This window comes from Eucalyptus grandis, chromosome 11, assembly GCF_016545825.1.
Source record: "Eucalyptus grandis isolate ANBG69807.140 chromosome 11, ASM1654582v1, whole genome shotgun sequence".
Classification (NCBI taxonomy): domain Eukaryota; kingdom Viridiplantae; phylum Streptophyta; class Magnoliopsida; order Myrtales; family Myrtaceae; genus Eucalyptus; species Eucalyptus grandis.
The window spans coordinates 1,181,512-1,253,600 of NC_052622.1; the positions used below are offsets into that span (position 1 = coordinate 1,181,512).

Consider the following 72,089-nt stretch of genomic DNA (forward strand, 5'->3'; position numbering starts at 1 on the left):
ATTTACGAGTGTAAAAAATACCTGAAACTTTTCGATTTGGGTAAAAGTCAAGGAATTTGAAAAATTTGATACTTCAGTTTGAATTTCAGTTTATTTTTTGGATTATGCACACAGGAGATCAAAGGCCATTCACTATGATATACTAATTCTAGATCACTTGATTTTCTAATTAGCATAAATGTGATCTTCAACAAGATTGCTATATCTTGACAAAAGGCAAGTAGAGCAGATATATCACAATGTCAATAGTGAGGTGGAGCTTGGAAACTCTTGAAACCTCAAAGATAAGATAAGACCGTGGTTCTTAAAGTTAGTGATATTAAACAGCTAACAAAATTGTAGCACTCTATAGTCATGAGTAGATAAAGAAGGCAAATTGAACTACCGATACATTATGATTATGCATATATTATTCATGCATTGATTGTAAAGAGATAAGGTAGAAAAATATAAGCTTTCGCCTTATTTTGAGAGGATAGCTAGTGCTAAATCGTTATGGTAGCTAGAAATTATGAGTGAACAGATGAAATCACTCCATTTGAACTAGATGTGGTAGCTTGTTAGTACCCAAGAGCCAGAACATCATTAGAAACAAGTGGATTTACAAACACAATGAGGGTATCAAGGTATAAGGTGAGACTTGTTGCGAAATGGTGTACACTCCAAGAGAGCATCATTGGTTACAACGAGGTGTTTTCTCCTAATATAAGGCATTCTTATATCTGAATATTACTTACCTTAATTGTTACACAAGATCTCAAGTTGGAATAGCTAGATGTCAAGAGGGTAGTTTTTCACAATGAGTTGAAAGAGTGGATTTACATGAGGTAGTCAAAAGATATTATTCAAAGTAAGGAATACCCCGTTTGTTTATTAAATAAATCATTTTATGAGTGGAAAGAGTCTCCTAACCTAAGTAGTGAATCATTTTGATGCTTTTATAACTAGTCAAAATTATTTAAAAAGCAAAAAAATACTTTTAAGTGTCAAAAGTTGACATAAATGGCCACTTAAGTGTCAAAAGTTACAAAAGTGATACTTAAGTGCCAAAATCGGAACAAAATAGATCATTTAAGTGCCAATCCGACTAAAATCCAACCAAAAATGCTGACGCGTGCAATTTCCAATGAAGTAAGACCAAAATGACATTGTTTTTGCATATCTAGCCACATCAGCATCCAAAACGACGATGTTCTATACTTATTTTGCCAGAAATTGCGCATGTCGGTATTTTGGGCTGAATTGGCACTTAAGTAATCCATTTTACTCCAATTTTGGCACTTAAGTATCATTTTCGTAACTTTTTGCACTTAAATATTTATTCGTGCCAACTTTTGGCACTCTAGGGGTCCAAGTGTCTTATTCGAAAGTTAGTTGGATAGCTTAGGAATTTTGGGGATGAATCTTTGATTTATCTATTATTATTTGTTAATGACATATTGATAACAATTTTAAGATTTTTTTTACGAAATTGGTTTTTTTTTTGTCAGTCCTACTCTATTCCTACTATACACTCACTCTCAGACTTTTGTCCTGCCTCTTACAGGGCGTGGGAGTCAAAATCCACTCCTGAAACTTACACGTCCCCACCCCCATCCCCCCTGAGAAAGTGGGGATTTGAACCCCTCACCTCCCCCTTCCATGTTAGAAGGGTGGCCATTGGGGCGAATCTCAGTGGTTATGAAATTGATATGTTGAAAAGACAGTTGAACCACTGCCTGCGGTGGCTCAGTTAGATAAGTACTCCTATGATGTCTACCAAGTATGGAGGAGTTCGAATCCCGCAGGTCGTATAGGATCTTAAGCGCAACATCGAGGTGGTGGGTCATCCGCTAGCATCGCTCCAGGGTTTATCCGCCAGCTGCCGACTGTACGAGGTTCCCTGAGTATTAAAAAAAGAAAAAGACAGTTGAATGTTGGGTTTCAAATGAAAGATCTGGGTAATACATAAAAGAAAAAAAAATGTCAAAAATGCTTATTGAATCAACTGTATCGAGCTTTTGTTTTGAATTGTGCTGTGAGTTTTACTTGCAATTGAGTTATTTATTTATAAATATTGTATGTTTAGGTGTATTTTAGGTATAGGAAACAATTGAGCATGTAAGTGATTATTAACTCTATGATTCTCCAATTATTAGTAAATAATTTGCTACTAGCTCTTCTCGTTAAGGAGTTACCAACACATAGATTAGACCATGTAAATTCCTAATGTTTTTTCTTCTTGACTTATTTCTATAGTGATTTTGCGTTGATTTAATTTGCAAGTTCCAATATTTTCCATATTAATTTTACAAAAATTTAGATGGACAAGTCACCATATCAATTATAAAATACAAAAGATGAGGACAACATAGCTAATGCAATATGGATTCATGAGAACACCAAAATAGCATAGGCCTTTGATTAAATCATATATTGATAACACACAATTAATTAAAGGGAAAAAATCACTAAAAACTCTAAACTTTGCCCAAAGTGACACATTTACTCTAAACTTTTTTTGTAACATGAAAAACCTTAAAGTTTGCCAACCGTGACACATTTACCTAAAAAAAAAAAAAAAAATTATAATACAAAAAACCCTAAACTTTTATCCGTATGACACATTTATCCTAAATTAGAGTGCATTTTGGTCTTTTTTTCTTTTTTTCTCTCTTTCCTCCGCCAGCCATGGCGGAGCCAACGAAGAGAAGCCGGCGTCCAACGAGGGCTGCCCTCGCCAATGTCGAGCAAGGGTGGCCCTCGGCTCGATCGAACGAGGGCCTCCCTTGCTCAATCTAGCGAGGGCACCCTTGCCTGACCCAACCGAGGGCGACTCTCGTTGGCATCGGGCAAAGTCCTCTCTCGCCAAATCTAGTGAGGACACCCCTCGCCAGGCCCTCATCGGCATCGAGCGAGGGGTGTCCTTGCCAGATCTGGCGAGGACTATCCTTGCTCGACACATCGACGTCGAGCAGGGAGGCCCTCGCCCGACCCAGCCAAGGGCCGTCCTCACCCGACGCCGGCGAGGGTAGCCCTAGCTAGCCCAGGCGAGGGCGGCCCTCACCCGATGCTGGCGAGGGCGGCCCTCACCCGATGCTGGCGAGGGTAGTCCTCACCGGACGCCGGCTTCCCTTCACCATGGCCAGCGAAGGGAAGAAAGAAAAAAAAAAAAAAAAAAAGGAAAACAGAAAGAGTAAGATGAAAATGTCCTTAATTGGGGTAAATATGTCACAATTTACAAAGTTTGGAGTTTTTCATATTACAAAAAAGAAAAATTTGGGGTAAATTTGTTATTTTAGGTAAAGTTTAGGGTTTTTAATGGTTTTTTCTCTTAATTAAATCGCATATCTTTACTAATATATTAAGCCAAAGCACGCACCTTATGCATACGACCAACATGCCCCATTTATCATGTTTCTACATTACAACAAGCTTGACCTCTCGACTATTCCACATTTTTTTTTTCAATAACTAAATACATTTTATAGCACAAACATCAACATAGTTGGAGAGCATCTTCTCTCTACCAGCTCAATACAAAGGCATGTCTTCAAAACAAAGATGCAATCCAACTTCCACTACTGCTAATGCTAATTGAGTTTCTTGGACAAAAGGCAACCGTAACATTCTCAATGACTTTTACACAAAGCTAAAGGCTCCTAAGCCAAATTTGAAAATCTAAATATCCTAGGAATCACACAATTATCTATTAATTGAAATGGAAAATATTTTCTCCTCAAACAAACCAACGACCTTAAGTCTAGTCAACAAATAGAGTGTGTTCAGAAACTCTATCATACATTTGCAGTTATCTCCCCACTACTTACAGCATTTATACGTAATGGCTAATACTGAGAGAAGTATGTATGCATTTGTCTAATTTAAGTAATGGTTAAGTATTGGAGAAGTAATGTTAAATCATACATTGGCATAATATATGGATCGTCGATTGGTTAAACATTTTAACCCGTGGGTGATTTTTTTGACATGTACAAAAGGGCATTTTGGAAAGTCATCATTTGGTTTATCGGTAGTTTGGTTAAAATGATTGAAATAGAACTACTCATTACACATAGCATTTTGCATAAACAAATAATCCAATTTTACTTTAAAAAGAAAAAATTCAAAAGGGATTCTTGTCAATTTGGTCAATGGGATTCATCCGAACAAATTTTACATTTAAAAATAACTCTCACTTAGGGTGCGTTTGTTTCGCGGAATACATTTTCGGGGAAACTATTTTCCTCATTTTCCGGCATTTGGTTCGCTTAGGAAAATGAGTCAATGGAAAACGTTTTCCTAGTCAATAGAAAATATTTTCCTAGCAAAGCTTAAATTCAGGAAAATGATTTCCCATTTGAAATGACCGGAAAACGTTTTTCGAATCTACCAAAGCTCAGATTTGATGCTTGATTTACAAATAATTATTCTTATAAAATATATTTTTTAAAAATTGAATTTGAATTTTTTATTTTAAAAAAAAAATAAAATTTGGAAAACATTTTTAAAATAAAAATAAAAAATTCAATTCGCTTCTTTTCTTTTCTTCCTTTTTTTCTTTTTGCTTCTTCTTCAATTGTCATCGGCCACAAGGACGGCCAGTGAGTTTTTGCTTCTTCATTTTTTTTTTTCCTGTGATGAAGTGTGATTATTTTTTAATGAGATACAAATAACAGAAAACATTTTCAATTATACATCGCCAAACAAAAGAAAACAAACCGTATTCTTGGAAAATGCTTTTTCGAAAAACATTTTCCTTTATCATTGAGTTTTCCGTGAAACAAACGCACCATTAATATTGGTTTGCTTCCCCCACATCACTTTCACGGGTATATTTGATGTACAAAATCCCTTGTTCTTATTTCTAAGGACATTTAAGTACTTTTCTTGGCTTAGGATTGACTTATCCAAGACAATGTTCTTGTTTTAAGAAAAGGAATTATTGTAGTTTGATGTTTTATAAAAAAAAAATCACACTAGTATTGGATTATAGCTGCCAAGCTAGCCATGGATCTTGATGTAAACCAACCCAAATTCATTCCTAACAAGTGACCAAGGAGAGAGGCTTGTTGTCTTTCGAATCCAACCTTGTCCATAGATTTTTCTATCACGAAAAAGGAAAACAAAGGAAAAATTAGAAAGCTCATACATAAATTTTATTTCCTTTTTCTTATTTATTTGTATATCTTCATATCAATTGTTAAGATAGATGCACTGTACATCTTAGTCATCTCATGTGTCAAGTGAGAATAATCAAAAAAGTTTTAAACCTGTTATAATCACGTCAATTTAATCATAAACTTATTTTTTAACAAATTCAGTATTAAACATTTTGCAAGTATGCTAATCTAGTTCATTTGATCAAATTTGACTAGCCAACACTAACATGAACGTTGGCTAATGTCGACTATCCAACGTTGACCATCCTGCGAATGCTAACGCCGCAATTTTTAATATTTTTCGAGTTTTTTTTAATTTTTTTTCTTTTTTCCCAATCTTCCTTCTTACTCTAGCCAATCAAAGGCATGGAAGCCTCGCCGACCAATGGTGAGACTCGCCCTCGCCAACCACTAGCATGAGTGAGCCTTGCTAGATCTGGCGGGAATCGGCCTCACCCAACCATGGTGAGGGCGAGCTTTATCGACCGCTAGCAAGGTCGACCCTCACCAAACCTAGCCATGGCAAGCCTAGCAACGACAAGGCCGAGCCTTAGTGAGGCCTTGACATTGGCCTTGCCAGTGGCCAATGGAGGCGAGCCTCACCATTAGCCAATGAGGCTAACGTATGGCCAATGGCAATCGACCAAAGGAAGCAAAAAGAAGGAGAAAAATAAAATATATTAAATTATTTAAAAATTGTCAAGTCAACATCCATCAGATAGTTAATGCTAGCTAGTGCCAGCTGCCATCCATAACAGCATTGGCCGACTAAATTTGGTTGGATAGATTTAATTTATACAATTGCAAAAATTTTATGATTGAATTGACTGAAAAAAAAAAGATTTAGGACTAAATTAACACGATTGCAAAAGATTTAAGTCCTTTTCTAGTAATTTTCCCGACGCATCATTGATTATCCTTAAATGTCTGTCCCTCCAATTCCCTTCCAATTAAGGCATCGCCTTGGGAACAAGTCATCACTCATGAACTGAGATTGAAGCTAGCTTCTTAGATGAAAAATGTTGGACCTCGTTTTTTGGGATGAGTTACAAATCTACTAGGTAGCCTCATGTAGCAACATGACAATTTTGATTCCAGAATATTTCAGATGCCCATAACCCTCGCGTTTGCACATGTCTACGCTGAGGAAAATTATAGAGGTGATGGATGAAAATTTTCGGGCTTAGCCAACCTTTAAGGGGTGTCCGACCAAAAACAAAACCTTAAAGACGTGATGTTGTTGAAATGCACGCAAGCTCGAAAATATGCTCAACGGAGACGTTTCTTTCTTGGAATCAACCGATGTGTGATTCAAATGTGAAGCCCAAGGAGCAGGCAAGTTATTTCCATTGTTTCGCTGAATCTTTTTTGCATATGTCTATGATTGTTCATTTCTAATATGTTCTTTGTCTTCGCTACTCTTACTCATGGATTTTTTAAATCACTACCATGAATTCCATGCATATGTTGTCGTGGTAGTGCTAAGGGAAGTCTAGCTGAATAAATATATCACTGAGGGATAGTGCCATAATTCCTATTTTATTCGAATGATCAGGTGTTATTAGGGTGATGGCGAGCCAATTTAACTTTCTGGCAATTCGATGAACAACCCAATCTCACCATATGTACTCCGGCTCATTGTTGTTGCTCTCGGATGAGCTGTTGATTGCCTAGGATTTGCAAGACACTGAAATTAGAAGAAAAAAAAAAGGACCCAAAATGCTTTTAAATTTAATAAAATAACAAGTACAATTGAATGGTGATGGAGAACCTGGAAACCTTCACTCAATTAAAATGGGAAAAAGCTTCAACACAATTTGGGATTTACAAGCAGTGAACAAGCCTTTCAATTAGGTGACGAAGCATCTGTCTATGCACTCAAATCTATTAATAGTCATTGGGAAATTTCTCACTTTTCCCAACGTCTGAATCTAGAAGAGGCTCTCTCGTCCATGGTCGGGGCAAAAAAAAAGAACTCGAAAATTGCCTAGCTACACCAGACATGACTATAAGCTTTGGTTCCACCTATAGTCAATGTCTAAAGTACAGACTAGTATCTCATGAAAGTACTATCCTCTGTGTTGTTGTAATTTTTTCAACAATGGTCATATTAAAAGGCTATTAGTTTTTATTATCGAGTTAGTATTTTCTAAACAGATCCACTAATGGTTACAAAATCATAGAAAGACACATAAACTTTCAGTCCTTCAACAATTCCATGTTAGAAGCATAGAATTGTACATGACGATGGTAAGTTGGGTAGTAGTTTTCTCAAAATAAATATTCTCAAAATTGTGATATTCACAATGCGGGTTGCTAACTTAGTGCTAGTAACATTTTTATTTCAAGTCAGTAACTTTCCAAGCATATCAAGTAATGGTCATGGGAGAACAAAAAGACACAAAAATTTGGGTCTGTCTACAGTCCTACAGCCCTATACTCCAATATTCAGAGGTTGCGACACCTGGAGTGCCATAACTTGGCACGGAGGGACACTTAAGTGCCATAACTTTAAAATGGTATACTTAAGTGCCAATATGGGAGTAAAATGATACACTTAAGTGCCACTCCGGCGAAAATCCGGTCAAATGGCGCGTGGCAACTTTCCGGCAAGTTTGGTCCAAAACGGCGTCATTTTGCATGCTGACGTGGCAGAGAAAATACAAAAACGACGCTGTTTTGCGTCTGACGTATAAATAATAATATAAAAATTAATTAAATTAAATTTAAACTTAATTTTATTTAAAATATTCAAAAAAATTAAAAAAATTTAGAAAAAATAAGAAAATTAAAAAAGGGCGGGGAGATCCCCCCCCTTTTTTAATTTTCTTAATTTTTCTTAATTTTGAATATTTTAAATAAAATTAAGTTTAAATTTAATTTAATTAAATTTTATATTATTATTTACACGTCAGACGCGAAACGGCATCGTTTTTGCATTTTCTCCGCTACGTCAGCGTGCAAAACAATGCCATTTTGGACCAAACTCGTCGGAAAGTTGCCACGTCAGCCATTTGGCCGGATTTTTGCCGGAATGGCACTTAAATGTCCCATTTAATTTCGAAACTAGCACTCAAGTGTACCATTTTGAAGTTATGGCACTTGAGTGTCCCCCGGTGCCAAGTTATGGCACTTGGGTTGTACTTCTACCTCAATATTCAATTGTATCTCTTGATCGTAATTCCCCTAAAATTTGTTTTAACATGAATTTGTAACTCTGTACTAGTAACTTCCATTATGCAGTCAATCATTTTCTTAACAGATCAAGTGTGGGACCATAGAAGGACACAGAGATTTGAGTTTGTCAATAATTCCATGTAAAAATGAAAAGTAGAATTGAATATTATGACAGTAAATTTTTCAGTGTGGTGGTAATTTTCCCAACTCGCATTAGTAGCTCAGAGCTAGTAATAAGTTTCAAGTAGATCATACGTTCTCAAGATAATAGAATTCTTCAGTGATGTTCAACCTATCTACTCATTCTAACTTACGCTATCAAAAACAAAACTTCTCACGGATAGAGAAAGGTTTAATGTAAACTGAAAATTAAGTGTCTCTCATTATGTTTGTCCTTTTCATCAAAACTGACAACATTGCAGTACTCTTTAAATGTTTTAACACCAGGACTAATACAGAGCAGGACAAATTGATGACCAGCAAATTTAACTAGTACAATAAACTGTACAGTACACAATTTCCTAATATTGGTTTGATGGACAAAAGCAGCAAGCTTCTTCACTACACAAGCCTATTAGAACATTAGGGCTGTCCTGCCTCGAACCCCGGATACGCGCACATCCCACTGCGGTCGATCAAATATGCGACATCTCAAGATACGTCGCCGACCCATTCATTTTATTACGCATGCGAAAGCGAAACAAATCTCCTGACTACATTTAACTTGGGATAGAAAAGCAAGCAATCAATCGCAATACCGACCACTCATTTACAAACACAAAGGGTTTAAATACAACACCGGACTGTCTACAAAATAGACCAGCTCGACAAAAGGGAAATTATCCTAAAACCAACTAGCTGGACACGTTCTCCAATCCTTATGATTTCGCCTCCAACCAAAGCTATCTAACCGCTCTGTCCACCAGGGACCTGAAATTGTAATCCCCAAACCGGGATGAGACAATGTCTCAGCAAGTTCAACTCCCTAAAACCCTATTAAAAAAAAAATACGCCCCGGGTAGCCTAGCCACATCACACAAAGACTTATCTCGCATTAGTCTTCATCTGCAGGTTAGCACAGTTTATATAATTCAACCACGTGCAATTATGATAACCAAACAACTACAGCACAATCACATCATCAGAACAATTCAACCACTTGGATCGTCTCAGTGATCAATCGACTTGGCCGATTATATGTCATTCTAGCAAATCAATCATTGCTCTCAATCACAGCCCTTTAAAAGGTGGTAGATTCTAGCCCGATGGGCACGACCTCTAATAGGTGGTAATTCACGGCCCCATTTGGGCGCAACCTTTATCAGGTGGCTAATCACGGCCTCACTGGGCACAACCTTTAATAGGTGGTTAATCATGGCCTCATTGGGCACGACCTCTATTAGGTGGTTAATCACGGCTAATTTCCCATCAATTTCCACACTTGGGATTTTATAAATAATCCCTATTTATCGCAATCACACTCAATTTGCCACAACCAATCATTAATTTCAAATTCTAAATGCACAACAGTGATCGACACGAAATTCTGAGCAACCGGGGTCAAACATAATTTTTTCATTTTTTTAAATAATAATAATTTCGGAATATAACATAATATTATAAATTCCAGAATTCAAAATAATTAAATAATTCAAAAATAAAACCCTATTATGTCCCATCAAGGCTTAACATTAAGTAACTTCTTTTAACCTTAAATAAACACACTTTAAGTTAATTAAGCACCTTAATATAATCTACACTTAAATAAATTAAACTAACCACCTAATAACACTTAACATAAACTAAGCACACCTAAAGCATCATTAACTCTCTAATCAAGGTTTAGTGAGCTAAACTCACCGAATTAGCGAGCCGAGCGGACCAAAACGACGAGGACAACGCGAGGATCGACTTTCCTCAAGGCGGGCCGAGCATCTGGGCTCAGGAAGGCAGCCAAAACAGGCCAAAACCAAGCTGAGAAACCCATTTTTTTTGCTGCTGGTCGTGGGTGGAGATGGGGCGGTTCCGGCGTCGGTTGGGCAGAGGAATGGCGAAGGAGCTGCGGCGGTGCCGTGCGGCCAACGACGGGGTCTCACGGTTGCCGGAGGTGGGCTGGACGATTCTGGCTGAGCTTTACCAGATCTTAAATGGCTGTTGGATCAGAAGAGCCGGCAAGATGGAGGCGGAGATGGGCGGAGCGGTGGCGAGGCGACGGCATGCAACAGTGGCGAGCAGCAACGAGCGGCATTGCTAGCTTCAATTGCTTGCTGCAACAATGAGGAAGATGCTGGCTGGTCTTTGTACAACAAGAAGAAATGGAGGAGAGAGAGACCGTGACGAGAGAGGAAGGAGAAGACGGAGGGCGTGCAAGCAAGGCGTAGAAGCAACGGCGATGCAAACGGAGGCGTGAGGCGGTGACGGGTGGCTACGGGCAGCTTGCTTGACGTTCTCCCTTGCTGCTGGTGCTCGAAGAAGCAAGGAGAAGAAGATGGAGAAGAGAGGCGACAAGAGAGAGGAAGAAGAGAGGGAGGAGAGAGAAGGAGGGGGCCATTTCTTTTTCTTTTTCTCTTTCTTTAATCCAACAAAAAGGGCCCACCATGATGTCATGCTCCGCTAACTTCAAATCCCCCACAACAATCTTCAATGGGTCCAATTCCATCCTCCGCTGGGGTCCAATCCTTGTACATCCAATTTCTTCAATTCCCATCAATTCTCTTTCAATTGAATTCAATTGAAGTTCATAAAATTAATCCAATGTCACCGCACTTCAATTCACATCTTCACCTGTTTGTAGAAACAACTTAAGCCCGAAAAGCGCGACCAAAGGCGAGCCTACTAATTTCTCGAGCCAAATTAGCCATTCTCCGATTTAATTGCTCAAAAACTCGGCTTGCACGAAAAATCTTCCGAAGATGAGTCGATATTCCTAAAATGATTTGTGACACACTCAGACTTCAAATTTTTGAATTCGATCTCAATTCCATTGTTAACTTCACTTTGGCACTATAGTAGCGTGGCCCAACTTACCGGGTAGCCTTTAGAAATTTTCATGCATTTAACATGTGGTTGATCATCTTAAACCACAATGTACATCTTTGAAACATTGGCGACTTTCGGTTGTTGGGATAATCTCAATGTTTCAAATACAGACACAGGGTACCCAATCGATAAGGACGTCGGTCCAGTGCCAATCGACCGGAATTGTGTGATTTGGTGGAATCACCCACACTTGATCACATGTTTTGTCAAGTCGACATATCTCCAGTCTTTAATCGATTCTTAATTGTGTCATAATGACCCTTGTAGAGTATCTTGGTCGAAAGGTCGCTTCCTGTTCAAATTCTCGAGTCTGGTGCATTAGAAACTTTTAACATCTTCACCCGATAGACTATTTTTCACATGAGTAGCCGACTCAAGGAAAAGAACTATATGCGTGCCAACGAAATGCCTGTCTCAATTTATTGAAAATAGAATTGGAAAATCGGGATGTCACAAGGGCCAAAAACATTATTAATCATTAAAGACCTCTCTCTCTGGTCTTAGCAGATCATAAAATTGCATTGTTAGATCATACATGAAAATTATTGAGAGATTCTATTGCAGGTTTCACAAGTTTGTGGATAGTGGTTAATATATACACAAAAGAGTGATGATGCATGGCAAGTGATAGGAAGCAAATAAAAGCACCGATGGGTAAGAGGGCGACACCTTTGCAAGAAGCTTTGCATTCTCTTCTTTCAGAGACCTCTCCTGAGGTAAACCAAATAAAGTTATGATTAATATAACCACAAAATTAACAATGCCTAATGGGATCGAATATGCATTCATCATATTTGTCCACTTACCTTTGCTTGTAATTGCCGTATCTGATCGTTGAATAATTAAGCCTGTAAAAGAGTTCCATAGAAATATTTTAACTTTCGTGTGTGTTCATGCTGTCCCAATACCTTTCTTAGTACAAGGTAAAAAATAATAAAAGAGAAAAAATAAGTTGAAATGATGGACGATAGAAATGAAAAGACGATGCTTTGCAACTTGTTCAGAAACATGGTGCAAGTGAGAAGTAGTACATGGAAATCGGCAAGGTTAATATAATAAAAAAAATCACAGTATTCTATTATTTTGTGCCAAATAGTGTAGACTATTTTTTTTGTTTCGTGTTAATAAGTATCCATTTGTGTCAAGAAGTGTCGAGAAACCATTGGTAAAAAATGATTGATGACTTTTTTTTTTGTCTAAGGAGAAAAGCCAGTTATTTAACCAAACCAAAAAAACTCGTTAACTAATAAAATAAGAGTTGGTAACACAGAATTAGTTGGTTACTTAAACAGAGAAAGGTTTTTTTGGTAAAATGTAAGAGGTATATAGACTTTTGCACAAAAAGCTAAACAGCCGTATAGCAAGGGGGGCCCCGGCACTAGCTCACACTCAGAAGGACAGAAAATCCAAACGAGTGGAAGGGGGCTGAGGCCAGGGGGGAGAAAAGGGGAGGGAAGAGCTGCGAAAGAGATACATTACAGATAAAAGCAGCAACAAAAGAAGGCCAAAACAGCGGCCAACAAAGGAGACAAGGGCAAAGAGCACACAACATTGTGGCCCGCACAAGGAAAAGACACAGAGGAGAAGAGCAGGAGAGACACCAAGATGAGAACACAAGCTGCATCATCAGGAGAGATTCGGGAGAGATCCATTAGAAGCATCAACCAAAAATAGCGAGATGGGCAACAATGTAGCAAAGGACAGCTTCACCAACCAACCATCGGGCCGAGAAAGAAAGAGAGAGAGGGGGGGGCAGCCAATAGCATAATCAATCAAAGATGGAAGGGTGGATGCCCCAGCTAAGTTGTAGTATTCTATTACGGGGGTCGTCCGGGACCTTGGGGAATGATAAAGCCCTATCATTGATAGCTTTACGAAGGTGATCCTTTAAAGCCGAGAGGTGTAATCTTTCATTGCGAAAGATAATGTTATTCCTTACTTTCCAAATGAGATAACATAAGGCACCAAAGGCAAAACGAGCCAAGGATTGGTGGAAGGTTGCATCAGAAAGGTGTTCAATAACCCATAAAAGATTGTCCTTCCAAGCATGATTCCTCCAAGGTAAGTTATACTTAGCCGCCCAAAAGGATGCAAGATGATTACTAATAGAACATCCAAAGAAAAGGTGATCAACCGAGTCCGACATAGAAGAGCAGAAGGCACAAGAAACATCGGGGATTCTCTCATGAGCAAACAACAATACTTGGGTTGGCAGTCAATTACGGGAGATTTAACCATAGATGGGTCTGATACCGAGGAGGTAAGGAGGGGTTCCATATAAATCTCGACCAGGGGACCACAACACCCCTCGGCCTTAGAAGGCTCCAAGCTGAGGCAGTAGAAAATGGTCACTGGCCTCAATAAGGTTTGGAAGGGGATCATCCCAATTCATTATGGAGGTCGCAACAGTAAAAGGTAGGGGAAAGGCAGTTAAAGCAGTAGCTACCGTAGCGAGCCTTGATATACCATAACAATAGATTTCACGGTCAGAGAATATCTTGTGACATTCCGATTTTTCAATTCTATATTTTCAATAAATTGAGACGGGCATTTCGTTGGCATGCATATAGTTCTTTTCCTTGAGTCGGCCACTCATGTGAAAACTAGTCTATCGAGTAAAGCCGTTAAGCGTTTTTAATGCATCAAACTCGAGAATTTAACTAGGAAGCGATCTTTCAACCGAGCTAATCTACAAGGGTCATTACGGCACAATTAAAAATCGATTAGAGATCGGAGATATGTCGACTCGACAGAGGCATGTGATCAGGTGCGAGTGATTCCACCAGATTGCACAATTCTTGTCGATCGGCACTGGACCGATTTTTCTGTCGATTAGGTACCCTGTGTTCGTATTTGAAATCTTGAGATTACCCTGACAACCGAAAGTCGCCAATGTTTCAAAGATGTACATTGTGGCTTGAGATGATCAACCACAGGTCAAATACATGAAAATTTCTAAAGGCTACCCGGTAGGTTGGGCCGCGCTAGTGTCGTGCCAAAGTGAAATTAACCGTGGAATTGAGATCGAATTCAAAAATTGGAAGTTTGGGTGTGTCACAAATCATTTTAGGAATATTGACTCATTTTCGGAAGATTTTTCATGTAATCAAAATTTTTCAGAAATTAAATCATAGAATGACTATTTTGGCTTCAGAAATTAGTATACCCGCCTTTGGTCTTACTTTTGGGACTTAATATGGATAAGTAAAGATGTGAATTAAAGTGTGGTGACATTGGATTGATTTTATGGACTTCCATTGGACTCAATTGGAAGAGAATTGAATGGAATGAAAGAAATTAGTGTACAAAGTTTCATGCCCCGGCGGAAAAATAAAATGGACCCATTGAAGATTGTTGTGGGAGAGATAGTGGAAGATGACATCATGGGGGTGATGTCATGCTGATTGAAGCAAAGGATTGAGGGCTTGACAAGTGGACGGTGGAGATTTAATCTCCAAAAAGGAAGTCATCACCATCATCTTCAAACTTGGGAAGGAGAGAGGGCAAAGAGGAGAGAGAGAGCCGGCCAAGGGGAGCTTGCCCGTCGACCAGCCAGCCCGCGCACACCGCCGTCCGCTGCTCCTCCATCGCCGTGCCGAGTCGCCGTCGCCGCCGCGTCGTCCCACGCGACCGCGCGCGCCTCGCCTAGCCGTCCCGCCCCCCTACTTTGCTCCGCTTCTCTCCGCCGCCTCCAACCTTCGTCCGCGCGACCCCGAGCCTCCAGCCCTCCATCCAGTTGCAATTCGGAGCCAGCTCGCCGTCGCCAAGGTCGCCAGGAGACCCGCACGAGCTGCCGTCGCCCTCCTCCACCCATTCCGTCCTTCTCGGCCCCAAATCAGAAGCTGGAAAAATGGATATGGCAACAGGTGTTTGGCCCGTTTTGGCCGCCTTCCCGAGCCCGGATGCTCGGCTCGCCTTGAGGAAAGTCGATCCTTGCGTCATCCTCGTCGTTTTGGTCCGCTCAGCTTGCTAATCCAGTGAGTTTAACTCACTAAATCTCGATTAGAGGGTTAATTATGCTTTACGTGTGCTTAGCTTAAGTTAATTAAGCCTAGGTGGTTAGTTTAGTTTATTTAATTGTGAATTAGATTAAGAAGTTGGTTTAACTTAAAGTATGTTTAGTTAAGGTTAAATTGATGTTTATATTAGTGTAATGGTGATTTGACATAAATGAATTACTTTTGGGATTAAATAAATATTTCGAAATTGTTTAATAATTTAATAATATTTTATTATTCGAAATTATTAAAATATTATTATTTAATTATTTTCGGAATAAATTTAATTATTTATTAAATTCGAAAATTTTGTCGAACCCTAAATTCTCATAATTTCGTGCCAATCGCTGCTGTGTAGTCAGATTTTGAAATTGACGATTGGATATTATAAATTGAGTGTGGATCGTGAAAAATACAGATATTATTATTTAATTAATTTTCGGAATAAATTTAATTATTTAATAAATTCTGAAAATTATTTTGGAACCTTATTTTCTTAGAATTTCGTATTGATCGCTGATGTGCATTTAGAATTTGAATTTGATGAATGGATATGGCAAATTGAGTGTTGATTGTGATAAATAGGGATTTTATTCATAAAAACCCAAATGTCGGGTTTTGATGCAAAAATTGGATTTTAATGATTATATTAAGTAGTGGAGTTTGAAAAAGTGAGATATTGGCTTTCTGGTTCGAAATTAGCGTGCCCACACACGTGAGTAATTTCTGGAATATTTTTAATATGAAGAAATATGATCAGGATCACTATTTTAAGTGGAAGTATTGAGTGAAATGCAAAGTATCCTAAAGCCGAGTATGATTTGGCTGTATAATAACTAAGATGAATCGTCCTAGGCTGTTGAGCCGGACTTACCCCTATATGGGATGCCCACTCGGTGGATGCGAGTCGCAGTTGATTTTGGGCCCATGCTCCTTCGGGAATGCCGTCGATGTACTGACAAAGCCGCGCTCCAAGGTAAGGAGGCAATGCCTGGCTATGTGTCAGTAGATAGCCGAACTGCGAGTAAGCTATGCCCTTGTGTGGCAGTGAATAATAATTGGAATGTGTGCTAAGTGCGATTGTGATTTATATGAAAGTGATGGCGTTCCAATTGTTTAAATTATTATTACTACCTGAGATTGTGTGATACAAATTGTGCTACCCTGCAGTAAGGAATTGAGGCGAGGTAAGTTCTCGGTGTGATGTAGCTAGGCCACCCTTGGGCGTATTTTCTTTCTAATAGGGGTTTAGGGGGTTGAACTTATTAAGACATTGTCTCATCCCGGTTTTGGGATTAAAATTTCATGTCCCTAGTGGACGGAGTGGCTATATAGCTTTGATTGGCCTTAAGGAGTTGCAAATGTGAAGTCATAAGAATTGGAGAACGTGTCCGACTTGTAGGTCGTAGGACAGTTCATTTTTAAGAGCCGGTCTTTGGTAGGCTTTTGACTGTAGGCCTTCATTTGTAACTCCGTTGAATTATGAATGTGTTATTTTGTGGATTTGCTTCGCATCCCGTATTTCATTACAATGATTTTATAATACGTTCCGCTTGCGCAATAATAAATAAATGAGGTCGGTGACACTACCTGGGAATGTCGCATTTGCATGACCATAGTGGGATGTTGGCGCGCTTGAGGTTCGGGGCGTGACACAGCTTGTAGAGCGGACCACGAGAGTGGCAGTGATCAAAGCAGAAAGAGACAGATAGCCCATTACCAACACGCCATTTAAAATGATGTCGGATCAAATCACAGAGACCAAGCAACTTCTTACAAGCCCAAGAGTAATAGGTAGGTCTTGGGACAATCCAGAAATTTTTGCGATTTAAGAAGATGGAATGAATCCATTTAGACCAAAGCGACTCCTTATCAGTGAAAAGGAGCCATAGGTGTTTGATCATGACAACAATATTGCTCACCTGAAGGGATCTAATACCCAAACCGCCTTCCTCCTTAGGTAAACAAACTTCCACCCATGCCACCTTTGCGCCCCAGGCCCTAAGTTCGGGCATCTCCAAAGAAATTGTCGGAAAATATGTTCAATTCGATTAGTGACTTAAGGCTGGAAGGATGCATACACTAGACCAATAAACCTGGATAGAATGAATGACCAATTTGATTAGCTGCAGTCTGCCTGCTAAAGAAAGAAACCGATTTGTTCAAGATTGAACTCGAGAAGTAATAGTATTCACCAAGGAAACACAAGCCTCATTGCCCAATCTAGAGGAAATAATAGGTACACCGAGGTACCTAAAAAGGAGAGAGCCGAGCTGAAATCCAGAGGTACTTACCAGAGCATTCCTAAGAGAATTAGGACCACCCAAAAGAGAGGTTAGTAACTCCTATAATTAAGATTGGTAATTTCTAGTTGGGTTCCTAAGTTAGGCAAACATTTATGCGTGTACGAGTCTTATAAGTGAAGGGTGAAGAGGAGTGAGTATTTTTATCAACATAAATTATTTTATAACTAAGAAAGTGATAAAGAGAAGAAAGATCTGCTGAAGTTGTTGGCACGTAAGACAGAAGAGAAAGAGTAGACCTCACACTCCACCATAACACAATGTTTCCACTCCATCTCAAGAGTAGTCAAAGGAAGGGTTAGAGTAGGAAAAATTGCACTAAGAAAGACCAAATAAGCGTTGGTAAGTTAGTCCCAAAAAAATAAGTTTATAAGTCTATAAAGTTAGCCAAATAGAGTTAGTAACCCAAAAAGAGTTAGTAATTTAATCGAAAAATAGGTCTATAAGTTATTTAAATAAATATTTACAAATATACACAAACTATTAAATTTAAAGGAATGGTAAGAAAATATAAATAAAAGTTTATAAAAAATAAGAGATATTGATAATTGCACATTATTGAAAAGAGTCGGTGATTCCATACGAGCAAGTTACCAATAAGTAATTTAGAAATCAGGTAATTGAAAACTTTTTTTTTATCACGGTTTTTTGTCACTTACAACTCTTTCATAGGTTTATCAAAAACTATCCAATTTATTTTGGAAAGACAAACGATAGAGTTGTCCAAATAACTCTGAGAAAAATAATGATAGAAGAACAATCATGATAATTTCCTTGTTTATTGGAAAAAAAAGAACAGGTTAATAACTATGAAGAAAAAGGGTGATTTGTGTATGTGCTTTCGTTCTTTCATATAAGGTAGAAAACGCCATGTATAGAAAAATTGGTTCTCTCCTTTCAAATGCCAAGTTTAACGTTTTTAGTCTATTCAGTTCCAATCTTACCATGCCATTGCATTCTCTATTGAAATTGGTGTTTTGGCTCCTGTATGCCTATGATCAGTCCTGTTAGTCATTCAAGGGAAATTGTTTCTCATTGTTTTCCTTCTCACCATATCCATGCCTCCAAACACAATAGCTACTCGACAAAAGTTCTCAAGACATCTACTTCGCTCTAAGAAAAGGACAAATATGCCAAAGACGCATGTACCTTTCTTTCCCTAATGCTGCTCAGACTTCGCTCGAGCTGATCCCCCATCAGTTGGATTTCGTCGATTGAGCAAGATCCAAGACATTGTCCTGATAGCTTCCTGATTTAAAAAAGAAAAGGAGTACCATAGTTTAGGGAATTAGATATCAATAATCCATTTCAATCCACAATATATAAGAGAGAAGTCTCAAAATTTGTGGACCATAGAGAAACTTCAAGAAGCTAAATCTTCCTCTCTATATCGGTGGTATCTTGCTTCAGACGCTGCACATATATGGAGATTGTGATATTTATGAATCGAGTGAACGGAACAATACAAACTGAACAAATATTAGAAATGGATAAAACTAGTGACCAAATCTGTAACACCACAGGATCCTGCAAAACTAAGACTGCTACTATAAGAACCCTAACGTTCTTGCAAAATTTGTAGCTGCCATAGTCAATTCTATGGCTTACCACCTCACTAATTCTTGAGATCAAAGGTAGGGTTCTTATCAAGAACGCGGGTCGATATTATTACAATCTGCAAATACATACATAAAGGTTCACACCAACAATCAATTTTAAGGCTTCCTTCAAGAAAACAATAAGTTGTAAATGCCCAAGGAGGGCATGATTCTGAGGTATAAAGTGGTGGATGGTGAGTGGGATTTCAGAAGCTGAAAGCATTTTAGAGGACCAGTTAATGTCCTGAGGACATGTACAAAGATCAAAATAGCATTTTTAATGTTATAATTAGCTTGAAACCTATTTGTCTCTCTATACATATCAGCAGTTTCTCCTCTCTGCTTCCCAGTCATTGCCAAACCACATGAATAAGAGTGGTAAGGCTTGCAATAATATTACAAGTCCTTTATCTAACCATAACAGCACTTTGATAGCACAGCTTTTGTGGCTCTCTCAAATTATTCCCACCTGTACTAGACTAGCATTTTGAGAAACTTGAGATACTTGACTTTTGCTGCAAAGTATGAAATTTCGATGAGTTTTCTAGAATTTGGTTGCACACTTAAAAAGAATAATTCTAGACATATTAAGACATGTCTCCTAAATCTTTTTACTTTATGACCCAAAAAAAAAAAAAAATCTTTTACTAATTGATGATGTAGATTCCTGATAGGTACTTAAACGAGTTTACTAACTTAAATAACATTTATGCAATGCCACATCGCTTAGCGAACCAATGTAGAAGGTATCCCCAGCATTCCTCATGCTTAAGAACCATGAAGCATCTCTCATGTACCAAAGCACATGTATCACATATATGTATTTAACCTTGTAAACGTTCAATTTTTCATTTTCTATTTTTTAATATTTTTTCAAAGTGAAACGTTTAATGCTATCACTCAGACAAGAGATGTATATATGAATGTGCCTACCAAGTTGATGTCCCCATTAATGGTCATATTCTGTTGATGAAGACAAAAAGACTCACAAAGGTAAAATTTGAAATATTGATGTTTTCACTAAGCTTTGGTGACGATGGATGTAATGAAAATCAACAACTCAAATGAGAGTTGAAAATGATTAGAATTCTTCTTCTAGTTGAAATAGCAATCTTATCAATTAAGATTTGAGCACGGTGAGGATTTAATTAAGTTCATTATTCCAATAGTGGGACATTGTGTTTCTTGTATAGATGTTTCCTACTTCAATTGGGTTTCTTATTGAGAAGTTTCCCATATTAAGTAAGAATAGGATTTCTAGAATAATTTAGCAATTTTTTTTTTATTTTGAATTCGTGATGCGATAATACTTTTACATCCCATTTGTGATGCTCAGGCAGTTTTATGTCTAATGCCTAAAAAAATTACCTATCTTGAGTTGTTGTCCATTGAAAATTCTCTTCACAAGTTCTTGTTAAGTTGAATTCACAGCTTAGGGAGATATCATCCATTATATCAATTTTCTATAATGGTAGAGACGATTTGTCCTGAATAGTGAGCTTCAAAGAAAACTTGAAGAGAACAAATGATTCAAAACGAATAAGTTTTTTTCAGCATCACATCTATACTTTCCAAGCATCTCACCTAGGGTTTCAAAAGCTTTACACTTCAGAGAACCATTCCATCACACAAGAAAGAATTACAATCATCCTTATAAACCTTTCTAGGATTAATCATACTCCTACTAGGAAGACTCCAAACAAGAAATAGAACTGAAATAGAATTCATCTACAAAAGAATTTAATATCCCATTTATGACGTAAGTAGAAAATTAAAAAAAAAAAATCCTGATAGTACTCAAATCCTAATTGAGAAGACCACCACAAAAATCAACTAAAAGTAGAATCCAAATCCTAGGCGTCACAGGCCAGTAATGACCATTCTCATCAAATCTTTCTAAAAACATTGGCTTGTTTGATATTTTTGCCTTCATTAGTGGCTATAGTCCATGATTTATCCTCAATATAATAGACATCATCACAACAAACTCAAGCAGAAACTGATTCCGAAGGTTAAAATAACACATTGAGAATTGAGGTCATTTCTTTTCATCTCTTGCAATGAAATAACACTTATAGAGTGCCATGTCACTTGGTAAACCAGCTCAGAAGTTTTCCTAGCACTCCTCATGTTTAAGAACCATGAAACAGCATCGTGAAAGTTCAATTTTCCAAAGCACAACGTGTTTTGCTATAACTCAGCCAAAAGATATATCCATGAATATGGCTTCCACGTTAGTGTTCCCATCAATAGAAATATACTGTTGATGCAGACAAAAGGATTTACTAAGTTGATATTTGAATATTGATGTTTTTACCAAGCTTCAGTGAGCATGGATGTTGTGAAATTCTACAACTCGATTACCTAAAAAATTATATTGAGATCAAATCAGAATTGATTCAAAAGTATGAAGTAACACGTTGAGGATTAAGATCATATCTTTTCATCTCTTGCAATGCAAATAAACCACACAAAGAAGCATCATCTTCATCAAACAAGAGAATTATGAAAGTGAATTTCTAAAGAGATTCAAAGAGAAAAAGTCATTGATCTGCAGGTTGTAGGAAGGTTCATGATCCAAATTTTTCTGTATCTATTTAGACATTTCGTAGAACAGAGGTTGTAAAGTAGTCCCCCTTGTGAGCTGCGAGTTGTGAATTAGAGATATATATATATTATTTAACATGAAGAATTAGCCAAAAAGATGCATAACCATTCATCATCTTAGTTCTATCGAGCCTGGTATTTTTAGATTTAGCATTTGACTAGTAGTTCAATATGTTGAGCCAGGAGCTGTCCCTCTCATGAGTTATTCATTTCTTCGTCCTATGGTTTCAATTGAATTGATCAAAAACAAATTCAATAATTGACTTGGCATAAAGTAAGTTTATCCGCAACTTATCTTATATATACACCTTCTCATCAAGAGAAAACTTACCACATTAAAGATGTATTCGGAAGTTAAATGTCACTTGACTCTATCCCTTTTTGTACAAGTATATCATCATCATTAGTATGATATCTACTTTGTGGTTCTAGTGATCCATTTAAACCATGTATTTAGGTAGATTGTCGTGTGATTCTTTGCATACAAGGTGACTATTTATGCATACACAAGTATATATTATAAGGTTGTTGGGGAAATAGGATTTCTCGCCATTTGTGTTTGTATATAGACTTTTTTGTAAGTCCCATCCTGAAAAAAGTTAGGTAATGTGATGTTGTATGTTAATCCACACACACAAAAAAGAGGAAGTTGCTTTCTTACATACAGCAAAATGAATAAAAATTGAACTTCTCAACTTGCTTAACCTCTACATAATGTGCTTGAATAGTTAAAATATTACTAGTCCGACGTTATTGACTTCTATTGACTAACAAACATGGCAACTTGTTTGATTAAACCGAGAATCTCACTGAACTACTTACCATGCACCTAATGTATTATCATGGAAAGGTTAGAGAACTGACCAGAATATATTGTTCCATATTAGCCTGGTACGTAGCCGCATCATTTGTAGATCTACAATATCGATCAATTGTCTTTCGGATTCTGAGAATTTGAAAAGATAACATATGAGCTCAGCCACTGGGAATACATTCTCCAAATTAATCAGTATCATCAAAACTAAAGTAATCAAACGTCAAACAAATTAATGATCATTTTTGTTAATCATGCATGACTTCCAGTGACTATGCATCACCATCACTCACAAACAGAATATGCAAGGAGCATAAGCCTCTGCAAGAACCTTTTAGCCACTCAGCTACTTATTTGCAACGATATGAAGTACTTGCAAAAGTCTCAGTTGCCCACCGTATACTTTGTCAATAATTGATGCCAGAGAGAGCATAGAGAAGTGAGAAGTAACACAAATGAGAACTTAAATGAATAGGTCGCTCATCACTCGTAAAAATTCATTTAAGAGATAAGAGCAAAACAAGAAATTCGTCTAGTTCTCAAGCCAAAGGCTAAATAAGTTATGAAACAAAACAAGCCTACCTCATAATTCATCATAGCTTGCTTATATAGATGAGTTCGGAATAACCCTTCAAGCATGAGTAATTACCAAGACTCATTGAAATGACAAAAAGACTCATGGGAAAGACAAAACTAGCCTTACTAGAAAACAACTATAATTAAATAAGGACTCCGGAAACTTGAATGAAACTAGACCTTGAAAATATGAGAATCAAATGTAGTTGGTTTTAAGTCTCCTAGTTTTACTAGTTCTGAATTAATGGAATGCTCCGGCATCAATAATCATGCCAGCAATATTTTTCTTCAAATTTTAGCATGTTCGATTTCACATTATAAAAGTATATTTAAATGTGAGCGTAGAACTGAACTAATGCAATGTTTTTTGCCCCAGCCCAAAGTCTTCAATATTCCACATGCCACTCCATGTCAGTAAGAAGTAAGAACAGCACATGATGCTCTTAAAATCATTGTGAAGCAGTACAAGGACTCACTACTTCAGAGAGAAATTGTAAGAGCAAGCCGTTGCACCTACATTTAACTTGTGACTTCCAGTACTTTTTTTCCCGGTAAATGAAGAACAGGGAGTACTTACATGGTGGAGCAACTAAAATGGCAAACATGTACAATTGCAGTCACTTTTGGACATAAATACTCTATTTATAGGAAATCCAAGAGATCAGTGTGTAGTGTCACATTAGCCTTAATCTATTATACTAGTGAATGCACTCGATCCATAAAATCACCACTACACAAATCTAGTCAAGCCCATAATCTTATTCACCTTTCAAAGCACCCTATAATTAAAAGAACCTGAAGTTGAAGATGTCAGGACTTGTTTCACAGGCTTTTGCTTAGGGTTAAAGTACCATTAAAAAATCAACTTGAAAATCTTTTGCAGGTTTTGTTTGATTCAGAAAAGAGATTAATTATGCTTTCAGTTTTGATTCAATGAACTGCGATTTGTAATGCTTCTTGATTATGGCGGTAGATAGGTAATTCATTATTCGATTTCCTGACTATAATGCGTTTCATATGAAATTTCTAGTTTTTGCCTTGTGTTATGGTCATAAACTAGAAACATGGATCTGTATGATTTATAAGATAACTATTATCACATAGGATACATAAAATAGTCTTAATTCATGTCTAAGCGGTATAATTACAACGAACTGAATCAAACAAGGTAAGGTTTGAAGGCTTCACCCTTTTCAACTTAAGTTTGGTTTTCTTCAACAATTTTCCAAGCAATCAAATTTGTTTGGAAAAGATCTACTTCGAATAGAATAGTACCTAACTGCAAATACGCTTAATCATCATGCCCCAAGAATTAGTTATGGAGATCAATCCCTAGAAGCAGCCTTAACACCTATAACACTTCAAAAAGGAACACTACACGGCGTGTTCGAATTGGGGGGAAGGCTGAACTGTTATGTCGAAACCAGAAGGACCAAACAATATCAGTCCCTAGTTTCACTAACATCAAATTATGTTTTCATTCCCCAAGACAAAGTACTAACTATCCTAACATGTGAAGTAGCTGGGGGAGAACAGTACTTGCAAGATATTCAACAATTCATTTCCTCAGAAGAACCATTAAGAAAGAGGGAGTCCAACTCCAACGCCACAGCGTACACAATGAATGCCTTTGATCATCTAATCCCCCGCATCTAGCCAATTGATTAGGTACCCCCCAGTGCACTGACTATCCAAAAAAATGCGAAAGAGAAGGTTTTATAGTTTCATGCTTCCTTTTCTCAGCTAATTTCAACTAGGATATTTGAAAAAAAGGCATTGTTCTTAAAAATTGTCCGAAAATGAGAACTGGATTGGTCATCATGGTGGATTAGTCCATGATCGAAGGGGAATAGCATTTAACGCTTGACCAAAACCATAAATGGGAGGAAAAAAAAACATGCCATGACGCTGTCTATTATTTACACTTCACAAACACAGCGTATATATGTGCATGTGCCCTCATTTTGGACATAAGAATGTCAACATGGCTCAATCACGTTGCCCATCTAAAATCAACTCGAGAAATTATAAAATCAATATGTGAACGTACTTGGAATTGCTTGAGAACTCGTGAAGCCTTCCTTTCTGTGAAAAGATAATCACGGCGACCTCAGCGTCGCAGAGGACCGAGAGCTCATAAGCTTTCTTCAGTAGCCCAGTCCGGCGCTTTGAGAAGTTGACTTGCTGGCTCGTCGTGTTCTCAATTCGCCTCATCTGAACTTTGCCTCTCACCATGATTAAATTCTTCCTACATACATGATGGTTATCAACCCTAGGATGGCAAGTACTCAAACGTAGCGATGAATATAACAAATATACCTCAACGATAAAAAATAATAACTCACCAGGACTTTGGCAGCGTCAACCAGCTCAAGATTTATCTTTTTATCCACCTCCTATTATCTAAACTTTATACTGAAGTTCTTCAGAAGCTAAAAACACCGCAAGAAAAAACACACTTTTTTTTTCAAACAGACCAAAAAAAACCACTAGACAAATCATACTATATCATCATTCGACCTTACCAAAAAAAAAAAAAAAACTATATCATCATTCGAGCACAAGCAAAAACCACAGGATAAAGATTTCACAATCAAAGGTGGGAGAATTATAGATTCGCCCGGGGTATTAAAGGGGGAAGCTTCTCTACTCTACGTGAGAAAAATGAACCACAATAAATTCAGAAACCCTACAGAGGGATGAGAGCGCGAAGGCAAAGGCCAAAAAACTGGAACGAAAGCAAAGGATATTTGGCAGCTGATGGATCTCTCTTTATTTTGTGGCCATGAACATAAAAAAGCAAAAAAAAAAAAAAAAAAAAAATCCTTACTATTCCAAATTCAACGATTTTCTACTCAGGGCAAATATGGTGTGAGATACCCATCAAAAGGAAATACAAACAAAAAAGGAAAGAAATAAGGAGGCAAGCAAAGCATTCAAGTTCGACCGAAACGGCATCGTCAATTTCGTAATGAAGATTCGAAGAAACAGAAGGATTGTCTCGTTTTGATTAAGTTATGAAAAAGAGAGTAGAGAGAGAGAGAGAGAAGATATTAATTTATTTATTTTTTTCAAAGAAACGTATACTTTGCCAGCGGGCTTCGGCTTCGGCTTCGGCTTCGGCTGTTGGGGCCTGTGGGACATTCGAAAGAGCACTAAGAAACGAAACGGGTGAAGAGAAAGAGAAAAAGGTCGTACGTGGTCATAAATTGTGGACATCATCGTACCATAAATTGTTAACGAATGGGACGTTGACAAGTGGGAAAACATTATCTCTCACTTAAACTCAGTGGGCCTCCACTCGACCAATGGAAAGAGACTCTGTCCTTTTCTTGGGCCAAATAGGAGCAGCCTCGGGGCTCTTCTTCAATCGGTTCCTCTCTCGATGGGTTTACGAGCACTAGGGCACACGAAATTATGACCATGATAAATTCATGGACAAAATAAATACAGATCTATCTTTTAGCTTATCCTTTCTTTATGTTCTTCTTATAATTCCTCATTATTTAGAAGTGTAAAAAATACCTAAACTTTTCGATTTGGGTAAAAGTAAAGGAACATGGAAAGTTTGACACTATAATTTGGGTTTCGGTTTTTTTTTTTTTTAATTATGCATATAGGAGATCAAAGGCCACTAGTGCACTAATCCTAGATCATTCAATTTTTTTTATTAGCAAAAATGTGATCTTTGACCACCCAACCACCAAAAGGAAATGTGATCTTTGAGAAGATTGCTATGTTTTGACAGAAAACAAGTAGAGCAAATATATCACAGTGTCAATATTGAGATAGAGCTTGAAAACTCCGAAACCTTAAAGGTAACAAAGGTAAAGGTTGTAGATGAGATCACAATTTTTGAAATTAGTTATATTAATCAGCTAGCAAAATCGTAACACTCTATAGTCATGAGTAGATAAAGAAGGCAAATTGGGCCATAGATACATTGTGATTGTACATATATTACTCATGCATTGATTGTAAAGAGATAAGATAGAAAAATATGAGCTTTCATCTTATTTTGAGGTGATAGTGTTGAATCGTTATAGTGGCTAGAGGTTACGAGTGAATAAATGAAATCACTCCATTGGAACTAGATGTGGCAACTTTGTTAAGGTACGCAAGAGCCAGAACATCATTGGAAACAAGTGGATGATGGAAAGAGGCCATAAGGTGATATTTGTTGCAAAAGGGTGTACACTACAAGAGAGCATCATTGATTACAACGAGGTGTTTTCTCCTATTACAAGGAATCCTTATATTTGAATATTACTTGCCTTAATTGCTACACAAGATCTTGAGTTGGAATAGCTGGATATCAAGATGACAATTTTTCACGATGAGTTGAAAGAGTAGATTCATATGAGGCAGCAAGAAGGATTTATTATTCCGGATAAGGAAAATCATGTTTATTTATTAAATAAATCATTTTATGGGTGGAAATAATCTTCTAAGCAGTGGTATAATCACTTTTAATGCTTTTATGACTAGTCAAGATTATTTGAAAGTCAGTTGGACAGCTTACTTTAGAATTATGGAGGATGAATCTTTGATTTATCTATTATTATTTGTTGATGACATATTGATAACAGTTAAGATTTCGTATGAAATTGGTGTGTTGAAAAGGTAGTTGAATGTTGGGTTTCAGATGAAATATTTTGGTAATACATAAAAGAAAAAAAATGTCAAAAATGCTTATTGGATCAAACTGTATGGAGAGCCTTTGTTCTGAATTGTGCTGTGGTTTTTATTTGCAATTGAGTTGTTTATTTATAAATACCATAGATTTTGGTGTACTTTAAGCGTGAGAAACAATCGAACATGTAAGCAATTATTAACTCTATGATTCTCCAATTATTAGTAAATAATTTGCTGCTAGCTCTTCTCGTTAAGGAGTTACCAACACATAGATTAGACCATGTAAATTCCTAATGTTTTTTCTTCTCGACTTATTTCTATAGTGATTTTGCATTGATTTAATTTGCAAGTTCCAATATTTACCATATTAATTTTATGAAAATTTAGATGGACAAGTCACCATATCAATTATAAAATACAAAAGATGAGGACAACATAGCTAATGCAATGTGGATTCATGAGGGCACCAAAATAGCATAAGGCCTTTGAATAAATCACATATCGATAACACGGGCTTTTAATTAAATTGCACATCTTTACTAATATATTAAGCCAAAGCACACACCTTACGCATACGACCAACATACCTCATTTATCATGTTTCCACATCACAACAATCTTGACCCTCTCAACTATTCCATATTCCTTTCTTTTCAATAACTAAGTACATTTTATAATGCAAATATCAACATAGTTGGAGAGCATCTTCTCTCTACCAACTCAATACAAAGGCAAGTCTTCAAAACAAAGATGCAATCTAACTTCTACTACTGCTAATTCTAATTGAGTTTCTTGAACAAAAGGCAACCATAACATTCTCAATGACTTTTATACAAAACTAAAAGGCTCCTAAGTTAGATTTGAAAATCTAAATATCCTAGGAATCACACAAATATTTATCAGTTGAGATGGCAAATATTTTCTCCTTTAGCAAACCAACAACATTAAGTTGAGTTGACAAATAGAGTGTGTTTAGAAACTCTATCATATATTTGCAGCTATCTCCCCGCTACTCACAATATTTACAGGTAAATGGCTAATACTAAGAGAATTATGTATGTGTTTTTCTAATTTAAGTAATGGTTGAGTATTGGAGAAGTAATGCTAAATCATGCAGTGGCATAATATACGCATCGTCAATTGATTAAACTTTTTAACCTATGGGTCGTTATTTCGACATGTACAAAAGGGTATTTTGAAAAGTCATCATTTGGTTTATTCACAATTTTGTTGAAATGATCGAAATAGAACTACTGATTACAAATAGCATTTAGCATAAACAGATAATCCAATTTTACTTTTAAAAAAATTCAAAAGGGATTTTTGTCATTTTTGTCAATGGGATTCATCCTAACAAATTTTACATTTAAAAATACTCTCACTTAATATTGGTTTGCTTCCCCACATCATTTCACAGGTTTATTTGATGCACAAAATCCCTTTTTTCTTATTCACGAGGACATTTAGGTACTTTTCTTGGTTTGGGATTGACTCATCCAAGACAATGTTCTTGTTTTAAGAAAAATAATTATTGTAGTATGACATTTTATAAAAAAAGAAAAATCACACTAATATTAGATTATAGCTGAAAAGCTGGTCATGGATCTTGATGTAGACCAGCCCAAATTAATTCCTGACAAGTGACTAGGTAAAGGGGCCCGTTGTCTTTCAAATCCAAGCTTGTCCATAGATTTTTCCATCACGAAGAATGAAAACAAAGGGAAAAATAAAAGCTCATACATAAATTTTGTCTCCTTTTTTATTTATTTATTTGTATATATTCTTATTAATTGTTAAGCGGATGCACTCTACATTTAGTCATCTCATGTGTCATGGAAGAATTATCAAAAAAGTCTTGAACCTATTGTAGTTGAGTCAATTTAGTCATAAGCTCATTTTTTTTTTTACCAATTTAGTCTTAAATATTTTGTAATTATTTTAATTCATTTTATCCAGCCAAATTTGGCTTGCCGGCCCTAACAAGAATACTAGTTGGATAGTTGGCCAATAAATGTTGACGTGATAATTTTTTAATTTTTAATTTTATTTTTTCAAGTTTTAAAATTTTTTTTCCTTTGTTTTTCCCATCTTCCTCCTTCCTCAAGCTGATCGAAGGCATGGGATGGCAGGGGCGAGCCTTGCCGGCCAATGGTGAGGCTCGTCCAAGCCTTGCCTAACCATAGTGAAACCTTGCTAGATCTGGAGACTCAACCCCACCCAATCATGGTGAGGGCAAGCTTCACCGACCACTGACAAGGTCAACTCTTGCCACCTTGCCAAACCTGGCCATGGCAAGCCTAGCAACAGTGAGGCCAAGCCTCGCCAAATTTGGCGGGGCTCGACATCGACCTCGCCAATGGCCGGTGAGGGCGAGCCTCACCATTAGCCAGAGGCTAAGCTATGGTTAGCAGCAATCGGCCAAAGGAAGGAGGAAGAAAGGGAAAAAAGAAAAAGAACAAAAAGGAAAAAAAAAAGAGAATTATTTTAAAATACAATATATATATATATATATATATATATATATTTTAAAAATTGTCATTTCAACATCCACAAGATAGCCAGTACCAGTTACGTTAGTGCACTGACTCAATTTGGCTAGATAAATTAAATTGGTACAATTGCAAAAAATTCAGAATTGAATTGGTTAAAAAATAAATTTAGAACTAAATTGACATAACTACAATAGATTTAACACAATTTTAGTAATATTCCCCATGTGTCATTAATTATCCTTAAATGTTTGTCCCTCCAATCCCCTTCCAATTTAAGGCATCGCCTTATAAACATGTCATCACTCATGAGCCTAGGTGGAAGCTAGCTTCTCATATGAAAAAAGTTGGAACTCATTGTTGGGGATGAGTTAAAAATCTACTGAGTAGCCTCATGTTGCAACATGACAATTTTAATTCCAGAATATTCAGATGCCCATGACCCTTACGTCTGCCTATGTCTACACTAAAGGAAATTATAGAGGTGATGGATGAATTTTTTTTGGCTTAGCCAACCTTTAAGGGTTGTCCGACCAAAAACAAAATCTTAAAGAGGTGTCCTCAAGCCGAAAAATAAAATAAGTTAAAAAACCTCAAAGAGGTATCCAATGATGTTGTTCAAATGCACACAAGCAATTCAAAAATATGCTTAACAGAGACGTTTGTTTCTTGGAATCAACCGATGTGTAATTCAAATGTGAAGCCCAAGGTGCAAGCAAGTTATTTCCTTCATTTCGCCGAATCTTCCTCGAATATGTCTTCGTCATTATTCATTTCTAATATGATCTTTCTTTGCCTTCGCTATTCTTACTTGTGGATCTTGGAAATGACTACCATGAATTCCATGCATATGTTGCCGTGGCAGTGCTAAGGGGAATCTAGCTGAGTAAAAATATCCTTGAGTTATATTGCCATAATTCTTATTTTATTCTATTGAACAGGTATTATTAGGGTGATGGCGAACCAGTTTAACTCTCTGGCAATCCGATGAACAACCTGGTCTCACCATCTGTACATGGGCTGCTCTGGCTATGTATTGCTGTGGCTCTCGGATGAGTTGTTGATTGCCCGGGATTTGCAAGACACTGAAATTGGAAGAAAGAAAAAAAAACACCCAAAATGCTTTTAAATTTAATAAAATAACAAATGCAATTGAATGGTGATGGAGAACCTAGAAAACCTTCACTCAATTAAAATGGGAAAAAGCTTCAACACAATTTGAGATTTACAAGAAGAGAACAAGTCTTTCATAGGATCTAATTAGGTGACGAAGCATCTGTCTATGCACTCAGATCTATTAATGGTCACTGGGAGATTTCAACTTTTCGCAACATCTCACTCTAGAAGAGGTTCTCTCCTTCGTGGTTGGAAGAAAAAAAGGAAAAAGAATAAAAAAAACTCTAACGGTGGCTAGCTACGCCAGACATGACTACCGACTATCTCATGAAAGTAACATACTCTATGTTGTAATTTTTTCAACAGTGGTCATATTAAAACGCTATTAGTTTTTGTTATCGAGTTAATATTTTTTAAACAATTGACTAATGGTTACAAAATCATAGAAAGACATAGGAACTTCCGGTCCTTCAACAATCCCATATTAGAAGCATAGAATTGTACATGATGATGGTAAGTTGGGTAGTACTTTTCTCAACATTAATTACTCAAAAAATTGTGCTACTAATTTTTATTGTCATATTGGCAATTACTAACTTCGTGATATTTTGAATTTATCCCAACAACTCTAGAAGTGATTCTCTTCTGTTCTCGAAAAAGACAAGAATTAAAAAAAAAAAAAAAAAGCTCGAAAAGTGATTATGTATGCTAAATGTGCTCACTAAGAACTTTTGTTGCATCTATAGTCCACAGTTGGAAAACCCAATATTTTCATCCGTGAAATAAATATTCTCAAAATTGCGATATTCACAACGTAGGTCACTAACTTATTGCTAGTAACCTTTTTCCTTTCAAGTCAGTAACTTTCCAAGCATATCAAGTAATGGTCTAGGAGCACAAAAAGACACAGAGATTTGGGTCCGTCTACAGTCCTACAGTCCTATAGTCCAATACACAGTTGTCTCTTGATCACAATTCCCCTATAATTTGTTTTCCCAGCATGAGTTCGTAACTCTGTACTAGTAACTTCCATTGTGGAGTCAATCACTTTCTTAACAGATCAAGTGCGGGATCATAGAAGGACACAGAGATTTGAGTTTGTCTACAATTCCATGTAAAAAAGAAAAATAGAATCGTATCTTGTGACAGTAAATTTATCAGTGTGGTGATAATTTTCTCAACTGGGATTAGTAGCTTAGAGGTAGTATTAAGTTTCAAGCAGATCATACGGTCTCAAGATCATAGAATTCTTCGGTGATGTTCAACCTATCTGCTCATCCTAACTTATGCTATCAAAAAAAAAAAAACTTCTTACGGATAGAGAAAGGTTCAATATAAATATCAGTACATAACCCTGAAATTAAGTATATCTCATTATGTATTGTCCTTTTCATAAAAACTGATAACGTTGCAGCACTCTTTAAATGTTTTAACACCAGGACTAATAGAAAGCAGGACAAATTGATGACCAGCAAATTTAACCGGTACAATAAACTGTACAGCACACAATCTACTAATATTGGTTTGATGGAAGCTTCTTCACTACACAAGCCTATTAGAACATTAGAGCCAAAAACATTATTAATCATTAAAGACCCCTCTTTCTGGTCTTAGCAGATCATAAAACTGCATTGTTAGATCATACATGAAAATTATCGAGAGATTCTATTGCAGGTTTCACAAGTTTTTGGATAGTGGTTATATGCACAGGAGCGATGATGCACGGCAAGTAATAGGAAGGAAATTAAAGCACCGATGGGAAAGAAGGCGACACCTTTGCAAGAAGCTTTGCATTCTCTTCTTTCAGAGACCTCTCCTGAGGTAAACCAAATAAAGTTGCTAGATTAATATAACCAGAAAATTAACAATGCCTGATGAGATCGGATATGCAATCATCATATTTGTCTACTTACCTTTGCTTGTAACTGCCGTATCTGATCGTTGAATAATTGAGCCTGTAAAAGAGTTCCTTAGAAATATTTTAACTTTAGTGTGTGTGCATGTTGTCCCCATACCTTTCTTATTACAAGGTAAAGAGAGAGAGAGAGAAAATAAGTTGAAATGATGGATGATAGAAATGAAAGGACGATGCTTTGCAACTTGTCCAGAAAACATAGTTCAAGTGAGAAGTAGTACATGGAAATCGACAAGGTTAATATAATAAAAAAAAAAAAAAAAAACTCATGGTATTCTATTATTTCGTGCCAAAGAGTGCAGGCTATTTTTTTTTCGTGTTAATAAGTATCAATTTGTGTGAATAAGTGTCAAAAAACCATTGATAAAAAATGATCAATGAATTTTTTTTTTTTTTTTTTTTTTTTTGGTCAGAGAAGAAAAGCCAGTTATTTAACCAAACCAAATAAACTTGTTACCTAATCAAAGAAGAGTTGGTAACACAGAATTAGTTGGTTACTTAGTCAGAGAAAGGTTAGTGACTCCTATGATTAAGATTGGTAATTTCTAGTTGGGTTCATAAAGTAAGGCAAACATTTATGTGTGCACGAGTCTCATAAGTGAAGGGTGAAGACAAGTGAGAGTATTTTTTTCAACAGAATTTATTTTATAACTAAGAAAGTGATAAAGAGAAGAAAGATCTGCTGAAGTTGTTGGCAAGTAAAACAGAAGAGAGAGTAGACGTCACTCTCCACCATAAGACAATGTTTCCACTATCTCAAGAGTAGTCAAAGGAAGGGTTAGAGCAGGAAAAATTGCACTAAGAAAGACCATAAGTTAGTCCCAAAAAAATAAGTCTATAAGTCTATAAAGTTAGTCAAATAGAGTTAGTAACCAAAAAGAGTTAGTGATTTAAGCAAAACATAGGTCTATAAGTCATACAAAGAAATATCTGAAAATATATATAAGAGCTAATAAATTTAAAGGAATGGCAAGAAAAAAATAAATAAAATTTACTAAAAAAATAAGAGAGATTGATCATTTATAAAAAATGATCGATGACTTTTTTTTTGTCAGAGAAGAAAAGCCAGTTATCTAACCAAACCAAATAAACTTGTTAACTAATCAAAGAAGAGTTGGTAACACCGAATTAGTTGGTTACTTAATCAGAGAAAAGTTAGTAACTCCTATAATTATGATTGGTAATTTCTAGTTGGGTTCATAAGTAAGGCAAATATTTATGTGTGCACGAGTCTCATAAGTGAAGGGTGAAGACGAGTGAGAGTATTTTTTTCAACAGAATCTATTTTATAAGTAAGAAAGTAATAAAGAGAAGAAAGATCTGCTGAAGTTGTTGGCAAGTAAAACAAAAGAGAAAGAGAAGACGTCACTCTCCACCATAAGACAATGTTTCCACTCTATCTCAAGAGTAGTCAAAGGAAGGGTTAGAGCAGGAAAAATTGCACTAAGAAAGACCGTATGAACGTTGGCAAGTTAGTCCCAAAAAAATAAGTCTATAAGTCTATAAAGTTAGTCAAATAGAGTTAGTAACCCAAAAAGAGTTAGTGATTTAAGCAAAACATAGGTCTATAAATTATACAAATAAATATCTGCAAATATATATAAGAGCTATTAACTTTAAAGGAATGGCAAGAAAAAATAAATAAAATTTAACAAAAAATAAGAGATATTGATAATTGCACAGTGTTGAAAAGAGTTGGTGATTTCATAAAAGTGTAAGTAAGTTACCAATAAGTCACCTAGAAATCAGGTAACTAAAAAAAAAAATTATCATGGTTTTATGTCACTTACAACTCTTTCATAGGTTTATCAAAAACTATCCAATTTAATTTGGAAAGATCAACAATAGAGTCGTCCAAATAACTCTGGGAAAAATAATGATAGAAGAATAATCATGATCTTTTCCTTGTTTATTGGCAAAAAAAGAAGAGGTCAATAACTATGAAGAAAAAGGGTGATTTGTAAATGTGCTTTCATGCTTTCATATAAGGTAGACAATGCCATGTATGCTCGGAGAAAATTGAATCTCTCCTTTCAGATGCCAAGTTTAACGTTTTTAGTCGATTCACTTCCAATCTTACAATGCGATTAGGGTCTCTATGGAAATTGGTGTTTTCATTTGAGGGAAATTGTTTCTCATTGTTTTCTTTCCCTTCTCACCATATCCATGCCTCCAAACACAACGGCTACTCGATGAAAGTTCTCAAGACATCTACTTTGCTCAGAGAAAAGGACAAATATGCCAAAGACACATGTACCTTTCTTTCCCTAATGCTGCTCAAACTTCGCTCGAGCTGATCCCCTATCTCTTGGATTTCATCCATCGAGCAAGATCCAAGACATTGTCCTGATAGCTTCCTGATGTAAAAAAAGAAAAGGAGTACCATAGTTTAGGGAATTAGATATCAAGAATCCATTTCAATCCACAATATATAAGAGAGTCTCAAAATTTGTGGACCGTAGAGAAACTTCAAGAAGCTCAATCTTCCTCTCCATATTAGTGGTTTCTTGCTTCAGACGCTGCACATATATGGAGATTGTGATATTTATGAATCCAGTGAATGGAACAATACAAATTGAACAAATTTGAAATTAGTAATGGATAAAACCGATCATAGTGAACAAATCTGTGACACCACAGGATCCTGCAAAACTAAGATTGCTAGTATAAGAACCCTAATGTTCTCACAAAAATTGTAGCTGCCATAGTCAATTCTATGGCATACCACCTCACTAATTCTTGAGATCAAAAGTAGGGTTCTTATCAAGAACACAGTTCAGTATTATTACAATCTGCAAATACATACAAATACGTTCACAGCAACAATCAATTTTAAGGCTTCCTTCAAGAAAACAATAAGATAAAAATGCCAAAGGAGGGCATTTCTGAGGCATAAAGTGGTGGATGATGAGTGGGATTTCAGAAGCTGAAATCATTTTAGAGGACCAGTCAATGTCCTAAGGACATGTACAAAGACCAAAATAGCACTTTTAATGTTAAAATTAACTTGAAACCTACTTGTCTCTCTTTACATATCAGAAGTTTCTCCTCTCTGCTTCCCAGGCATTGCCAAACCACATGAATAAGAGTGGTAAGGCTTGCAATAATATTACATGTCCTTTATCTAACCATAACAGCACTTGATAGCACAGCTTTGATAGCTCTCTCAAATTATTCCCACCTGTACTAGACTAACATTTTGAGATACTTGACTTTTGCTGTAAAGTGTGAAATTTGGATAAGTTTTCTAGAATTCGGTTCACGAGAGGTAATGCATCCTTAAAGAATAACTCTAGACATATTAAGACTTGTCTCCTAAATTTTTTTACTTTATGACCCAAAAAAAAAAAAATCCTGTTAGGTACTTGAATGAGTTTACTAACTTAAATAACATTTATGCAATGCCACATCGCTTAGCAAACCAATGTAGATGGTATTCCCACCATTGGCATGCTTAAGAACCACGAAGCATCTCTATTGTGCCAAAGCACATGTATCACGTATATGTATTTAACCTTGTAAACGTTCAATTTTGTAATTTCTATTTTTTATTTTTATTTTTTCAAAGTGAAACGTTTACTGCTATCAACCAGACAAGAGATGTATTTATGAATGTGCCCTCCAAGTTGCTGCCTCCATTCATGGTCATATTCTGTTAATGCAGACAAAAAGACTTACGACGAACTTGAAATTTGAAATATTGACGTTTTCACTAAGCTTTGGTGACAATGGATGATGAAAATCAACAACACAAATAAGAGTTGAATATGCTTAGGATTCTTCTTCTAGTTGAAATAGCAATCTTATCAATTAAGATTTGAGCACGGTTAGGATTTAATTAAGTTCATTATTCCAGTAGTGGGACATTGTGTTTCTTGTATAGATGTTTCCTATTCCAATCGGGCTCCTTATTGAGAAGTTTCCCATATTAAGTAAGAGTAGGATTTCTAGAATAATTTAGTAATTTTTTTTTTTAATTCTTGATGTGATAACACTCTTACATGTGATGCCTAAGAAACCCCATTTGTGACACTCAGGCAGTTTTATGTCTGACGCCTAAAAAATTAACTATTTTGAGTTCTCGTCCATAGAAAACTCTCTTCAAGTTCTTATTAAATTGAACTCACTGCTCAGGGAGATATCATCCATTATATCATTTTTTTTTATAATGGTAGAGATGATATGTCCTGAATAGTGAGCTTCGAAGAAAACTTGAAGAGAACAAACGATTCAAAACGAGTAAGTTTCTTCTGGCATCACATCTATACTTTCTAAGCATCTCACCTAGGGTTTCAAAAGTTTCCCACTTCAGATCCATCACACAAGAAAGAATTAAAATCATCCTTATAAACCCTTCTAGGATTAATCATACTCCTGCTAGGAAGGCTCCAAGAAAGAAAGAGAATTGAAATAGAATTTATCTACAAAAGAATTTAATATCCCATTTGTGACATAAGTAGAAAATTTAATAAAATCCTGATGGTACTCAAATCCTAATTGAGAAGACTACCACAAAATTTAACTAAAAGAAGAATCTGAATCCTCCGTGTCACAAGCCAGTAACGACCATCCTCATCAAATCTTTCTAATAACATCGGCCCGTTTGATATTGTTGCCTTCATTAGTGGCTATAGTTCATGACTTATCCCCAATATAATAGACATCATCACAACAAACTCAAGTAGAAACGGATTCCAAAGGTTAAAATAACACACTTAGAATTGAGGTCATTTCTTTTCATCTCTTGCAATGAAACAACACTTATAGAGTGCCATGTCACTTGGTAAATCAGCTCAGAAAGTACTCCTAGCATTCCTCATGCTTAAGAACCATGAAGCAGCTCTCATGTGCCAAAGCACAGGTATCATGTTTATGTATTTTCCAAAGTGTGACGTGTTTCGCTATAACTCCGCCAAAAGATGTATCCATGAATGTGCCTTCCACGTTAGTGTTCCCATCAATAGAGATATAAACTTGATGCAGACAAGGATTTACTAAGTTGATATTTGAATATTGATGTTCTTACCAAGCTTCAGTGAGTATGGATGTTGTGAAATTCTACAACTCAATGACCCAAAAGATCATATTGAGATCAAATGGGAATTGATTCAAAAGTATGTAGTAACACGTTGAGAATTGAGATCATATCTTTTCATCTCTTGCAATGCAATAAACCACACAAAGAAGCATCTTCATCAAACAAGAGAATTATGAAAGTGAATTTCTAAAGAGATTCAAAGAGAAAAAGTCATTGATCTGCAGGAAATAGGAAGGTTCATGATCCAAACTTTTCTATATCTATTTAGATATTTCATAGAACAAAGGCTGTAAAGTAGTCCCTTGCGACCTGCGAATTGTGAATTAGAGATACAATTTTTTTTAACATGAAGAATTAGCAAAAAGGATGCATAACCATTCGTCATCTTAGTTCTATCGAGCCTGGTATATTTAGATTTAGCATTTGACTAGTAATTCAATATGTCAAGCCAGGAGCTGTCGTTCTCATTAATTACTCATTTCTTCATTCTATGGTTTCACTTGAAATGATCAAAAAGAAATTCAACAATTGACTTGGCATAAAGTAAGTGTATCCGCAGCTTATCTTGGACATATACACCCTCTCATTAATAGAAAACTTACCACATTAAAGATGTATTCGGAAGTTGAATGTCACTTGACTCTATCCCTCTTTGTACAAGGATATCATCATCATTAGTATGATCCCTACTTTGTGGTTCTAGTGATCCATTTAAATCATGTATGCAGGTAGACTGTGGCGTGATTCTTTGCATACAAGGAGACTATTTAAGCATACACAAGTATATATTTTAAGATTGTTAGGGAAATAGGATTTCTCGCCATTTGTTTTCGTATATAGACTTCTTTGTAAGTCCCATCCTGAAAAAAGTTACGTAATGTGATGTTATATGTTAATCCCCACACACACGAAAGCACCAAAAAAAAAAAAAAAGATGAAGTTGCTTTCTTAGATACAGCAAAATGAATAAAAATCGAACTGCTCAACTTGCTTAACCTCTACATAATGTGCTTGAATAGTTAAAATATTACTACTCCGAAGTTATTGACTTCTGTTGACTAACAAACATGGCAACGTGTTTAATTAAACTGAGAATCTCACTGTACTCCTTACGAATGCACCTAATGTATTATCATGGAAAGGTTAGAGAACTGACCAGAATATTTTGTTTTATATTAGCCTGGTACATAGCCGCATCATTTGTAGATCTACGATATCGATCAATCGTCTTTCGGATTCTGAAAAATTTGCAAAGATAACATATGAGCTCAGCCACTGGTAATACATTCTCCAAATTAATCAGGTATCATCAAAACTAAAGTAATCAAACATTAAACAAATTAATGATCATTTTTGTGAATCATGCATGACTTCCAGTGAAAATGTATCACCATCACTCACTAACAGAATATGCAAGGAGCATAAGCCTCTGCACAAATGAGAACTTAAATGAATAGGTCACTTGCCACTCGTAGGAATTCATCTAAGAGATAAGAGCAAAACAAAAAATCCTTATTGTTCTCAAGCCAAAGGCTAAATAATATATGAATCAAAACAAGTCTACCTCCTCATTCATCATGGCATGCTTATATAGATGAGTTTGGAACAACCCTTCAAGCATGAGTAATTACCAAGACTCAGTGAAAAGACAAAAAGACTCATAGGAAAGACAGAACTAGTCTTACTAGAAAATAACTATAATTAGATAAGGATGCCGGAAACTTAGATGACATTTACTATACTTTGAAAATATGAGAATCAAATGTAGTTGGCTGTAAGTCTCCTAATTTTACTAGTTCTGAATTAATGGAACGCTCCAGCATCAATAATTATGCCGCCAATATTTTTCTTCAAATTTTAGCATAAATTTTCAATTTCACATCATAAAAGTATATTATGTGCGCACACGAAGTATATTTAAATGTGAGCACAGAGTGAACTAATGCAATGTTTTTTGCCCAAGCCCAAAGTCTTTCAATATAATCTACATGCCCCTCCATGTCATTAAAAAGTAAGAACAGCATATGATGCTCGTAAAATCATTGTGAAGCAGTACAAGGACTCACTACTTCAGAGAGAAATTGTAAGAGCAAGCAGTTGCACCTCCATTTAACTTGTGACTTCAAGTACTTTTTTTCTCCGTAAATGAAGAATAAGGACTACATACATGGTGGAGCAACTATTGCAAACATGTACAATTTCAGTCACTTTTGGACAGAAATACTCTATTAATAAGAAATCCAAGAGATCAGTGTGTTGCGTCATGGTAGCCTTTATCTATTATACTGATGAATGCACTTGATCCCATAAAATCACCACTACACAAATCTAGTCAAGCCCAAAATCTTGTTCACCTTCCAAAGCACCATATAATTAAAAGAACCTGAAGTTGAAGATGTCAGGACTTGTTTCACAGGCTTTTGCTTAGGGTTAAAGTACCATTAAAAAATCAACTTGAAAATCTTTTTCAGGCTTTGTTTGATTCAGAAAAGAGATTAATTATGCTTTCAGTTTCGATTCAATGAACTGCAATTTGTAATGCTTCTTGATTATGGTGGTAGATAGGTAATTCATTATTGGATTTCCTGACCAATATAATGCGTTTCATATGAAATTTCTAGTTTTTGCCTTGTGTCATGGTTATAAACTTGAAACATGAATATGTATGATTTGTAAGATAACTATTATCACATAGTATACATAAAATAGACTTAATTCACGTCTAAGTGGTATAATTATGACGAACTGAATCAAACAAGGTATGGTTTGAAGACTTCACCTTTTTCAACTTAAGTTTGGTTTTCTTCAACAATTTTCCAAGCAATCAAATTTGTTTGGAAAAGATCTACTTCGAATAGAATAATACCTAATTGCAAATATGCTTAATCATCATGCCCCAAGAATTAGTTATGGAGATCAATCTATAGAAGCAGCCTTAAAACCTATAACGCTTCAAAAGGGAACACTACACGGCGTGTTCATTTCATATCAATGTGGAATTGGGGGGAAGGCTGAACTGTTATTTGTCAAAACCAGAAGGACCAAACAATATCAGTCCCTAGTTTCACTAACATTAAATTATGTTTTCATTCCCCAAGACAAAGTACTAACAATCCTAACATGTGAAGTAGCTGGAGGAGATCAGTACTTGCAAGATATTCAACTATTCGTTTCCTCAGAAGAACCATTAAGAAAGAGGGAGTCCAACTCCAACGCCACGGCGTACACAATGAATGCCTTTGATCAGCTAATCCCCCACATCTAGCCATTTGATTAAGCACACCCCAGTGCATTGACTATTCAAAAAAATGCGAAAGAGAAGATTTTATAGTTTCATACTTCCTTTCCTCAGCTAATTTCAACTAGGATAATTGAATAAAATTCATTGTTTTTAAAAATTGTCCAAAAATGGGAACTAGATTGGTCATCATGATCGAAGGGGAATAGCACTGAACGCTTGACCAAAACCAAAGATGGTAGGAAAAAAAAAGGAGAATAAGTGGGGAATAAAACCATGCCATGATGCTGTCTCATATTTGCACTTCACAAACACAGCGTATATATGTGCATATGCCCTCATTTTGGACATAAGAATGTTAACATGGCTCGATCACGTTTCCCATTATCAGCTCAGTGAAATTATAAAATCAGTATGTGAACGTACTCGGAATTGCTTGAGAACTCGTAAAGCCTTCCTTTCTGTGAAAAGATGATCGTGGCAACTTCGGCATCACAGAGGACCGAGAGCTCATAAGCTTTCTTCAGTAGCCCAGGCCGGCGCTTTGAGAAGGTGACTTGCCGGCTCGTCGCATTCTCAATTCGCCTCATCTGAACCTTGCCTCTCACCATGATTTAATTCTTCCTACATACATGATGGTTATCAACCCTAGAATGAGAAGTATAAACATAGCGATGAACATAATAAATATACCTCAACGATCAAAAATAACAACTCACCAGGGACTTTGGCAGCTTCAACCACTGAAAACACTGCAAGACAAATCACACTTTCCTTTTTTTTTAAACAGACATGAACTATACCATCATTCGAACACAAGCAAAAACACAGGATAAAGATTTCACAATCAAAGGTCGGAGAATCATAGATTTGCCCAGCGTATTAAAGGGGGAAGCTTCTCTACTCTACGTCAGAAAAGGAACCACAATAAAGTCAGAAACCCTAAAGAGGGATGAGAGGGCGAAGACAAAAGCAAAAAAACTGGAACGAACGCAGAGGATATTTGGCAGTTGATGGATCTCTCTCTTTATTTTTTGGCCACAAACATAAAAAGAAAAAAAAATCTTATTATTCCAAATTCAACGATCTTCTACTCAGGGCAAATATGGTGTGAGCTACCCATAAAAAGGAAATACAAACAAAAAAGGAAAGAAATAAGGAGGAAAGCAAAGCATTCAAGTTCAACCGAAAAGGCATAGTCAATTTGACATTGAAGATTCAAAGAAGCAGAAGAATAATCTTGTTTTGACAAAAATAAGAAAAAGAGAGTAAAGATAGATACGGGGAGAGAGAGAGAGAGAGAGAGCGAGAGACAGAGAGACAGAAGATATTTTGTATTTTTTCGAAAAAACCGTATATTTCGCAAGTGGGTTTCAGCTTCGGCTGTCGTGGCCTGTGGGACTTTCGAAAGAGAGAGCAGTAAGAAACGAAACGGGTGAAAAAAAAAAAAGAGAAAAAGGTCGTACGCTAAACTATAAATTGTGGACATCATCGTACCATTGCGTCCGCAACCTATGGGACGTTGACAAGTGGGAAAACATTATCTCACTTAGACTCAGTGGGCCCCCACTCGACCAATGGAAAGAGACTCTGACCTTTTCCTGGGCCAAATAGGAACAGCCTCGGGGCTCTTCTTCAATCGATTCTTCTATAGTATTTTTTTTTTTTTTTTTTTCGAAAGCTAGAAAATATAAAGCAATTTAACTTAAAATATTTTAAGTAAATGCAAAAATCGTTTGATAAATTATATTTTTAAAAATATTTTTTTTTAAATATCGTTTAGTAGAAAATATATTTTAAAAGCTTTTTGAGTGAACAATATTAATTTTTTTATTTGTTTAAAATTTTAAAAATAATATATGCAAATTTTTAAATATAAATTTTGATAATAATGTTAAAAAAATCAAATATATGCGACCGTTTTAGTCCTTTTTTAAATTATATATATTTTATTTTTTAGCATTTAAAAAAATAATAACAATGGCAAAATCATAAATTTGAAGAATGGGTGAAGGTAGTTTTGAAAGAAAAAATGAATTTCAGCATTTGATCAAAAAGCTTAATTAATATTGGGCATTCAGCCTTCTCAATGTTAGTTTCCATTTGAAAGTTATTTCAAAACGATTGTCAAATAGTTTAACATTTCTCCTAAGGATTTTGGAGATTGAAAGCTTATAAAAAATATTGAACTAAAAGCACCATATGGGTTTTTGAGCGCAAGGAATACTCAAAATTATTATTATGATAAATTCATGGATGAAATAAATATAGATCCATCCTTTAGCTTATCTTTTCTTTATGTTCTTATAATTCCTCATTATTTAGAGGCGTAAAAAATACGCGAAACTTTTCAGTCTTGGTAAAAGTAAAGAATTCGGGAAGTTTGACGCTTCAATTTGGGTTTCGATTTTTTTTTTTTTTTTTTTTTTTGGTTATGCAAACAAGAGATCAAAGGCTTCCGACTATGGCGCACTTATCCCAGATCACTTAATTTTCTCATTAACAAAGATATGATTTTCGAACAACCCACCACCAAAAAGAAATGGGATTTTCAATAAGACTGTTATGCTTTGACAGAAGATTAGTAGAGCAAACATATTATGGTGTTAATAGTGAGATAACAAAGGTTAAGACTGCAGATAAGTCCATAACTTCTAAAGTTAGTGATATTAAACAGTTAGCAAAATTGTAACACTCTCTAGTCACAAGTAGACAGAAAAGGCAAATTGGGTCACCAATACGTTGTGATTATACATATATTACTTTTGCATTGGTTGTAGAGGGATAAGGTAGAAACAAATTAGTCTTTGTCTTATTATGAGGCGATAGCTAGTGTCGATAGTTATAGTAGCTAGAGGCTATAAGTGAATAAATGGAATTACTTCATAGGAAGTAGACATGAGAGCTTGTTAGAGTGTCCAAGAGCCAGAACATCATTGGAAACAAGTAGGTTCACAAATGGAAGGAGGGCATCGAGGTATAAGGTGAGACTTGTTGCGAAATGATGTACATGATGAGAGAACAACATTGGTTACAACGGGGTGCTTTCTCCTATTGTAAGACATTTTTATATTTGAATATTACTTGTCTTAATTGCTACACAAGATCTCAAGTTGGGACAGTTGCAAGTGAAAATGCCAGTTTTTCATGATGAGTTAAAGAAGCGGATTTACATAAGGCAACCAAAAGGATTTGTTATTCCAAATAGGGAAGACCATGTTTTTTTACTAAAGAAATCATTTTATGGATTGAAACAGCCTCTTAAACAGTAATATAATTGTTTTGATGTTTTTATAGCTAGTCAAGACTATTCAAAAGTCAGTTGGATAGCTTACTTTAGGAAATTGGAGGATAGATTTTTTATTTATGTATTATTATTTGTCGATGACATATTGATAACAATTAAGATTTTGTATGAAATTGATCTGTCGAAGAGGTAGTTCAATACTAGAGTTCAATACTAGGTTTTAGATGAAAGAGTTGGGTTCTAAATAGAAGAAAAAAATGTCAAAAACGCTTATTGGATCAACTGTATGAAGAGCTTTTGTTTTATATTGTACTATAAGTTTTACGTGCAATTGAATTGTTTATTCATAAATACTGTGGGTTTATGTGAAATAATCAAGCATGTAAGCAACTACTAACTCTATTATTCTTCAATTATTAATAGATAATTTGCTGCTAGCTTTCTCATTGAGGAGTTACCAACATAGAGAACAAACTACAATAATTCCTAATGTTTTTTTCTTCATGACTTATTGCTATGGTGATTTTGCATTAAATTAATTTGCAAGATCAAATATTTTCCTCATTAATTTTACAAAATTTAGATGGACAAGTCACCATATCAATTATAAAATACAAAAGATGAGACAAAATAGCTAATGCAACATGGGTTCATGAGGACACCAAAATAGCACATGCATTTAATTAAAACGCATATCTTTACTATTATATTAAGCCAAAGCGCACAACTTACGCATATGACCAACATGCGTCATTTATCATGCTTCTACATCACAATAATCTTGACCCTCTCAACTATTCCACATCTATTTTTCAATAATTAAGTACCTTTTATAGCGCAAACATCTACATAGTTGGTAAGCATCTTCTCTCTACCAACTCAATACAGAGGCATGTCTTCAAAATAAAGATGCAATCCAACTTCCACAGTTGCTGATACTAATTGAGTTCCTTAGATAAAAGGCAACCATAACATTCTCAAAGACCCTTATACAAAGCTAAAAGGCTCCTAAGCTAGATTTGGAAATCTGAATACCTAGGAATCACACAAATATTTATTAGTTGAGATGGCAGATATTTTCTCCTTTAATAGACCAACAACCTTAAGTTAGGTTGACAAGTAGAGTGTATTTAGAAACTCTATCATACATTTGCAGTTATTTCTCCACTACTCACTCACAATATCTACCCGTAATAGTTGATATTAAGAGAATTATGTATGTGTTTGTCTAAATTAAGTAATGGTTAAGTATTGGAGAAGTAATGCTAAATCATGCATTGGCATAATATACACATCGTTGATTGATTAAAGATTTTAGCCATGGATCATTATTTTGACATGTATAAAAGGGTATTGTGGAAAGTCATCATTTGGTTTATTGGTAATTTGGTTAAAATGATTGAAAAAGAACCACTCATTAAAAATAACATTTTGCGTAAACAAATAATCCAATTTTACTTTTTTTTTTTAAAAAAAAAATCAAAAGGGATTCTTGTCATTTTGATCAATGGGATTCATCTTAACAAATTTTACATTTAATAGTACTCTCACTTGATATTGATTTGCTTCCCCACATCACTTTTACAGGAAAAGTGTTAAAAAAGTCATAAACCTCTTACATTTGTATCAATTTAGTTATAAACATTTTTTTAATGCCAATTTAATCCTAAATCTTTTTACTTTATGCCAATTCATTCATTTATGATTAATTTTGGCCGGATTTTGCTAACTAAGCACAGTTGATTGACATGGCATGATTGACGTTGACGACTTTTAATAATATTTTAATATTTTTGAATTTTTTATTTTCTTTTTATTTTTTTTTTTCATTTTCCTCCTCCTTCCTCCAACCACAACCAGTCGCCAGACCTTGGCGATCAACCAAAGGCGATAGCTGGTGAGGCTCAAGCCCTCACTGGTGGCTGCGAGGGCAAGCCTTGCTACCCAAGCCATGACAACAGCCTCGCCGCCCAAGCCACGAGGGCGGTCTTGCACTGGGCCAGTGAGGGTCAAGCCTCGCTCATGGCCAACAAGGTTGATTCGGTGAGGTCAAGCCTCGCCCATGGCTGGCGATGCTTAACCCTCACCACCCACCATGAGATTGCCCTCACAACCACTAATGAGGGCTTGAGCCTTGACAACCATCATCTCTGGGGCAACCAGCTAGAGGAAGGAGGAAGAGAGCAAAGAAGAAAAATAAAATAAAATAATTCAAAATATTAAAATATTATTAAAAGTCGTCCACATCAACACCAGTTGTGCCACGTCAACTGGCTGGTGCCCAATCGGTCAGCAAAATCCGGCCAAAATTAGTCGGAAAATGCTAAATTGACACCAAATAAAAAAGTTTAGGACTAAATTGGTACCAAAATAATGTTTAGGGCTAAATTGACACAAATGTAAAATGTTTAAGACTTTTTAAAGACTTTTCCCTCACTTTCACGAGTTTGTTTGATGCACAAAATCCTTTTTTTCTTATTTATGAGGACACTTAGGTACCTTTCTTGACATGGAATTGACTCATCCAGGACAATGTTCTTATTTTATCAAAAAGGAATTATTGTAGTATGATATTTTATATACAAATCACATTAGGATTGGATTATAGCTGACAAGCTGGCCATAGATCTTTACGTAGACCAACCCAAACTCATTCCTAACAAGTGACCAGGGAGAGGGGCCCATTGTCTTTTTAATCCAAGCTTGTCCACAGACTTTTCTATCACGAAAGGACAAACAAAGGGAAAAATAGAAAGCTTATACACAAATTTTATTTCCTTTTTCTTATTTATTTGTATATCTTCTTATCAATTGCTAAGTCGGATGTACTGTCCATCTTAGTCATCTCATGTGTCATAGGAGAATTATTAGAAATGTCATAAACTTATTACAATTATATATATTTAATTTTAAACTTTTTTTTTATCAATTCAATCCTAAATCTTTTAAATTCAATCTATTTAGCCAAATTTGGTCGATCGGCATTAACATGAACGTTGGCTAGTGCCAACCATCCGGTGAACGCTAACATGACAATTTTTAAATATTTTTTAGAATTTTCAATTTTTTTTTTTTTATTTTCATTTTTTCCCATCTTCCTCCCTTTGGCCAATCAGAGGCAAGGGCCAACGAGGTCACCTTATCGACCAATGGTGAGGCTTGCCCCCACCGACCACTCGCTAGGGTGAGCCTTGCCCAGCCATGGCAAGGTCTTGCTAAATCTAGCGAGGCTCGACCTCACCTAACCGTTACAAAGGCGAGCTTCATCATCCAATGGCAAGGTTGACCCTCACCAAACCTAGCCATAGCAAGCCAAGTGATAGCAAGGCCGACCTCACCATGGTTGGACGAGGCCAAGCCTCGCAAAGTCTAGCAGGGCCTCACTAGTGGCCAAGGTGACCAAGGCTAAGCCTCATCCTCACCACTAGCCAACGAGGGCAAGTCTCACCATTGGCCGCCGAGGCTGATCTATGACTGATAATGATCGGCCAAAGAAAGGAGGAAGGGAAAAAAATTAAAAGAAAGAAAAAAAATGAATAAATACAAAATTATTTAAAAATTCATCAAAAAAAGCATTAAAAAATTATCTCGTCAACATTCACTGAACGGTCATCACTAGCTAACCAAATTTGACCAGCAAATGCAAAAGATTTAGGTTTGAATTGGCAAGAAAAATATTTAGAACTGAATTAATACAATTATAATGAGTCTTAAGGCTTTTTCGATAATTTTTCCAATGCGTCACTCATTATCCTTAAATGTCCGTCCCCCCAATCCCTTGCCAATTAAGGCATCACCCACGACCTCAAATGGAAGCTAGCTTTTGTCAGATGAAAAGAGTTGGACCTCAATGTTTGGAATGAGTTACAATTCTACTGATTAGCCTCGTATTGCAACATGACAATTTTGATTCCAAAATATTTCAGATGCCCATGACCCTCACGTCTACATATGTCTAAGCTGAGGAAAATTATAGAGGTGATGGATGAACATTTTTTGGCTTAGCCAACCTTTAAGGATATCCGACCAAAAACAAAAACCTCAAAGAGGTGTCCTCAGACCCAAAAACAAATTAAAAACCTCAAAGAGGTGTTCAATGATGTCGTCGAAATGCACGCGAGCAATCTGAAAATATGTTCAACAGAGACGTTTCTTTCTTGGAATCAACCAATGTTGTAATTCAAATGTGAAGTCCAAGGTGCAGGCAAGTTATTTCCTTTGTTTTGCTTAATCTTCCTCGTATATGCCTTTGTCATTGTTCATTTCTAATCTGATCTTTCTTTGCCTTCGCTATTCTTACTCGTGGATTTTTCAAATGACTACCGTGAATCCCATGCACATGTTGTCTTGGCAGTGCTAAGGGAATCGGGCTGAGTAAAGATAACACCGAGTGATATTGCTGTAGTTTTTATTTTATTCTATTGAACAGGTATTATTAAAGCGATGGCGAACTAATTTAACTCTCTGGTAATCCGATGAAGAACCCAGTCTCAACATCTGTACTCCAGCTGCTCCGGCTATGTATTGCTACTGCTCTCGGATGAGTTGTTGGTTGCTCAGGACTTGCAAGACACTGAAATTGGAAGAAAGAAAAAAAAAGGACCCAAAATGCTTTTAAATTTAATGAAATAACAAACGCAATTGAATGGTGATAGAGACTCTAGAAACCTTCACTGAATTAAAATGGGAAAAAGCTTCAACACAAGTTGAGATTTACAAGCAGTGAACAAGCCTTTCACTGGATCTAATTAGGTGACAAAGCATCTGTCTATGCGTTCAGATCTATTAATTGTCACTGGGAAATTTTAATTTTTCCCCCCCATGGTCGCCAAAAAAAAAAAAAAAACACCCTAAAAGTGGTTAGCTACACCAGCCATGCCTACAAACTTCGATTCCACCTATAGTTAATGTCTAAAGTACAGACTAGTATCTCATGACAGTAATATCCTCTATGTTGTTGTAATTTTATAAAAAGTGGTCATATTAAAAGGCTATTAGTTTTTGTGATCGAATTAGTGTTTTCTACACAGATCATCTAATGTTTACAACATCACAGAAAGACACAAACTTTCATTCCTTTTACAATCCCATGTTAGAAGCATAGAATTGTACCTGATGATAGCAAGTTGGGTAGTAGATTTCTCAACATTAATTACTTGCTACTAATTTTTATTACCATATTTGCAATGACTAACTTTTTGATATTTTCACTAGGAAAGTTGAATTTATCCCAACAACTAACTCTAGAAGTGATTCTCTCTTCCGTTCTAAAAAAAGACAAGGATAAAAAATAAAAAAAGCTCGAAAAGTGATTAGGTACGCCAAATGTGATCACTAAAAATTTTGGCTGCATCTATAGTCCCCAGTTGGAAAACCCAATACGTTCTTCGTGAAATAAATATTCTCAAAATTGTGATATCCACAATGCGGGTCACTAACTCAGTGCTAGTAACCTTTTTCTTTTCAAGTCAGTAACTTCTAAGCAGATCAAGTAATGGTCAGCACAGAAAGACACAGATTTGGGTCCATCTACAATCCTACAGTCCTACAGTCTAATATACATAGTTGTATCTCTTGATCGTAATTCCCCTAAAATTTGTTTTCCCAACATGAGTTCGTAACTCTGTATTAGTAACTTCTATCATGGAGTCAAGCACTTTCTTAATAGATCAAGTGCGGGACCATAGAAGCACTCAGAGATCTGAGTTTGTCTATAGTTGCATGCAAAAGAGAAAAGTAGTATTGTATCTCGTGACAGTAAGTTTATCAATGTGACAGTAATTTTCTCAACTTGGATTAGCAGCTTAGTGCTTAGAATAAGTTTCAAGCAGATCATACAGTCTCAAGATCATAGAATTCTTCGGTGATGTTCAACCTATCTGCTCTTTTTAACTTATGCTATCAAAAACGATACTTCTCACAGATTGAGAAAGGTCCAATATAAATACAGGTACATAACCCTGAAATTAAGTACCTCTCATCATGCATTGTCCTTTTCATAAAAACTGGTCATGTAGCAGTACTCTTTAAAGGTTTTAACACCAGGACCAATAGAAAGCAAGACAAACTGATGACCAGCAAATTTAACCAGTACAATAAACTGTGCAACAAACAATCTACAAATATTTATTTGATGGACAAAAGCAACTAGCTTCTTCACTACACAAGTGTGTTAGAACATTAGGGCAAAAACCATTATTAATCATTAAAGACCTCTCTCTGGTCTTAGCAGATCATAGAACTGCACTGTTAGATCATACATGAAAATGATTGAGAGGTTCTATTGCAGGTTTCACAAGTTTGTGGATAGTGGTTAATATATGCACAGAAACGTGATGATGCATGGCAAGTGACAGGAAGGAAATAAAAGCACAGATGGGAAAGAGGGTGACACCTTTGCAAGAAGCTTTGCATTCTCTTCTTTCAGAGACCTCTCCTGAAGTACACCAAATAAAGTTGCTAGATTAATACAACCAGGAATTTAACAATGCCTGATGAGATCGGATACGCATTCATCATATTTGTCCACTTACCTTTGCTTGTAACTGCTGTATCTGATCATTGAATAATTGAGCCTGTAAAAGAGTTCCGTAGAAATATTGTAACTTTCGTGTGTGTGCATATTTTCCCCATACATTTCTTTAGCACAAGGTGGTAAAAAAAGAGAGAACATAAGTTGAAATGATGGACAATAGAAATGAAAGGACAATGCTTTGCAAATTGTCCAGAAACATAGTTCAAGTGAGAAGTAGTACATGGAAATCGGTGAGGTTAATATAATAAAAAACTCACGGTATTCTATTATTTCGTGCCAAGAATGCAGGGTATTTTTTTTTTGTTTCGTGTTAATAAGTATTAATTTGTGTCTATAAGTGCCAAGAAACCATTGATAAAAGCTGATCGATGATTTTTTTTTTTTTGTCAGAGAAGAAAAGCCAGTCATTAACCAAACCAAATAAACTTGTTAAATAATCAAATAAGAGTTAATGACACAGAATTAGTTGGTTATTTAATCAGAGAAAAGTTAGTAACTCCTATAATTAAGATTGGTAATTTCTAGTTGGGTTCCTAAGTAAGGCAAACATTTATGGGTGTACGAGTCTTATAAGTGAAGGGTGAAGAGGAGTGAAAGTATTTTTATCAACGGAATTTATTTTATAACTAAGAAATTGATAAAGAGAAAAACTATCTGCTGAAGTTGTTGGCACGTAAGACAGAAGAGAAAGAGTAGACCTCACTCTCCACCATAAGACAATGTTTCCACTCTATCTCAAGAGTAGTCAAAGGAAGGGCTAGCGTAGGAAAAATTGCACTAAGAAACACCAAATAGGAGTTGGTAAGTTAGTCACACGAAAGTTGGTAACCCAAAAAGAGTTAGCAATTTAAGTGAAATATAAGTTTGTCTTGGTAAATATATATAATAGCTATTACATTTAAAGAGATGGCAAAAAAAATAAGTAAAAGTTGATAAAAAGAAAGAGATATTGATAATTGCACATTGTTAAAAGGAGTTGGTGATTTCATAAAAGTGTTGGTAAATTATTAATAAATTAGTTAGAAATCGGGTAACTGGAAATTTTTAATTACAGCTTTTTGTCACATACAACTCTTTCAAAAGTTTACCAGCCTTTAAAAATATTCAATCTTTTTTTTGTGGAAAAAGGAACAATAGAGTCGTCCAAATAACTCTTGGAAAAATAATGATAGAAGAATAACCATGACATTTTCCTTGTTTGTTGGAAAAAGAGAACGGGTCAGTAACGATGAAGAAAAAGGGTAATTTGTGAATGTGCTTTCATTCTTTCATATAAGGTAGAAAATGCCATGTATGCTCAGAGAAAAATTGATTCTCTCCTTCGAGACGCCAAATTTAACGTGTTTAGTCTACGTGCAACTGCAGTTTTTATTGAAACTGGTGTTTCCGGTCCTGTATGCAATTGCAGTCTTTATTGAAATTGGTCAGTCTTGTTAGTCGTTCGAGGGAAATTGTTTCTCATTGTTTTCTTTCCCTTCTCACCATATCCATGCCTCCAAAAACAGCAGCTACTCAATGAAAGTTCTCAAAACATCTTTAGGCTCAGAGAAAAGGACAAATATGCCAAAGACGCGTGTACCTTTCTTTCCCTAATGCTCCTCAAACTTCTCTCGAGCTGATCCCCTATCTCTTGGATTTCGTCAATCGAGCAAGACCCCAGACATTGTCCTGATAGCTTCCTGATGTAAAAAAGAAAAGGAGTATCATAGTTTAGGGAATTAGATATCAAGAATCCATTTCGATCCACAATATATAAGAGAGAAGTCTCAAAATTTGCGGACCGTAGAGAAACTTCAAGAAGCTCAATCTTCCTCTCCATATCCGTGGTTTCTTGCTTCAGATGCTGCACATATATGGAGATTGTGATATTTATGAATCCAGTGAACGGAATAATACGAACTGAACAAATGTGAAATTAGTAATGGATAAAACCAATCATAGTGAACAAATCTATCACACCACAGGATCCTGCAAAACTAAGACTGCTACTACAAGAACCCTAATGTTCTCGTAAAATTTGTAGCTGGACACAAACCATGGTCGATTCTATGGCTTAGCGCCTCAGTAATTCTTGACATCAAAAGTAGTGTTCTTACCAAGAACGCGGTTCGATATTATTACAATCTGCAAATACTTACGTATAGGCTCACACCAACAGCCAATTTCAAAACTTCCTTCAAGAAAACAATAAGATGTAGATGCCCAAGGAGGTGATGTTTTCGAGGTATTACGTGGAGGGTGATGAGTGGGATTTCAGAAGCTGAAAGCATTTTAGACGACCAGTTAATGTCCTGAGGACATGTACAAAGATCAAAATAGCACTTTTAATGTTTCAATTAACTTGAAACCTATTTGTCTCTCTATACATATCAGCAGTTTCTCCTCTCTGCTTCCCAGTCATTGCCAAACCAGAAAGTAAGTACATCCGCAACTTATCTCGGATATATACACCTTCTCATTAAGACAAAAACTTACCACATTAATGATATATGCGGAAATTGAATGTCACTTGACTCTATCCCTATTTTTACAAGTATATCATCATCATTAGTATGATCCCTACTTTGTGGTTTTAGTGATTCATTTAAATCATGTATGCAGGTAGATTGTCACGCGATTCTTTGCATATGAGGCGACTATTTATGTATACACAAGCACATATTATAAGATTGCTGGGCAAATAGGATTTCTCGCCATCTGTGTTTGTGTATAGACTTCTCTGTAAGCCCTATCCTGAAAAAAGTTATGTTTGATGTTATATGTTAATCCTCCAGAAAGAAGGAAAAAAAAAAGCCAGGAATTTGTTTTCTTACATACAGCAAAATGAATAAAATCGAACTGCTCAACTTGTTTAACCTCTAAAAAATGTGCTTGAATAGTTCAAATATGACTAGTCCGATGCTATTGACTTCTATTGACTAACAAACATGGCAACTTGTTTAATTAAACTGAGAATCTCACTGAACTCCTTACGAATGCACCAAATGTATTATCATGGAAAGGTTAGAGCACTGACCAGAATATATTGCTCCATATTAGCCCGGTACGTATCCACACCATTTGTAGATCTACGATATCGATCAATTGTCTTTCGGATTCTGAAAAATTTGCAAAGATAGCATATGAGCTCAGCCACTAGGAATACATTCTCCAAATTAATCAGGTATCATCAAAACTAAAGTAATCAAACATTAAGCATTAAACACAATCATTTTTGTGAATCATGCATGACTTCCAGTGAATATGTATCACTACCACTCACAAACAGAATATGCAAGGACCATAAGCCTCTGCAAGAAGCTTTTAGCGTCTCAGCAACTTATTTGCAACGATGTGAATTACTTGGAAAAATCTTGGTTGTCCTTCTTATACTTTGTAAATAATCGACGCCTGAGAGAGTATAGAGAATTAGGAGGTAACACAAATGAGAACTTAAATGGAAAGCTCGCTCGCCATTCAGAATTCATTTAAGAGATAAAAGCAAAACAAGAAATCTTTCTTGTTCTCAAGCCAAAGCTAAATAAGTTATGAATCAAGACAAGTCTATCTTCTCACTCATCATAGCATGCTTATGTAGATGAGTTTGGAACGACCCTTTAAGCATGAGTAATTGCCAAGACTCATTGGAAAGATAAAAATAGTTTTACTAGAAAACAACTATAATTAAATAAGGACTCCGGCAACTTAACGGCATTTACTAGACCTTGAAAATATGAAAATCAAATGTAGTTGGTTGTAAGTCTCCTAGTTTTACTAGTTCTGAGTTAATGGAATGCTCCGACATCAATAACAATGCCAGCAATATTTTCCTTCAAATTTTAGCGTGAAAATGTTCAATTTCACATTATAAAAGTATATTATGTGCGCATGTGAAGTATATTTAAATGTGAGTGAATTAATGCAATGTTTTTTGCTCAAGCCCAAAGTCTTCAATATTCCACACACCACTCCTTGTCAGTAAGAAGTAAGAACAGCACATGATGCTTGTAAAATCATCAGTTGCACTGTGAAGCAGTACAAGGACTCACTACTTCAGAGAGAAATTATAAGAGCAAGCAGTTGCACCTACATTTAACTTGTGACTTCAAGTACTTTTCATCCCGGAAAATGAAGAACAGGGAGTACTTACATGGTGGAGCAACTAAAATGGCAAACATGTACAATTGCAGTACTCTATGAGTGCGAAATCCAAGAGATCAGTGTGCTGTGTCATGTTAGCCTTAATCTATTATATTAGTGAATGTACTCGATCCCATAAAATCACCACTACACAAATCTAGTCAAGCCCATGACCTTATTCACCTTTCAAAGCATCGTATAATTAAAAGTACCTAAAATAGAAGATGTCAGGACTTGTTTCACACTTTTTTGTTTAGGGTTAAAGTACCATTAAAAAACCAACTTGAAAATCTTTTGCATGTTTTGTTTGGCTCAGAAAATAGATTAATTATGCTCTAAATTTCGATTCAATGAACCACGATTTGAATTGCTTATTGATTATGGCGGTAGATAGGTAACACATTATTCAATTTCCCGACTAATAAATGTCATATAAAATTCTAGTTTTTGCCTTGTGGTATGGTCATAAACTTGAGACACAGATCTGCATGATTTGTAAGATAAGCATTATCAGATAGGGTACATAAAATAGTCTTAATTCATGTCTAAGTGGTATGATTACAACAAACTAAATCAAACAAGGTATAGTTTGAAGGCTTCACACTTTTCAACTTCCAAGCAATCAAATTTGTTTGGAAAAGATCTACTTCGAATAGATTAACACCTAACTGCAAATACGCTTACCATCATCATGCCCCAAGAATTAGTTATAGAAATCAATCCCTAGAAGCAGACTTCAAAACCTATAACACTTCAAAAAGGAACACTATTCGGCATGTTCATTTCATATCGACGTGGAATTGGGGCGAAGGCTGACGAAATAATATCAGTTCCCAGTGTCACTAACATTAAATTATATTTTCATTCCCCAAGACAAAGTACTGAGTATTCTAACATGTGAAGAAGCTGGAGGAGATCAGTACTTGCAAGATATTCAACAATTAGTTTCATCGGAAGAACCATTAAGAAAGAGGGAGTCTAACTCCAACGCCACAGCGTACAGAATGAATGCCTTTGATCATCAAATCCCCCTCACCTAGCCATTCGATTAGGGTACACCCCAGTGCAATGACTATAAAAATAAAAAAAAATAAAATAAAAAAAAGCGAAAAAGAAGATTTTATAGTTTCATACTTCCTTTTCTCAGCTAATTTCAACTAGGATATCTGAATAAAAGCCATGTTTTTAAAAACTGTCCGAAAATGAGAACCAAATTGGTCATCATGGTGGGTTAGTCCATGATCGAAGAGGAAAGACACTAAACGCTTGACCAAAACCAAAAATGGTAGAAAAGAAAAGGAGATTAAGAAAAAAAAAACCGATGCCATGATGCTCTCTTTTTTACACTTGACAAACACAGAGCAGATATGTGTGCATATCCCCTCCTTTCGGACATAAGAATGTTAACAAGGCTCAATCATGTTCCTTATCTAAAATCAACTCGAGAAATTAAAAAATCTTTATGCAAACGTACTCAGAATTGCTTGAGAACTCGTAAAGCCTTCCTTTCTGCGAAAAGATAATCACAGCAACTTCGGCATCGCAGAGGACTGAGAGCTCGTAAGCTTTCTTCAGTAGCCCATTACGGCGCTTCGAGAAGGTGACTTGCCGGCTCGTCACATTCTCAATTCGCCTCATCTGAATTTTGCCTCTTGCCATGATCGAATTGTCCCTACATACATGACGGTTATCAACCCTAGAATGACAAGTATTCAATAATAGCAATGAACTTAACAAATATACCTCAACAATCAAAAACCACAACTCACCAGTGACTTTGTGCAGCTTCAACCAGCTGAAGATTTATCTAGACTTTAGACTGAAGTACTTGAGAAGCCAAAAACACTGCAGGAGAAATCACGCTTCTTTTTTTTTCAAATAGAGAAAGACTATTTCACATTCGAACACAAGCCAAACCCACAGGATAAAGATTTCACAAAAGCAATGGTCGGAGAAGGAGAAATATGGATTTGCCCAGCGTAATAAAAGGGGAAGCTTCTCCACTCTATGTCAGAAAAATGAACCACAAAAAATTCAGAAACCCTAAAGAGGAACGAGGGCGAAGACAAAAACCAAAAAACTGGGATGAACGCAAAGGATACATTAGCAGTTGATGGATCTTTCTTTATTCTGTGGCCACAAACATGAAAAGAAGAAAAAAAAGTTACTATTCAAAATTCAATGAAAAGGAAATACAAACAAAAAAGGAAAGAAACAGGGAGGAAAGCAAAGCATTCGAGGTCAACCAAAACGGCATGGTTAATTTGGCAATGAAGATTCAAAGAAGCAGATGGATTCTCTTTGTTTTGGTAAAATTAATAAAGAGTGTAGAGAGAGACAGAGAGACAGAGAAAGAGAGAAGATTTTTTGTTTTTTTCCGAAAAAACGTATATTTTTATTGAAAAGAGCGGAGAGAGAGAGAGAGAGACAGAGGGACATGCGAAAGAGAGAGCAGCGAGAAACGAAACAGGTGAAAAGAAAGAGAAAAGGTAGTACGATAAATATGAGAATTGTCGACGTCATCGTACCATGAGGTGCGCAGTTAACCAATGGGACGTTTTTTTTTTTTGGTCGAAAACCAATGGGACGTTGACCAGTGGGAAAAATTATCTCACTCAAATTCAGTGGGCCTCCACTAGACCAATGGAAAGAGACCCTGTCTTTTTTCTTGGGCCAAGTAGGAACAGCCTCGGCGCTCTTCTTCAATCGATTCCTCTCTTAATGGGTTTGTGAGAACCAGGAGTACTCGAAATTATTACCATGATAAATTCATGGGTAAAATAGATACCTGAACTATCCTTTAGCTTGTCTTTTTCTTCTTATAATTCCTCATTATATAAGGGAGTAAAAAATACCTAAAACTTTTCGATTCAGGTAATAAGTATAGGAATTTGGGAAGTTTTATGCTTTGATTTGGGTTTTAGGTTTTTTTTTTGCTTAAGCACATGAGAGTTCAAAGGCTATTGACTATGGTGCACTAATCCTAGATCGCTTAATTTTCTAATTAGCATAAATGTGATCTCCGATGAGACTACTGTGTTTTGATAGAAGACTAGCAAAGCAAACGTATCATGGTGTTACTTGAATAAAAAAAAAAAACTTCTTGTTTTCGGGAACAATTTCTAAAAATAAGCCATTTTTTTCTTTTGTTCATCTTCCTTGCCGTGGCCATCGCCTGACCGCCGGCAACCGTTGTCACCGCAGCTCGACCGTCGACCGTTGCCGTTGCCCACCACCCACAACTCACCGCACGTCATCAGCTATCGAGTATGGCAATGCATGAGCAAGAAGAAAAAACGAATAAATGCATAAATTTGTTAATTGAACCGAATGCATTTCTAATCTTTTTTTATTCCGAGAATTTAATTTTTATATAATTACAAAACAGGTTATTTTACTCATAAATTGTTCCAATGAGTAGAAATAGAAAAAAACTATTTCTAAAAAAAAATTGTTTCTCGAAGTAGAAACTTACCATACACGGCCTAAATAGGTAGCAAAATTGTAGCACTTTATAGTTGTGAGTAGACAAAGAAGGCAAATTGGGCCGCTTATACATTATAATTATACATTTATTACTTATGCATTGCCAGTAAAGTAATAAGGTAGAAACATATGAGCTTTCGTCTTACTTCGAGGGAACAGCTAGTGTTGAATGAAGAGATTTAATCACTCTATTAGAACTAAACATGGGATCTTGCTAAAGTATCGAAGAGCCACAATATTATTGGAAACAAGTGGGTCTACAAATGGAAGGAAGGCATCGAGGTGTAAGGTAAGACTTATTGTGAAGTGTTATACACAACAAAAGAGCATTAATTACAACAAGGTCTTTTCTCCTACTATAATACGTACTTATATTTGAATATTACTTTGTCTTAATTGCTACATAGGATCTCAAGCTAGAACAACTAGATGTGAAAATGACAATTTTTCACAATGAGTTCAAAGAGTAGATTTACATGAGGCAGTTAAAATGATTTGTTATTTCGGATAAGGAAAACCATGTTTATTTATTAAATAAATCTTTTTATGGGTTGAAACAATCTCATAAATAATGGTATAATTATTTTGATGCTTTTGTGGCTGAGGCTATTCGAAAGTTAGTCTACTTTAAAAGATTGGAGGATGGATCCTTGATAAATCTAATATTATTTGTTGATGACATATTGATAACTGTTAAGATTATGTGGGAAATTGATGTGTTAAAGAAGCAGTTGAACGCTGAGTTTTAAATGAAAAATTTGGGTGCTACATAGAAGAAGAAATGTCAAAAACACTTATTGGATCAACTATATGAAGAGATTTTGTTTCAAATTATGCTGTAAATTTTGCTTGCAATTGGGTTGATTATTTGTAAATACTATGGGTTTAGGTATACTTTAACTGTGGGAAATAATTGAGCATGTAAACGATTATTAATTCTATGATTCTCCAATTATTAATAGATTATTTGTTGCTAGTTCTTCTCGTTGAAGAGTTACCAACACATAGACCAAACCATGTAAATTCCTAATGTTTTTTCTTGGTCCTGACTTATTTCTATGGTAATGTTGCATTGATTTAATTTGCAAGATCCAATGTTTTCCACATTAATTTTACAAAGTTTAATTGGACAAGTCACCATATCAATTATAAAATACAAAAGATGAGGACAACATAGCTAATGCAATGTGGATTCATGAGGACACCCAAACAGCATAGGCCTTTGATTAAATCACATATCGATAACATAGGCCTTTAATTAAATCACATATCTTTACTAATATATTAAGCCAAAGCACGCACCTTACACATACGACCAACATGTGCCATTTGTCATGTTTCTACATCACAACAATCTTGACCCCCTCAACTATTCCACATTTTTTTCAATAATTATGTACATTTTATAGTGCAAACATCAACATAGTTGGACAGCATCTTCTCTCTACCAACTCAATACGGAGGCATGTCTTCAAAACGAAGATGCAATACAGCTTCCACAGCTGCTAATACTAATTTAGTTTCTTGGACAAAAGGCAATCGTAACATTCTCAATGAACCTTATACAAAGCTAACGGTGCTAAGCTAGATTCAAAAATCTAAATAGCCAAGGAATCACACAAATATTTGTCAATTGGGATGGCGGATATTTTCTCCTTTAGCAAACCAACAACTTTTAAGTCAAGTTTTGACAAATAGAGTGTGTTTAGAAACTCTATCATACATTTGTAGTTATCTCCCTGCCATTCACAGTATCTACATGTAATAGTTGACACTAGGAAAATTATGTATGTGTTTGTCTAAATTAAGTAATGGTTAACTATGGGAGAAGTAATGCTAAATCTTGCATTGGCATAATATACACATCGTTAATTGATTAAAGATTTCAACACGTTGTTCATTATTTCGACACATAAAACGGGTATTGTGGAAAGTAATCATTTGGTTTATTGGTAGTTTGGTTAAAATGATTGGAAAAGAACTACTCATTACAAATAGTATTTTGCATAAACAAATAATTCAATTTTACTTTTAAAAAAATTTCAAAGAGATTCTTATCATTTTGATCAATGGATTCATTCAAATAAATTTTACTTTTAAAAGTACTCTCACTTAATATTGATTTACTTCTTCACGTCATTTTCTCAGGTTTATTTCATGCACGCAATCCCTTTTTCTTATTTATTAGGACATTGAGATACTTTTCTTGGCATGGAATTGACTCATCCAAGACAATATCCTTGTTTTAACAAAAGGAATTATAGTAGTATGATGTTTTATAAATATAAAAAAAATCACATTATTATTGGAGTATAGTTGACAAACTGGCCATGGATCTTGATGTAGACCAACCCAAATTCAATCTTGACAAGTGGCTAGGTAGAGGATCCCACCGTCTTTCCACTACAAGCTAGTCCATAGATTTTTCTATCATGAAAAAGGAAAGCAAAGTGAAAAATAGAAAGCGTGTACATAAATTTTATTTCCTTTTTCTTATTTATTTGTAGTTCGTATTAATTGCTAAGCTGGATGCACTATTTATCTTAGTCATCTCATGTGTCACTTATTATCCTTAAATGTCTACCCTCCAATCCCCTTCCAATTAAGGCATCGCCTTGGGAACATGTCATCATTTACGAGATCGGATGGAAGCTTTCTGTCAGATGAAAAAAGTTGGACCTCGTTGTTCGGGATGAGTTACAAGTCTACTGAATAGCCTCATGTTGCAACATGACAATTTTCATTCTAGAATATTTCAGATGCCCATGACACGTATATTTGCATACATCGACATGAGGAAAATCATAGAGGTAATGGATGAACCTTTTTTGGCTTCGCCAACCTTTAAGAGATGTCCGACCAAAAACAAAACCTTAAAGAGGTGTCCTCAGACCAAAAAATAAAATAGATTAAAAACCTTAGAGGTGTCCAATGATGTTGAAATTTACGCAAGCAGTTCGAAAATATGCTCTACCAATATTGTAATTCAAATGTGAAGCCCAAGGTGCAGGCAAGTTAATTCCTTTATTTCTTTGAATCTTCCTATATATGTCCTTGTCATTACTCATTTCTAATTTGATATTTATTTGCCTTCGCTATTCTTACTCGTGGATTTTCGAAATGACTACCATGAATCCCATCATATTTTGTCGTGACAGTGCTAAGGGAAATCCAACTAAGTAAAGACTTCACCGAGTGATGCTGCTATAATTCTTATTTTATTCTATTGAACAGGTATTATTAGGGTGATGGCGAACCGATTTAACTCTCTGGCAATCCAATGAACAACCCGGTCTCAACATCTGTACTCCAGCTACTCCGCCTATGTATTGCTGTTGCTCTCGGATTAGCAGTTGATTGCCCATGATTTGCAAGACACTGAAATTGGAAGATAGATTTCAATAAAATAAAAAATAAAATAAAAAGGACCCAAAATGCTTTTTAATTTAATGAAATAACAAATGCAATTGAATGACGACGAGGAACCTAGAAACCTTCACTAAATTAAAATGGGAAAAAGCTTCAACACAATTTGAGATTTATAAGCAGCGAACAAGCCTTTCATTGGATCTAATTAGGTGATGAAGCATCTGTCTATGCACTCATATTTATTAATGGTCACAAGGAAATTTCAATTTTTTCTAACATCTGACTCTAGAAGAGGTTCTCTCCTCCATTGTCGGGAAAAAAAAACTCTAAAAGTGGTTAGCTACACCAGACATGACCAGACTTTGGTTCCACCTATAGTCAATGTCTAAAGTATAGACTAATATCTCATGAAGGTAATATGCTCTATGTTGTAATTTTTCAACAGTGGTCATATTAAGAGGCTATTAGTTTTTATTATTGAGTTAGTATTTTCTAAACAGATCAACTAATGGTTACAAAGTCATAGAAAGACACAGGAACTTTCAGTCCTACAATCCCATGTTAGAAGCATAGAAATGTACCTGATGATAGTAAGCTGGGTAGTAGTTTTTTCAACATTAATTACTAAGAAACATTGTGCTACTAATTTTTATTATCATATTGACAATTACTAACTTTGTGATATTTTCACTAGGAAAGTTGAATTTATCTCAACAACTAACTCTAGAAGTGATTTTCTCTTCAGTTCTCAAAAGAGAAAAGAATAAAAAACAAAAAAAAAACTCGAAAGTTGGGTACGCCAAATGTGATCACTAAGAACTATGGCTGCATCTATAGTCCTCAGTTGGAAAACACAATATATTCTTCCGTGAAATAAATTTTCTCAAAATTGTTATATCCACAAGCGGGTCGCTAACTTAGTGCTAGTAACCCTTTTCTTTTCAGGTGAGTAACTTTCCAAGCATATCAAGTAATGGTCATGGGAGCACAGAAAGAAAAGGATTTGGGTCCGTCTACAATCCTACAGTCCAATAGACATGGTTGTATCTCTTAATCGTAATTCCCCTAAAATTTGTTTTCCCAACATGAGTTCCTAACTCTGCATTAGTAACTTCTATATGGAGTCAATCACTTTCTTGACAGATCAAGTGCAGGACCATAGTAAGGACAGAAATTTGAGTTTATCAACAATTCCAGGTGAAAGAGAAAAGTAAAATTGTATCTTGTGACAGTAAATTTCTCAGTGTGGCAATAATTTTCTCAACATAGATTAGTAGCTTAGTGCTAGTAATAAGTTTCAAGCAGATCATACGGTCTCAAGATCATAGGATTCTTTGGTGATGTTCAACGAATCTGCTCATTCTAACTTATGCTATCAAAAATAAAACTTCTCACAGATAGAGAAAGGTTCAATATAAATAACGGCACATAACCCTGAAATTAAGCATCTCCTTTATGCATTATCCTCTCCATAAAAACTGATCATGTTGCAGTACTCTTTAAAGGTTTAACACCAGGACTAATAGACAGCAAGATAAACTGATGACCAGCACATTTAACCAGTACAATAAACTGTACAGCACACAATCTACTATTATTGGTTTGATGGACAAAAGCAACAAGCTTCTTCACTACACAGGCCTATTAGAACATTAGGGTGAAAAAAATTATTAATCATTAAAGACCCCTCTCCGGTCTTAGCAGATCATAAAACTACACTGCCAGATCATACATGAAATTCACCGAGAGATTCTATTGCAGGTTTCACAAGTTTGCGGAAAGTAGTTAATATATGCATGGAAGAGTGATAATGCATGGCAAGTGAAGGAAGGAAATAAAAGCACAGATGGGAAAGAGGGTGACACCTTTGCAAGAAGCTTTGCATTCTCTTCTCTCAGAGACCTCTCCTGAAGTACACCAAATAAAGTTGCTAGAATGATATAACCAGGAATTCAACAACAACTGATGAGATCGGACATGCATTCATCATAGTTGTCCACTTACCTTCGCTTGTAACTGCTGTCTCTGATCGTTAAATAATTGAACCTGTAAAAGAGGTCCACAGAAATATTTTAACTTTCGTGTGTGTGCATGTTGTCCCCATTCCTTTCTTAGTATAAAAGGTAACCAAAAAACGAGAAAATATATTGAAATGATGAATGATAGAAATGAAAGGACGATACTTTGAAACTTTTTCAGAAATACAGTTCAAGTGAGAAGTTGTACACGGAAATCAGCGAGGTTAATAAATTAAAAAATTGGAAATATTCTATTATTTTGTGCCAAAGAAGCCAATTTTTTTTTTTAATATTTTGTGTTAATCAGTATAAATTTTGTCAATAAGTGTGAAGAAACCATTAGTAAAAAATGATTGAATTTTTTTTTTTTGTTAGAGATAAGAAAAATTAGTCATTTAAGCAAACCAAACAAACCTGTTAACTAATCAAATAAGAATTGGTGACACGGAATTATTTTTATCTTTTTGGTAAAAGGTAAGGAATATATTGAGGAAGAGCCAAATGTACAAAAGATCTCATCACCAGAAACTAGCACTCCAAATGCAGGAACAAAAGGAGTGGAAGGGTGACGAGATGTAAAAGTCGCAAATTGCGGCACACACACTACAACACCAAGACCAAAAAGAAGCACGGCATGGTGACACGGAATTAATTGGTTACTTAATCGGAGAAAAGTCGGTATCTTCTATAATTAAGATTGGCAATTTCTAGTTGGGTTCATGAGTAAGGCAAACATTTATGCTTGCACAAGTCAAATAAGTCAAGCGTGGAGAGGAGAGATTAGTTTTATCAACAGAATTTATTTTTATGACTCCGAAAGCAATAAAGAGAAGAAAGATCTGCTGAAGTGAACTCGTTGGCACGTAAGACAGTGGAGAAAGAGTAGACCGCACTCTCCACCCTAACAAAATGTTTCCACTCTATCTCAAGAATAGTCAAAGGAAGTGTTTGAGTAGGAAAAAATATACTAAGAAAGACCAAATAAGCGTTGGTAAGTTAAGTCCCAAAAAAATTAGTCTATAAAGTTAGTCAAATAGAGTTAGTGAACCAAAAAGAGTTAGTAATTTATTGTTAAAAAGAGTCGATGATTTCATAAAAGTGTTAGTAAGTCACCAATAAGTTACTTAGAAATCAAGTAATTGGAAAATTGCTCTTTTTTTTTCTTTTTCTTTTTATATCACAGCCTTCTGTCACTTACAATTCTTTCATAGGTTTACCAAAAACTATCCAATTTATTTTGGAAAACGAACAATAGAGTCGTCCAAATAACTCCGGGAAAGAGAACGATAGAAGAATAACCATGATCTTTTTCCTTGTTTATTGGAAAAAAAGAATAACTATGAAGAAAAAGGGTGACTTGTGAATATGCTTTCATTCTTTCATATAAGGTAGAAAATGCCATGTATGCTCGGAGAAAAATTGATTCTCTCCTTTCAGATGCCAAGTTTAACGTGTTTAGTCTATTCAGTTTCAATCTTAAAAATGTAATTGCAATCACTGTGGAACTTGTTTCGGCTCCTTTACGCATATGGTCAGTCTTGTTAGTCGCTTGAGGGAAATTATTTCTCATTGGTTTCTTCCCCTTCTCATCATATCCATGCCTTCAAACACAGCGGCTACCCGATGAAAGTTCTCAAAACTTCTTTAGGCTCAAAGAAAAGGACAAATATGCCAAAGACGCATGTACCTTTCTTTTCCTAATGCTGCTCAAACTTCGCTCGAGCTGATCCCCTATCCCTTGGATCTCGTCAATTGAGCAAGATCCAAGACACTGTCCTGATAGCTTCCTGATGAAAAAAAGGAAAGGAGTACCATAGTTTAGGGAATTAGATATCAGGAAGCCATCTGCAATCCACAATATATAAGAGAGAAGTCTCAAAATTCTTATACTGTAGAGAAACTTCAAGAAGCTCAATCTTCCTCTCCATTTCCATGGTTTCTCGCTTCAGATGCTGCACATATATGGAGATTTTTATATTTATGAATCCAGTGAACGGAATAATACAAACTGAACAAATGTGAAATTAGTAATGGATAAAACCAATCATAGTGAACAAATCTGTTACGCCACAGGATCCCGCAAAACTAAGACTGCTTCTACAAGAACCCTAATGTTCTTGCAAAATTTTGAGCTGGACACAAACCATGGTCAATTCCACCACCTCAGTAATTCTTGAGATCAAAAGTAGGGTTCTTATCAAGACCACAGTTCGATATTATTACAATCTGCAGATAAATACATATAGTTTCACACCAACAATCAATTTTAAAACTTCCTTCAAGAAAAGAATAAGATTTAAAGGCCCAAGGAGGGCATGTTTCCAAGGTATAAAGCCGTGGATGATGAATGGGATTTCAGAAGCTGAAAGAATTTTAGGGGACCAGTTAATGTCCTGAGGACATGTACAAAGATCAAAAGAGCACTTTTAACGTTATAATCAACTTGAAACCTATTTGTCTCTTTCTTCACCCAAAAAAAAAAAACTATTTGTCTCTTTATACATATCAGCAGTTTCTCCTCTCTGCTTCCCAGTCACTGCCAAACCACATGAATAAGAGTGGTAAGGCTTGCAATAATATTACATGTCCTTTATCTAACCATAACAGCACTTTGATAGCACAGCTTTGATGGCTCTCTCAAATTATTCCCACCTGTACCAGACTAACATTTTGAGATACTTGACTTTTGCTGTAAAGTATAAAATTTGGATGAGTTTTCTAGAATTTGGATCACGAGAGATAATGCATACTTAAATAATAATTCTAGACATACTAAGACTAGTCTCCTAAATTTGTTTACTTTATGACCCCAAAAAAAAAAAAAAAATTCGTTTACTAAGTGATGATGTAGATTCCTGGGAGGTACTTAAATGAGTTTACTAACTTAAATAACATTTATGCAATGCCACATCGCTTAGCAAACCAATGTAGATGGTATTCCCAGCATTCCTCATGCTTAAGAACCATGAAGCATCTCTCATGTACCAAAGCACATATATCCTATATATATATAACCCGTAAACGTTCAAATTTTCATTTTCTATTCTTTTATTTTTTCCAAAGTGAAACGTTTACTGCTACGACTCAGAAAGAGATGTATCTATGAATGTGCCTTCCAAGTTACGGTCCCCATTAATGGTCATATTCTATTGATGCGGACTAAAAGACTTAAAAAGTCATAATTTGGAATATCTACGTTTTTACTAACCTTGGTTGACGATGGATGTAATGGAAATCAACAACTTAAATAAGAGTCAAAAAATGATTAGGATTCTTCTTCTAGTTGAAATAGCGATCTTATCAATTAAGATTTGAGCACCATTAGGATTTAATTGAGTTCATCATTCCAGTAGTGGGACATCGTGCCTCTTGTATACATGTTTCCAATTTCAATCGTGTTTCTTATTGAGAAGTTTCCCATATTAAGTGAGAGTAGGATTTCTAGAATAATTTAGCAATTATTGTAATGCAATAATACTTTTACATGTGATGCCTAAGAAACCCCATTTGTGATGCTTAGGCAGTTTTGTATCTGATGCCTCAAAAAGTTACCTATTTTGAGTTGTCGTCCATTGAAAATTCTCTTCAAGTTCTTATTAAGTTGAGCTCACTGCTTTGGGAGATATCTTCCTATATTTTAATTTTGTGTCATGGTAGAGACGATATGTCCTGAATAGTGAGCTTCAAAGAGAACTTGAAGAGAACAAACCATTCAAAACGAGTAAATTTCTTTTGGCATCACATCTACACTTTCTAAGCATCTCGCCTTGGGTTTCAAAAGTTTCACACTTCAGAGAACCATTCCATCACACAAGAAAGAGTTAAAATCATCCTTATAAACCCTTCTAGGATTAATCATGCTCCTATTTCAGATAGGAAGACTCCAAACAAGAAATAGAATTGAATTATAATTCATCTACAAAAGAACTTAGTATTTCATTTGTGACATAGGTAGAAAGTTTAACAAAATCCTGATGGTACCTCAAATCCTAATTGAGAAGACTACCACAAAATTCAACTAAAAGAAGAATCCAAATCCTAGGCGTCACAAGCCAGTAACGACTATCCTCATCAAAGCTTTCTAAAAACATTAGCTTGTTTGATCTTGTTGCCTTCATCAATGGCTATAGTTAATGATTCATCCTCAATATAATAGACATCATCACAACAAACTCAAGCAGAAACTGATTCCGAAGGTTAAAATAACACATTGAGAATTGAGGTCATTTCTTTTCATCTCTTGCAATGAAATAACACTTATAGAGTGCCATGTCACTTGGTAAACCAGCTCAGAAAGTATCCCTAGCATTCCTCATGCTTAAGAACCACGAAGCAGATCTCATGTGCCAAAGCACAGGTATCATGTATTTTAACATCGTGAAAGTTCAATTTTTCTAAGTGTGATGTGTTTTGCTATAACTTAGCCAAAAAATGTATCCATGAATGTGCCTTCCACGTTAGTGTTCCCATCAATAGAGATATACTGTTGATGCAGACAAAAGGATTTACTAAGTTGATATTTGAATATTGATGTTTTTACCAAGCTTCAGTGAGTATGGATGTTGTGAAAATCCACAACTCAATAACCTAAAAGATCATATTGAGATAAAATTGGAATTGATTCAGAAGTATGAAGTAACGTGTTGAGAATTGAGATCATATCTTTTCATCTCTTGCAATGCAAATAAACCACACAGGAGCATCTTCGTCAAACAAGAAAATTATGAAAATGAAGTTTTAAAGAGATTCAAAGAGAAAAGTCTTTGATCTGTAGGAAATAGGAAGGTTCATGATCCAAATTTTCTGTATCTATTTAGACGTTCAGTAGAATAAAAGTTGTAAACTAGTCCCTTGCAAGCTGCTTATTGTGAATTAGAGATAATTTTTTTTTTTAACATGAAGAATCAGCAAAAAAGATGCATAATCACTCATCTTCTTAGTTCTATCGAGCCTGGTATAGTTTCAGATTTAGCATTTGACTAGTAATTCAATACGTGGAGACAGAAGCTGTCGCTCTCATGAAGTTACTCATTTCTTCATTCCATGGTTTCACTTGAATTGATCGAAAAGAAATTCAATAATTGACTTGGCATAAAGTAAGTTTATCTGCATCTTATGTTGGATATATACACCTTCTCATTAAGAGAAAACTTACCATATTAAAGATATATTCAGAAATTGAATGTCACTTGACTCTATCCCTCTTTTTACAAGTATATCAGCATCATTAGTATGATCCCTACTTTTTGGTTCTAGTGATCCATTTTTATCATGTATGCAGGTAGATTATTGCATGATGCTTGGCATACGAGGCGACTATTTATGTATACATGAAAAATAGGATTTGTCGCCATTTGTGTTCGTATATAGACTTCTTTGTAATGTAATGTGATGTTATATGTTAATCCACACGCACAAAAAAGCAGGAAGTTGCTTTCTTACATACAGCAAAATGAAAAAAAATTGAACCGCTCAACTTGCTCAACCTCTAAAAAAATGTGCTTGAATAGTTCAAATATTACTAGTCTGACATTATTGACTTCTACTGACTAACAAACATGGCAACTTGTGTAATTAAACTGAGAATCTCACTGAACTCCTTACAAATGCACCTAATGTATTATCATGGAAAGGTTAGAGCACTGACCAGAATACGTTGTTCCATATTAGCCTGGTACGTATCCACATCATTTGTAGATCCACGATATCGATCAATCGTCTTTCGGATTCTGAAAAATTTGCAAAGACACCATATGAGCTCAGCCTCCGGGAATAGATTCTCCAAATTAATCAGGCATCATCAAAACTAAAGGAATACAACATTAAACAAATTAGTGATCATTTTTGTGAATCATGCATGACTTCCAGTGAATATGTATCGCTATCACTCACAAACAGAATGTGCAAGGAGCATAAGCCTCTGCAAGAAGCTTTTAGCCTCTCAGCAACTTATTTGCAACGATATGAAGTACTTGGAAAATTCATGGATGCACATCTTATACTTTGTAAATAATTGAGACTAGAGAGAGTGTAGAGAAGTAGGAGATAATACAAGTGAGAACTTAAATGAATAGGTCACTCACCACTCGTAAGAATTCACATAAGAGATAAGCGTAAAACAAGAAATCCTTTTTTTTTATGACCTAGTGAACCCGCGCACCGTACCAACACGGACAGCCCGACAAGCCCGCGGTAACAGGGGGTAAACCCTGGGCAAAGCTAGCAGAGGACCCACCACCCCGACGTCGCACTTAAAATTCCGTGCGGCCAACGGGATTCGAACTCCTCTCCTCTCGCAAAGGATCATGGGAGCACTTATCCAACTGGGCCACTGCAGGCGGTGGTAACAAGAAATCCTTCTTGTTCTCTAGCTAAAGGATAAAAAATTTATAAATCAAAACAAGTCCAGCTTCTCATTCATCATAGCATGCTTCTATAGATGAGTTTGGAAAAACCCTTCAAGCGTTGGAAAGACAAAAACTACTTTCACTAGAAAACAACTATAATTAAATAAGGACTCTGGAAACTTAAACAACATTTACTAGACCTTGAAAATATGAGAATTAATGTTTTTGGTTGTAAGTCTCCTAGTTTTCCTAGTTCTGAATTAATGGAATGTTCTAGCATCAATAATCATGTCCGCAATATTTTTCTTCAAATTTTAGTGTGAAAATGTTCAATTTCACATTATAAAAGTATATCATATGCGCATGCGAAGCGAAGAGTGAACTAATGCAATGTTTTTTGCCCAGGCCCAAGGTCTTCAATATTCCACATGCCACTCACTGTCAGTAAGAAGTAAGAACAGCACATGATGCTTGTAAAATCATCAGTTGCATTGTGAAGCAGTACAAGGACTCACTACTTCAGAGAGAAATTATAAGAGCAAGCAGTTGCCCCTACATTTAACTTGTGACTTCAAGAACTTTTTTTCCCGTAAATGAAGAACAGGGGGTACTTACATGGTGGGGCAACTAAAATGGCAAACATGTACGATTGCAGTACTCTATGAGTAAGAAATCCAAGAGATCAGTGTGTTGTGTCATGTTAGCCTTAATCTATTATGCTAGTGAATGCGCTCGATCCCATAAAATCACCACTACACAAATCTAGTCAAGCCCATAATATTATTCACCTTTCAAAGCACCGTATAATTAAAAGTACCTAAAGTTTAAGTTGTTAGGGCTAGTTTCACAGGCTTTTGTTTAGGGTTAAAGTACCATTAAAAAATCAACTTGGAATTTTTTTGCTGGTCTGTTTGATTCGGAAAAGAGATTAATTATGCTTTAAGATTTGAAATGCTTCTTGATTATGGTGGTAGATAAATAACACAATATTCAATTTCCCAACTAATATAATGCGTTTCATAAGAAATTTCTAGTTTTTGCCTTGTGGTATTGTCATAAGCTTGAAACATGGATCTGTATGATTTGTAAGATAACCATTATCAGATAGGGTACATAAAATAGTATTAATTCATGTCTAAGTGGTGTAATTACAATGAACTAAATCAAACAAGGCATGGTTTGAAGGCTTCACCCTTTTCAACTTAAGTTTGGTTTTCTTCAACAATTTTCCAAGCAATCAAATTTGTTTGGAAAAGATCTACTTCCAATAGAATAATACCTAAA

General features: G+C 35.7%; 3 protein-coding genes and 1 pseudogene across 7 annotated transcripts in view; all 4 read right to left on the reverse strand.

Moving 5' to 3' along the window:
• Positions 1 to 6,723: 6,723 nt before the first annotated feature.
• Positions 6,724 to 29,917, reverse strand: LOC120289545 (annotated as a pseudogene).
• Positions 29,918 to 30,869: 952 nt separating this feature from the next.
• On the reverse strand, positions 30,870 to 42,998 carry LOC104424376 (MADS-box protein AGL42). Of its 4 annotated transcripts, none has more exons than XM_039304824.1 (9): positions 42,404 to 42,998; positions 42,111 to 42,308; positions 39,603 to 39,684; positions 35,866 to 35,927; positions 35,666 to 35,765; positions 33,407 to 33,448; positions 33,268 to 33,309; positions 31,342 to 31,462; positions 30,870 to 31,259 (listed from the first exon to the last, which is right to left on the reverse strand). In XM_039304824.1, the coding sequence occupies exons 2-8, from the start codon at positions 42,293 to 42,295 to the stop codon at positions 31,346 to 31,348; spliced, it is 630 nt and encodes a 209-aa protein (XP_039160758.1). In that variant the 5' UTR covers positions 42,296 to 42,308; positions 42,404 to 42,998; the 3' UTR covers positions 30,870 to 31,259; positions 31,342 to 31,345. The 4 variants fall into 4 exon arrangements, with proteins under 4 accessions (XP_039160758.1, XP_039160756.1, XP_010035071.2 ...); XM_039304822.1 differs by having other exon boundaries at positions 33,247 to 33,309; positions 42,404 to 42,989; XM_010036769.3 differs by having other exon boundaries at positions 30,934 to 31,462; positions 42,404 to 42,996.
• Positions 42,999 to 48,917: 5,919 nt separating this feature from the next.
• LOC120285945 (MADS-box protein AGL42-like) lies at positions 48,918 to 58,003 on the reverse strand. The gene is made up of 8 exons (XM_010036771.3): positions 57,355 to 58,003; positions 57,060 to 57,257; positions 54,483 to 54,564; positions 53,248 to 53,309; positions 53,046 to 53,145; positions 51,465 to 51,506; positions 51,326 to 51,367; positions 48,918 to 49,504 (listed from the first exon to the last, which is right to left on the reverse strand). Exons 2-8 carry the CDS (start codon positions 57,242 to 57,244, stop codon positions 49,388 to 49,390), a joined length of 630 nt encoding a protein of 209 aa, XP_010035073.3. The 5' UTR covers positions 57,245 to 57,257; positions 57,355 to 58,003; the 3' UTR covers positions 48,918 to 49,387.
• A 3,957-nt stretch (positions 58,004 to 61,960) lies between these two features.
• LOC104424377 (MADS-box protein AGL42) overlaps positions 61,961 to 72,089 on the reverse strand; it is a 14,243-nt gene continuing 4,114 nt past the window's right edge. For both annotated transcript variants that reach the window (XM_039304825.1, XM_010036772.3), the window contains exons 3-8: positions 70,106 to 70,187; positions 66,349 to 66,410; positions 66,146 to 66,245; positions 64,445 to 64,486; positions 64,306 to 64,347; positions 61,961 to 62,449 (exon numbers count right to left, since the gene is read on the reverse strand). In XM_039304825.1, the coding sequence (XP_039160759.1) occupies positions 62,333 to 62,449; positions 64,306 to 64,347; positions 64,445 to 64,486; positions 66,146 to 66,245; positions 66,349 to 66,410; positions 70,106 to 70,187 (445 nt within the window). In that variant the 3' untranslated portion in view covers positions 61,961 to 62,332. The remainder of the gene's footprint in view (positions 62,450 to 64,305; positions 64,348 to 64,444; positions 64,487 to 66,145; positions 66,246 to 66,348; positions 66,411 to 70,105; positions 70,188 to 72,089) is intronic.

Coding starts and splice junctions, on each gene's coding strand:
- LOC104424376 (XM_039304822.1), bottom strand. CDS start 42,295: ATGGTGAGAGGCAAGGTTCAGATGAGGCGAATTGAGAATGCGACGAGC. Junction 35,928..39,602: donor ATATAAAACAAAATATTCTG/GTCAGTTCTCTA, acceptor ATATATGTGCAG/CGTCTGAAGCAAGAAACCAC. Junction 33,449..35,665: donor GCAGCATTAGGGAAAGAAAG/GTACATGTGTCT, acceptor ACTCTTTTACAG/GCTCAATTATTCAACGATCA.
- LOC120285945 (XM_010036771.3), bottom strand. CDS start 57,244: ATGGCAAGAGGCAAAATTCAGATGAGGCGAATTGAGAATGTGACGAGC. Junction 54,565..57,059: donor GAGTTCTCAAGCAATTCTGA/GTACGTTTGCAT, acceptor CAAATTTTTCAG/AATCCGAAAGACAATTGATC. Junction 49,505..51,325: donor ATGCAAAGCTTCTTGCAAAG/GTGTCACCCTCT, acceptor TTCCAATTTCAG/TGTCTTGCAAGTCCTGAGCA.